Genomic DNA, 72,089 nt, shown 5'->3' with positions numbered 1-72,089 from the left:
AAGGGTGGCTACTTTGAGGAATCTAAAATATAAGACATGTTTTCAGTTATTTCACACTTTTTAGTTAAGTACATAATTCCATATGTGTTCATTCATAGTTTTGATGCCTTCAGTGAGAATCTACAATGTAAATAGTCATGAAAATAAAAAGGAAACACATTGAATGAGAAGGTGTGTCCAAACTTTTGGCCTGTACTGTAGCTGTTTGTTGATATGATATGATATCAGTTTAACGTCTTTTTGAGAAGCGAAATGATAGGGAAATGCTGACATGTGACATGAGGGGGCATGTAAATACACCTTTTTAAAACAACCTGAACAAACACAATGAGGAAACGCTGGGGCTGGCCAAGCCCAGTGTGAGACAATGCTGGAGCAGCTCACGAGGAAGCTGTTTGCTGTCGTCGACTGCAAGAGGGTACGGGGGCCAACAGCTGTTTTCCGACTGTGACACCATGCAGCTTTGGTTAAGGCGAGCTTGACACCGCACAACCCCTTTAGAATTAGGGGACGTAGGGACAAGGAGACAGGGGGATTAGTGTTACCGGCTGAGTTAACCTTTAGCAGCAGTGTTTTGTTGTTTAACGAGTCCGGTTGGCTTAGCCGCCCATAACAGCACACACAACACACAAATTAGCAGCAACACAACACAAGAAGGGGGTTGCTAAAAGGGAGCAGCTTATTGTCCTAGCAGGTTTGGTACCATATTGATACAAAATTGAATTGTCAGTGTTTTATTGTTGGTAGGGTTAAAAAAAGACAAAAGAAAAAAAATGCTGCAGCCGTTGGGTGCAGTTGATGATGTCAGACTGCTCAGGGGCAGCTGTGAGCAAGGGTCAAATGATGGAACAAAGGTCCAAACAGTGCTATGTACTGTTTGGACATATAAAGAGGAAAAAACTCTTCTCTTCTCCAAATAATGAGACATATTCAAATTCCAGACAGACTATTGGTGAGCAAGAAGGGGAGAGAGATCCTGTTTTTTGTTCAGATTTCCCCCTCTCATTTCCTAGTACGCCTGTGCAAAGGACCCAGAAATCTGTGACAAACAGTATTTGTTCTGCAACTAACAATCATTTTCATTCATCATTTCAATTTCTTTTTTTTTTTTAATCCCTGAAACAAAGGTAAACATTACATTTATAAAATATCAGAAGTCCAGCCTGACATCTTAAAGTCACACTGGACTTTAATTGTTTAGCAGTGGTTGGACGTGAATGTGATTATGAGATGCTGTTTGTAACAATATCTGCGTTATCCTTTCTCTTTTTCTGTGTGTTTTTATCAGGCATGATGCTGGGAGGTGGTTGTGGTAGAGAGCTGGCTCACTGGATCATACATGGTCGCCCTGAAAAGGATATGTATGGTTACGACATCAGGTACATCACACTAATACTGTAATATAACATACAGAGGTGAAACACAAAAGTATTTGAGCGGTGAATTTGATCACAGGAAGTTTCAAAGGTATAGTGCCGCCGCTCTAAAAAGCAGAACACGGTTTTGAGTTTCCGTTTGGCATTTAATCAAAGGGCAGCAGGAACCAGAATAATAAAGTTTTAATGAAGTCTGAATGATTGTGACTTTTAATGAGCATTAATCTTTTGAATTCCTCTCCCTGCTGTCTCAGGCGTTTCCATAACTCGCTGACAGACAACACACGTTGGATCAGAGAGAGGAGCCATGAGTCGTATGCTAAAAACTACTCTGTGGTGTTCCCCTTTGATGAGCCGCTGGCCAGCCGAAACATGAGGAAGGACCCTTTCCATCAGGTAGATGAGCAGTTTAACAGGTGTTTTTCTTTTAAAGGAGTTCAAGGAAACAACCCCAATGTGCATCTCTCTTGTGCGAGTTAGTCACTCTCCTTTCAACTGTGGTTTGATGAGCCATTTAAATCGAGGCACCACAGGTTCAAATAGCCAAACAATTGTTTTTCGTTTTTCTCCTCTTTACATCTAACAACTTTAACTTTATTAAGAATAAATAACAGACATGTAAAGAACCATGAACAGATGATTCCTTTATTTTATAACATTTTATACTAAACAGACACAATAACTCTACAACGGCTATTTTCTTGTTGTTTTTTTGTCATCCTGAGTATACACATAACCAAAGTATACACTGTTTGTGTCTTTATTGAACAAGTAAAGTATGATTAGTCAAATAAAGCAAAATTATTCTCTTATGAAACCATATTGATTTCTATTTTCTCTCCATCTGTTACAACAATGTTTCTGTCAAACATTTAGCATACCTTGACTCCAATCAAGCCCTTTCAGATAGGTAAGAAGGGCTTTTACATTCTTTGGCTTGAACATAGCTGAGTGGGACACCTTCTGGACCCATATTGACAAGGTTTCCTAACAAAGATGAAACCAGTTTGCTTCTCTAAACCTACGTTCACACCGCAAGTCTTAATGCTTAATTCAGATTTTTTGCTCAGATCCGATTTTTTTTTTGGGCTATTCACATTACCTTTCAAAATGTGGCCTATATCCGATTCCAGCGTGAACTGTTTGCAGTTTCGAACTGACCCGCATGCGCAAAAGAACAATAACAATTACATCAGACGCAGCACGATGTTGCACTAAATTTATGGAGGTTATTGAGGAAGTAAGCATTTTCGCTTTTATTTAAAAAATGTTGTGTAATGGCAGCCATAACATTAATGAGAAGGTGCTGAGGAGGAGAAGAATGAAGAGAAAGAGAGCCAAATTGGCTGTTTTGGCCTTAATTGCGGGCTTCACTAGAGAGGTCTGTGTGACCGGACGACCGATTTGCACGTCAGGACCGGTACAGGCCTCCACCAGAGTTTCCTCTGACTTCGCCCTGCCCAGGCATAGTTCACCATCTTTCGGGTCCTATCACACGTGCTCACGCTCCACCTCCCCGATAGTGCGGGCGAGACGCGCCCGACCCCGAGGGACCGGGAATCCACCTCAGCCGGCGCGCACCAGCACTCACTTTCATTGCGCCACGGGGGGACCCTCTGACTCGCAAGATGGGTCGGGTGGGTTGCAGACCCCTGACGCCTTTTACGTGAGCCGATCCCCGCCCTGGCGACTCGACACGGTTGGGGCGCACTGAGGACAGTACGCCCCGGGCGACAGCCGCACTGGGAGAGAGAAGGCGCAGCGAGGGTTATTGATGTAAACGTCGCATCAAATCCACCTTGGTTGTTCACACTGCGGCCGCATTGAAAAAAATCTGTTCTGGGTCTGATTCAGGACCACATATGGAAGTGGCCTGAATCTGATTTGAAAAAATCTGATCTGGGCTAGATTTGATTCGGATTTGGGCCACTTTTGCCTGCAGTCTGGAGTAGCCTATAAGTCACAGGAACATCTCCACTGCCATGCAACCCGACCAGTCATCTTTGATCACTTCCTATATTTTTAGAGGTTGTATGACTCACTTCTTCTGCTTTGTTTTCTGTTTTTTGTCATGCATCCACCCACGGCCTTCACTAGTATGTCTCTCATTTGGTATTCTCTCTTTTTTACAGCCTCCCCCAACACAATTTCCTCTTCTATTTATACTATTCATACTTAATGTCTGTTTCTCCCTCTCTTTCTTCCTGTGGTTTCCACAGACTTTGTTCTTGTTCCAATCTGTATTTTGTGTGAGAGAAAAAGAGGTGCTGCTGTTTATTTTTCTCTGCTGACCTCTGTAACAGCAGCATCTGATTGGATAATTGAGACAGTAATGTGGTGAAATCATTATATAAACTGTGCTGCTGAAACCCCAGGCTGGGAAGGCATCAACATCTATGTGTGCATGAATGTGCGGAGTAGATATAGAATTGAGTTCACTTCAGTTGCTGATGCTACAAATCAAATAGGAATATAGAACAATGTGTGCTTTCATGTCTGTCATTGAATATTTTGCCAAGCTTGTCTTGAAGTACTGGTGATACTCTGACACCATCGCTCTCAGTACTTACAGTATGTTTATCTCCCTGTCTCCCTCTCTCTGTCTGCCCATGTCTTTTCTGCTCAGAACTGGAGGTAAAAAGCTGATTCAGGATCAGGCAGACTGCAGTTAGCAGAATAACTTATCCCCAGCAGCAGCTTATTAATGCAATCCTTGCCAACATGACTTTAAATGATACACTTAGCTCCGGTAGCCTGGTCTCGGATGTCTTTCAGCTTCCTTTCTCCCCTAAGCCCGACACAAACTCTTAATGGGTAATGGGCCCCGTCACCATATTTTATGCATTAATGGCCCACTTAGCATTGCTTTCCTGTTTCAGACTTCATTTACCTTTTAACTGTTGCGATTTCTACCCCCGCTCACACATGCAGGCATTCTTTCAGAACAGATTACTGTCACACAAATTGCATTAGCAATGTTGTCAATGTAGTTTGTAGATCATGCCTACTGCTTTCTTACAGCATCTTTTGTTTGGCTTCCCTGACACATTTTATGCACATTGAACCAGATTTCCTGAAAGGGCATTTTTTAAGATGTTGTACAGAATGAGCAAAGACACATTTTTAGTAGCTTGCGTCCTCATAATGTAAAAAGAAAAATTTACTTGTGTACTTGTTTGGATTTATTACTATCTGATTTATTATTTTGATCACAAAAAAGTAGGAAATAGAATGAAAAAAACCTTCTAAAACATAAATATCTTAAAAAATACATTTTGTAATGCAAATACTTCAATACTTGAAGGGCATTACCGTGGATAATTGACAGCTAAAATCAGTTTAAACTAATCTGCTCTTTTCAAAAAAAGATCAAGGTATTGTTTGATGAAAATCATAAAAAAACATGAGCTTTACTTCATAGCATAATGCAAATATCACTGTTAAATTAAATTTATTATTCCTAGGTTTCAAAAAGAGAGCTCCACCTGTCTTAAGAGCAACACTCAAGTGACGTATGATGCACGTCATACCCCCGTGTATTTCTTCCTAAAGACCACACACATCAGCAGCATGTCATGCCACTATCTGCATCAACTCTCCAGAAAAGCAGTTTTATCACATTCACCCTCTTGATCAGCACATCCAGGTGCTGTTTGATGATTTCTCCTCACAAATGTTATTATACTGCTTGGAATTTGGAACTTCAGCCTTAAAGGTGATCTATTATATAACATTTTTAGGTTCATACTTGTATTTTGTGTTTGTACTAGAACATGTTTACGTGCTTTAATGTTCCAAAACCACTTTATTTTTCTCATACTGACCATGGCTGCCGCATCTGTATTCACCCTCTTTCTGAGACGATCTGTTAGAGCGCCTGACTCTTTAAGCCCCCCTCCAGAAAAAGCCCAGACTGCTCTGTTTGGTCAGCAGTCCGCGTCTCGCTCCTGTTGTTGTTTTCACCGTACAGTCGGTGTCCGGCTTCAACGGAGTATACAGCAGGATTGAAAAACACCAATAAAGGCTTATAAACCAAATATGACACAACCGGACACATTTCAGCACCAGTGTTACCCGAAATTGGGGAGAAATAAACAACATTGGCAGCCAAGATTACAGGATTCCCTAGCGTTAGCACGCAGCTACTATATTTAGCAGTGCACAGTTATAGAATATAGCAGCACTTTCTACCATAAAAAAATCACAGATAAAGTTATCTGAACCATAGACTACATAAACGGATATGTTTCAACAGAGTGTGACCCTGAAATTGGGGAAAAATTAACAACATTGGGAGCCAAGATTACATCTTTCACTGCCGTTAGCATGTAGCTACATGCATAAGTGTCGATTTCGGTGGGGACAGTGGGTACGCGTAGCCTACCTATCAGATTTCTTCATGACTCATTTTGTACCCACCATAAAAATTTGAGCTCAATTTAGTTAATAAGTTCATAACACATATAATTCTTGAGCGACAGATGTCAACAAATCCACAAAAATCTCTATCCCCACAGGGCAGGCACAGACACAGCCGTTCTGCCTGCACCATTATTCCACGGGACGGTGCCTAGGCTCAGCCGCCTGCTCGCACTTCAACACAGCTCACTTGCGCTCTAACTTCGGATAAACTTTTTTCCCCCAGCACATCTCCAAGGAGCCAGGCACTTCTGCTTAGATTTTGTCTTTCTCAAGCGATTGTCAGATTCCGTTTTGAAATGCTTTCTTTTTTTCGGAGTTGAATTGAAACTTCCCTGATCTGAAGGAATCATTCTCTCCATTCAAGAGGATTGTATTTGCATTGAAACCTCAGAAGCAACTCTTTCCACAGTTATTCAAAGTCCCAAAAGTAGGCTACTCCAGAAGTGTTGCGCAGCTCCTCTCTCGGAGTCTGATGTCACGTCATGTCACATTGTCAACATGGTACATGGATACGTGAAGCAGAACATAGTGGGTCATATGTCTAATGCTTTTTGAAAACTAAAGGCTTTCTTCTTCATAAAACATGTTGGACATCATCACATTTTTGTATACATTTTTATTCATTTACATTAGTAAGCTACAGGACAGCGTCTTTCAAAACATGACCTGCGCAAAAGAGAAAAAAGAAATGAACCCAGCACTTCTGAAAATGCACATCCGAATGCGTCTCTGGCCCCAGCACATTTCAAAGCAAATGCCCATGGCTACATGCGACAATGTTAACACAGCAGTAGCTTAAAAAAATAAAAAAATAAAAATAAAACACTACAGTCCTGCCTACCTGAAGCAGATGACCAATCAGGGAATGCCAGAGAACGACGGCTCGGTGTCACGTGACGCCGAGAGTAAAAGTTGGAAATCTGAACGTTTCTCTGAAATTATTGTCTCATTATTTGAAGCTCTGGCCACGTTTAACATGAAAATCCGACATTTTAACATTAATACTATGACAGGAAATACGGAAGAGCATAATAGTTCACTTTTAAATGTTTAAATAGCCTTTAACTTTCACTGAGTCATTTTCATTATGGATATCACTTTAAAATAAAATCCTTTATCTAATATGAAACATATAAGGCTCAATAATTTGTATCAGCATGCAGTGTTATTTTCAGGCAGCTGTGGCAGATTTAGTATCTTGTTGTACAACTCTGTTCCATTAAGACTTAATTTCTTACTATTACAGCTTTCTCCCGCCAGCACAAAAGACTTAAATTTGCATCACAAGTGCAGGATCAGGTTTTATCATGTTATGTTTGGGATAATTATGGCACCAGATTTTATACTAGCCAGCTACAGTACAGAGCACTGAAAAGACACAAATAACTGCTCTCAGGTAGACAGACTGTAGCTTGAAGGAGAGCACAGTCCCTGTGAGACTGGGTCGGTCCAACCCTCGGCTGCAAGCTCATTAGACCCCTGCTAATCACTCGTCGAGGGCCATCACCTAGCAACTAGCCTTCCTACTGTTGGAGAGTCTTAGATGAATAAAGGGGTGGCAGAGTGAAGAAGAAATAACATTATTTTTAAATGAGCATTTGTTCACGATACTAGCGCTTGCTCCTTATCATAACGGCATGTATTATGGCTAAGAGGTGCTTAAGGAGTTTGATCAGCCAAGGAAGTTTTCCCTGTGAAAATAATGAGACTGTCTACTTTTAGGAGGCAATACAAGATTATTTCAGAGCACAAACAGGCCATCTCTGAAACTGCTGCTCACACGTTTTCTCCATCTCAGTTGCACAGATGGTAAATATAGCTTGGTGTGGGAAGGTTTGGCAAGAGACCGCTGGTTGCCTGCTAGGAGGAGAGCATAGCAGAACATACCTACTAACTGTGGGCGACTGTCAATTTTAACAAGGATGATAGGGAGCGCTGGAATATCTTATTTCAACACTGGTCAGAAATAAAGAATTAACAAGTGTACCATATTTGCAACAGTATGTGCTAAAAAAGGAGTTTGGCCATCACTTCCTACCATTTTAGATTAATATTTGATACGTAGGCTAGGCCAGTTAATTTGTTGCCCATCATGTTGTATTATACTGAAAAGTTGCACTTCATAATCAACATCATTGTTGGTGGTAATTAACAGTGGATCAAATGACTGTGTGTAATGTGAAAGGGGTTTGCTTTTCGTGATGAAACTGCAAAGAATTATTATCAACATCCTTGAGAGTTCCTCTCAGCTCTACGGCACATTTTAGTGTCTTTCAGTGTGTTATTCAGTACAACAATGTTATTAAATGAATGCAACTTTTTGTTTTGTCAAACAACTGTGGGTCAAAACACTTTGAAGGCTCCCATGAGGAAAGGGAACATACAGTATGTTGTCATGGGAAATACGATAACAATAAATAACAATCATGAACAACTGCGAGTGATGAATGAACAGTCAGTGAGGTTTATGGTGCATGAAGTGCATACCAAAACTAACACAGCAGCTCAGAGGACACACCACAAGGGGAGAATTACCAACCTTAATGTCAATACTCATTGTAATGAATGTTTCCTTCAAGTATCTGGCTCCAAATATATACAGTCTTCTTAGAAATGTCATGTTTGCAAGTCGAGGTCTGTATTAATTGGATGTGTGTGTTTTTTGTTAAATGCAGATTAAGAATGAGTGCCTCACATGTAGACACGGTGTGGCAGTCTTTGATATGTCCTACTTTGGAAAGTTCTATCTCTCTGGACCAGATGCCAAGAAGGCAACTCATTGGCTGTTCACTGCTGATGTCAAAAAAAAGCCAGGTCAGTCTGCTGCAGCAGGAACATGCACACACATTTATACACACACATATACGCAGACAGATGGGAGAAAAGATTGACAGAATGAAGAGGGCAGATAGTAGGACTGCCAACATTTAATCAAAGCAGTCCACGCTTCCACAAACTCTCAAATACCACTAATACTAAATGCCAGTATATTGTCTCTTAAAGGATTTTTTTGTAACTTTTCAAAATCAGCTAACCGACAGCTGTGCCTGTTTTCTGCAGTGACAGGTGCGTACAGGTGTAAAAATGGGCAGAACTCCAAAACTTTCTACACTTTCCCCACATTCCTACTTCATCTACCGACTGCTTTCCCTGCTGAACAGGATAGTGATGTCCTTTCATAAACTGACATCAAGTTCTGAAGAATGCAGTAACAGATACTGTATATCTTTTAGGTTTAAGCCTCTTAGTGTGGGATTGTTGGACTCCCAGTATTACCACCAATTAAAAAGGAACTCCAAATGAAAGTCACTTTACTAGCCATGGGAAGCACTTAGCTTGTAAAAAGAGTTGTATAATGTCTCTCGTGTTAATAAATAGGAGGTGAGGGTTTTGTGGACTTTAACCAGGCAGGAAGGGTCTAACAGAAAGATGCTTTTGGTTGCATTATGGGGCAAATGTAGGATTCATTGCAATTCAGGGAGTACCCACACACTGGTAGCACAGCTCCCTTTAATTTTATTAGCGACATTTCGACCAATTACAGGTCTTCCTCAGGCATGTACCCACAGGAAGGAAATATATACAGTACAGGCCAAAAGTTTGGACACACCTTCTCATTCAATGCGTTTCCTTTATTTTCATTGTAGATTCTCACTGAAGGCCTCAAAACTATGAATGAACACATATGGAATTATGTACTTAACAAAAAAGTGTGAAATAACTGAAAACATGTCTTATAATTTAGATTCCTCAAAGTAGCCACCCTTTGCTTTTTTGATAGCGCTGTAAACCCTTGGTGTTGTCTCAATGAGCTTCATGAGGTAGTCACCTGAAATGGTTTTCACTTCACAGGTGTGCCTTGTCAGGGTTAACCTCTTTCAACCAAATTAACCAAAAATAGCATGGGTAGTTCCCAATTAAGGTCTTCACAAGTAATATTAATGATCACTGCTTTCATAGAATTTTGGGTGTTTTATTTAATTTGATTGCATTTGTGTTCTTCCCGGGTCAATTTTGACCCGGTGGTGCACTGGGGCACTTTTGCGCTCAACAGCAGATGAACACACGCACACGTTCATGAATGCACATGCGGAGACACACAAACACCCCCACAAACGCACACATTCATACAAACAGCAGCTGAGAGCTACCTCATGTAATTGATCACATTATTGTGCTTTCCAGCACATGGAAATGCACCCAAACACACACACACACACACACACACACTCACAAACACAACATACTGAAATTGGGCGATGGATTATTGTGATTTTCAGGAGATGAACACACACACACACGCGTGCACATGCTTGCGTGCACACACACACAGACACACATACAGTGTACACAGACACACACACACACACACACACACACACACACACACAGTAGCTGAGACCTGCAAAAGATTACACTATTGTGCTTTTCAGCACATGAACGCACGCACACAAACACACACACGCATGTATACACACACACATGCCCACACACACACACACACACACACACACACACACACACAGAAACAGCTGAGACCTGCAATATATCACACTATTGAGCTGTCCTGACATAAAAATGTACACAGACACACATGCACACACAGACATGTGCGCGTATGTACACACACACGCACGCACACACACACACACACACACACACACACACACACACACACACAAAATACAAACATACAGACACAACTTCAAACTACAGTTTTGTAAACTTGTTGTTATAACACCTTTTATGTGTCTTTTCCTAAAAGGGGCCAAGTAAACTTTACGTAAATTATTTTTTTCCTTTTTGGTAGCTCTCCTTTGTTTGTGAATACAATTGCATTCGTTAATTTTAACCTGGGAATATAATAATTGTCACATACCAGCTATTAATCCAAACACAACTTTCTCAATATCTCAGATGTCAACTGATTTTACTCAGAAGGTAGGTATAATTTTATGTAAATGAGGTCTGTTGACCATAAATAGAACAGAATAAGTGTAAAACTAGTTGAGATGAATTGGAATGAAGTTGAATAAAAGTGGTAACACAGATTTGAGTGATTAATTATAATTGCCTATGCTTTATAAACACGCAAAGCAGATCAGGACACTTTTTGCTCAGGAAGACACCAGGTGTGATTATCGGCTGCCATTCAAAATAATAAAATGGTTTCAAAACCATATCCTGACTAATCAGTACCATATACCAGTCAGTGATTATCCACAAACATAGGTTCATCTGATCTTAACTATAATGAAAATAATTCATAATTTATGCTTATTTTACCCCTAAAATTAGGTATTATTTAATGTAAATGAAGTTTATTCACCATAAATTCCAAAAATAAGTGTAAAACTAGTGGTAATATGTTCAAAAGAAGTTGATAAGAAGGTGTAAAATTGAATTGGGTGATAATTCATACTTTATGCTTTATTAATAGCCAAAACAGAGGACAAAAAGTGTGATTATTGGCTGCCATTAAAAAAATTGAAATAGTTTCAAAACAGTATTTTAACTAAACTTTGACTTTGACCAGTCTGTGATAAACCATCAACATATATTCCCATTGATCTCAACTGTTAGTCAAAATAATTCATAATTTCAGCTTTTTTTAACTCTGAAATTAGGTATAATTTGATATAAATGCATTTTTTTCACCATATATAAAAAAAAATAAGTGTAAAATTAGTGGTAATATGTTGGAAAGAAGTTGTTAATAAGATGTAACACAGAATTGGTTGATAATTTATACTTCATGCTTTATAAACAGACAAAACAGAGGACAACTAGTGCATGGTCGACGGGAGGAAAACACAAGGGTTAATTAGTGAAATTTTTGTTCCCTTATTAATTGTGTTGTGTTGTGCAGAAGTCAGGTTGATACACAGCCGACAGCCCTATTGGACAACTGTTAGAATTCATATTATGGCAAGAACCAGTCAGCTAAGTAAAGAGAAACAAGTGGCCATCATTACTTTAACAAATGAAGGTCAGTCAGTCTGGAAAATTGCAAAAACTTTGAATGTGTCCCCAAGTGCAGTCGCAAAAACCATCAAGCGCTACAACGAAACTGACTCACATGAGGACCGCCCCAGGAAAGGAAGACCAAGAGTCACCTCTGCTGCTGAGGATAAGTTCATCCGAGTCACCAGCCTCAGAAATTGCAAGTTAACAGCAGCTCAGATTAGAGAGCAGATGAATGCCACACAGAGTTCTAGCAGCAGACACATCTCTAGAACAACGGTTAAGAGGAGACTGCGCGAATCAGGCCTTTATGGTCAAGTAGCTGCTAGGAAACCACTGCTAAGGAGAGGCAACAAGCAGAAGAGATTTGTTTGGGCCAAGAAACACAAGGAATGGACATTAGACCAGTGGAAATCTGTGTTTGGTCTGATGAGTCCAAATTTGAGATCTTTGGTTCCAACCGCCGTGTCTTTGTGCGACGCAGAAAAGGTGAACGGATGGATTCTACATGCTTGGTTCCCACCGTGAAGCATGGAGGAGGAGGTGTGATGGTGTGGGGGTACTTTGCTGGTGACACTGTTGGGGATTTATTCAAAATTGAAGGCATACTGAACCAGCATGGCTACCACAGCATCCTGCAGCGACATGCCATCCCATCCGGTTTGCGTTTAGTTGGACCATCATTTATTTTTCAACAGGACAATGACCCAAACACACCTCCAGGCTGTGTAAGGGCTATTTGACCAAGAAGGAGAGTGATGGAGTGCTGAGCCAGATGACCTGGCCTCCACAGTCACCGGACCTGAACCCAATCGAGATGGTTTGGGGTGAGCTGGACCGCAGAGTGAAGGCAAAATGGCCAAAAAGTGCTAAGCATCTCTGGGAACTCCTTCAAGACTGTTGAAAAACCATTTGAGATGACTACCTCTTGAAGCTCATCAAGAGAATGCCAAGAGTGTGCAAAGCAGTAATCAGAGCAAAGGGTGGCTACTTTGAGAAATCTAAAATATAAGACATGTTTTCAGTTATTTCACACTTTTTTGTTAAGTACATAATTCCATGTGTTCATTCATAGTTTTGATGCCTTCAGTGAGAATCTACAATGTAAATAGTCATGAAAATAAAGGAAACGCATCGAATGAGAAGGTGTGTCCAAACTTTTGGCCTGTACTGTATATATCTCAAAATGACCACTGACTCATTATTATCTAATCACATTCAATCATATGTGTCAAGATAACCTTGTTACAAAACAATGAACATGAGCATGCGTGCGTGTTTCATATCTATCTGCTATATTGATACATCTATTGCTCTCTCTCTTTTCCATTCTTCTCTTTATCATTCCATCACTGTTGTGTTCTGTCACTTTAACTGTTGTATTGTATCTGTTGCGGATATATCATTGTGTTGTATCTTATTTTGGATGTATTATAATTTAGCTCTCTTCTATTTATTGATCTGTCTCCCGGGATCTGTTAATACTCTATATCTGTATTATTCCGCATTTTTTATTCTACGTATCATTCTATCTTCTGTTGTATTTTGATGTAGCTATCATATCTTATTTGCCGTTGTTGTATTTGTCTGATGTTCCATATCTCACTGTTTCTGTCATACTCCCCTTAATCACTGTTTATTTATTTCCCTTTCCCGTCTTTGCTCCAGGTGATGCATACTACCTGGCCATTGGAGGCGGTGTAGCAGAACACAACTGGAACTACATCAGAACAGTTCTTCAGGACCAAGGCTTCCACTGCCAGCTGACAGACCACTCTGAGGACATGGGGATGATCAGCATCCAGGCACCCAAAAGGTAGGGGAAGAAAAGAGGGATTTATATATTCAGATGAGAAAAAGGACACAATGTGAGGGCAGAGAGCGATGGAGAGCAGAAGTAGATAAAAAAGGTTAAAAAAATGATGATTATGATTCACATCCTGGACACAAGAGGTGAGGAAACTGAAAAGACAAGCTGTGATAAAAAGAGAGCAGGTTAGGGGCCTATTTTTAAGACTTGGCCAAATGCATTAGAGTTGAGAGAGTAAAGGGACGGAGGTTGATTAAAAAACAGAAGACAGAAGTGGGGACCTCAGAGGGCAATTCTGCCGTATAATGTAGCCATTGGCTGTTTCATGATGCTGTGAACCCTGCAAAGTAAATTCAAATCTATTGTTTTATCCTGTATGGACCTGATTCCAAGTGAACCTTCGGTTTTGGGTTTAGTCGTTCTTTTAGCCATGCTAACATGAATTAAAACCTTATAGTAGAGACTGGTGATAATATGTAGGGCCTCTCAACTGTAAACTCTACTTTTCTCAGTCTAAAAGCTCAACATGATATTATTAATAAAAGATAATCCTATAGAATTCTATCTCTACACCTTCGCTGTCTGCCAAGATGGCTCCCAAGTGTAAACACTGCAGTGATGGCCTTCAAGGACTAAATGTCAAAACTCTGTTTAGCAGCTATGCAATATTTTGTGACAGGTATGTGTCACTGGAGGGCTCAGATGGAGGGCGATGACACAGACTGGCAGCTTGCAGATTTTAGATCCATTAAGAAGAGCAACCTGGGATTAAGTTGCGATAGATTGCCTTCCTTAAACTCCAGTCTTGTGGAGGAAATGAGTTTAATTACTTTTCTCAGGATGATAAATCGTGAACTGCACAGGCGAAAATGGTACTGCACATTTGGACATGGGATGGGTTCCTACAGTTTTTCTTTTGTTTTTCACTCAGAGCACACCGGGCCACCTTTTACCATTTCCTGATTTTATTCTCTGAAATCCCTAATCTATCTTTTTCGTCCCCTCTCACCTCCTCTCCCCGCCACCTCACCGCCCTGCGTCTTTGTTCTTCCCTCTCATTAGCAGCACCAGGTCTGTGTCGATTTCTTCTCCTTGAGGCTTTTTCTCATCTTCTGTTCTCCTAAGTTTCTTTTCTCTCAGTCCTAATGTCTTAATAGATCTTATCCGGCTCTTTCTCTGTGTCTCCAATCTTCCCTTTATGCTAAATCGCCTATTGTCAGTGTCCTCTTCCCCATTTACAGACTTTTCTATTCCTCTTGCTTTTATTGCTTACGTCAAACCAGAACCCAGCACGTCACTAGCAGCAGTAGCCTAATATATATGTGTGTGAGTTTTCCTGAGCATTCAAAGCACAGCCTGTGTGATTGTTTGCATCTGTGGATGTTTCCTTGTGTGCGTGTCAATAACATAAACAACATTAGCATCTGTATTGATTCTCAGCTCCTGCCTATTTTACTGCCACAAATGAGGAATTGCAGAAAATCGAGATGTCTCATTCCAGTTCTCCTGAGAGGGGGGAGTCTCTAGACTTGCAGTTTTTCTATCACACAGCTTGGCAACACGCTTTAAAGAGGGAAACTGGTGCCTAATCGTTTGTTTTGTAATTATGAACCTTATTTATAATTATGAAAGTATGTAATATCCTGCAAAAGAGCTCTGTGTCTGTGTAAGCATGCATCCTCTGATCCACGCAGCTGAGAGCCTCAGTTAAGTGCCAGAGAAACAAATTGGTGGTTGCAAGACTCCCTCACCACACACACACACACACACACACACACACACACACACACACACACACACACACAAACAGAGTTGTTCACTGATTATATATAGCTGATTGGCCTTGCTCTTGAGCTTGGGAGTTCAGTGAGCAAAGCGTTGCTTAAGGGAGGACAGAAATTGGAGGACAGCCTGAAGAAAATATGAGCCTGTGCATCATACTAGCACTTTCATGCATATATGCAAGAATGTTTTATTTAACATATGACCATACACCCATTTCCATGACCACATTGACTGCTTTTTTTTACAAAAAATGACACCCACACAGATGCACACAAACAAGTGCAGCACATAATCACGTAACCTGAATCCTTTCCCCAAATATCTTCAACCCTGGCTTCCTTCCACATTGTTACAAAAATATCTCCCAGAAAAGGCATATACCTGCCCACTCACAAACACACAAGTACCAAGAAAAGCTAAACTTAGTCCTTTTTTTTCTTTTGACTCATCTTTATGTAATATTGATTTTATTGTGTGTGTTTGTGGGAGGAGAGATGGTACATTTCTACAGCAAATATAACAAGTACATCATGTAGTTTTGTAGTAATGTTTTTTTGAAATATTTCAGATTTTAGTCAAATAAAATCATTTAAATAATAATTTAAAAAGCATGCAGATTAAGTATCTTTCACCACACCAGTTGCACAGCTGCAGGTGCAAGTGTAAAATACAGTATATTGATCTTAGACTGTATATTAACAGTCTATGATATTGACTGACTGACACTGTCCCTGTGTTTTCTCTTCATGTGCAGTCGAGAGGTGCTTCAGGAGGTGTTGGACACAGACCTGAACAATGAAGCTTTCCCCTTCTCTACCCACAAGGTTGTCAACGCAGCAGGGCATCAGGTGAGAACACACACACACACACACACACACACACACACACACACAAACAAACACACACAAACACACTCAATGCCTCAAGTAATTTCTACAGTAATTGGATGTGGGACATTTGTCAGCTGCAAAATAACCAGTGCTAGGTAAATTAAATAATACTTTCACGCAAATCACAGGAAGTTGACTGAAACTGGTTTATTATTTTAAAGGTTCAGTCAACAAAGATTGTTGTGTGTTGTGTGTGTGTGTGTGTGTGTGTGTGTGTGTGTGTGTGTGTGTGTGTGTGTGTGTGTGTGTGTGTGTGTGTGTGTGTGTGTGTGTGTGTGTGTGTGTGTGTGTGTGTGTGTGAAAGATGTTTCAAGGCGTCCTTGTGACTTACTTAGATATCAAGTCTGTCCACACCTTTTTTGTTTTTCTCTAACTCTTTCTTGCCTTCTATCTTGTTCTACTTCTTCCCCTGAGGTCTAACAACTCAAAAGAAAGTTAATGCGCTATTGTTTCCAAGCACAGAGAAAATCATATATTTTTTACTTGGCTGTATTTTTCATTCAGTTTTCAAACAATACTGCTGTAAGGTAATGTATCCTCAGCCTCTCAGTCTGACCTCCACACCGTTACTGGCCTCAGATCAAGAAGAGCTTGTTGTAACCGCTCATGCAGCGACACATATGTCCACACACTGGCTCTGTCTTGGTTGCTCTTGCATGAATTATACAACTATCTGGTGATTGCAGTCAGCATCTTTTCACAGCTCCACAGAAGTGTTTGTGCATGTGTGTATGTGTTGCTTGTGCTGGTTGCTGGCCTCGTCCGGGTGGCACAGCTGCGAGAAAACAGCTCTCTCTCTAACTCTCTGCCCTCTGCTACCCTCATAGCTCAATTGACTCTCTCGCTCTCTCTTAACTTGCCAGTTGAGGCGAGTGTGCTGGCATGCGTGTTATGTCATGAATTCATGTTTATATGCATTTTTGTACTTGTGTCTGTGCCTGATTTGAGTGACAGTGTGCATAAGGCATGCATGTATTTCTGTGTGTTTAAGTTTGTGACCTGTGTATCTGGTGGATTGTGTGTTGTGAATAAGCGTGGGCTGACATGTACTGTCCTCTCCACAGTTACATGGGTTACATATGGGTCCCAGGGTGGTCCCTGGCTGGCCAGATGGCCTGGCTGTCACAGCACTGACTGGGGAAACTGTTGGAGAGAGTTTTATCCAAATGTACTCACTAGTTTCCTTTCCTTTTTCTCTTCTTCTTTCACATGAATAATTTTGCATTCTGACCATTCTGCTATTTGTCAACTTGGGTGTTTTTCTGACAGTGTTTCTATTGTGACTTTAATGGCCTGAAAGATACAGGAAAATCGGCATTAGTCGATGCCCCAAACCATGCCACTACAAGATGGACAGACTCTACTTGAAGTTCATTTTTCCACAGCTGCAGTTCAGTAGTTCAGTACAGCGGCTCCAGGGATTTTTTAGACTTTCTGTGTTTACTTGCAATTTGAAAGAGAAGTTTTTGAGATATTTTCTAATAAATTAAGTTTTTTTTTTTTTTTTTTTAAGCTGTGCCCTATTCTACACTGTTCTTGCTGAATTTTTCAAAATCTCTACATTAGAAGTGTTGAGTAAAATATTTTCATGCCCATTATTCATAATGGACCAAATAATGAGAAACACCCAGGTTAATAAATATGTTCCCTTTTTTCTCCTTGCCTACCTTCAGTATGCCTTAATTTTCATGTTTGTTATTTTGTACATTTCCCTTCTTTCAGCCTCTAATGCCCTGTGTCTACCTACTTCCCTGTCTCTATTCTGCTGTCTCTGTCCCCTCACTCACTCCTTTACTCCTCCTTCATCATGTCAAACTCTTAACCTCCATCAATTGGTCTCTTTTCTGCTGTTTACTTGCTTTTCTCTCTTCAGCAGCAGCACACTCAGTTTCTTTAAGGTGAAGTGTGTGTGTGTGTGTGTGTGTGTGTGTGTGTGTGTGTGTGTGTGTGTGTGTGTGTGTGTGTGTGTGTGTGTGTGTGTGTGTGTGTGTGTGTGTGTGTGTGTGTGTGGTGTGTTAAAAAATATGTAGTTTTTTTTGTGTCTTCTAAAATTTAATACAATATTCTATTTTTGTTGTTGTACAGTAAGGACCCTTTCATTAATTTCTTTCTGACTAATAATCGCAGGCTTTACGGACTCATCAATGGTAAAGCAGACAATACGCCTCTCTCTCTCTAGCCCCTCCTCCTTCTGTTTCTCCAGCCTATCACGGCCCTGGAACGGGATCGAGCTCTTCAGTTTGCAGGTGAAGCCGAGCCCCGATTCCAAGGGTGTGTCATCTGGGCGAAGGTCAGGGTGCCAATGTCTGTACCCTGATGAACAGGGGAAGAGAAATATACTAGAAATAAGAGGCACCAAAAGAAAGCTCTATCTGAGCTGGATTTGTATTTGAAAGTTAGTTATTCATGACCTCTTATTCAAAGTTACCTTTCTCTATGCTGAGTGAGTCGATGGCCCTGTAGCCTGAGTTGATGATGCCGTGCTTTGCACCAGCAGCCATGACAGCATGGTAGACTGGAAGGCAAGAGTCTTTGGGAATGTGCAGCTCCCAGCCGAGCTCTCCGACAAATGACAGACGCATAGCTCGCACCTGGACGAGAGAGGGGAGGCTTAGAGAGATGGAGAGAGGCATGTAGAGGAGCAAGCTGCCATACTTGTGCCTGTACTCAGTCACACACACACACACACACACACACACACACACACACACACACACACACACATACAGACAGAGACAGGTCTGAGGAATCTAGTCTCCTGTTACTCAGTATTACATTCCCTACAATTACTTCACTAGCTTATGTAATCTGGCATATTTTTAAATGAAGTGAAATATGTGGGCAGGGTGTAATTACAAAAGGGATTTAAATTGGTTCCTCGCATTTGATTGGATTGTGTGGGCGTGGCTTGCTGCTGGCTTCCAACCACACCCCCCTTGCCTGTGTTGTTAGATCAGGTGGAGGAGATATGAATAAATTAGACCTCAAACACATTCTTTGGAAATAAAGTTTTGCCAACTGATAATCAAACACACAACTCCTCTTATGATAATGATCACACTACTGTTTCCTCTTCTTTCTTCAACATGGAAGTAGTAAAAACTAAGTGGTGATGAGAGAGCGAGCTCTGTGTATGTGTGTGAACGAAAGAGTGACAGATCAGTGGGAGAGCTGCAGGGAGGGAAAGGGGAGTCAGTCAGTGAAAATTATCTCTCTGGGTTACAAGGGAGCTTACATTGACTCATGAGTAAATGGATTGCTTTCAGCGTTTCATGACTCCTGCGCCCTTCTCTTCTGTCAGATATGAATGCTGTGAAATTGTCACTCCTTGAGTGCTATGCCAGCTGGGGACACTATTTTTACAAGAAGTGTGCATTAATTGGTCATCTCATTTTCAATCTCCATTGTCTCATCATCTCCCAAAATGTAAATTCCCTCCACTCTCTCCTTTTCATGCTGGTCAGAGAATGAGGCTGAGAGAGCAGCAACTAGGGTTTCAAAATGACTATTAAATGGAAACATTCCATAGGAACGGGAATAAAATGGATATATAGGGATTGTTTGCTCAGGCTGTATTTACCATGTCATATGCAGATAGAAACAAACCTTTTACCATATCATAAGCAGACATAATCTATTGACTTGTCAAATACATACAAAGTGAAATGTGCCAGCGAGCTAGCAAGTTACTAATGGGGAAAGGTACTTTGAAAATGTAAGCAGACAATGTGGGCTGTGTGCAAACTTATAGTTTAAAGTGAACAACTAATTTATAAAAATAACTTATCGAGCAGTGTATAATTACAAAAGGGATTTAAAACAGGTTCCTCGTATATGATTGGATCACTCAAAGGTGGGCGTGGCTTGCCGCTGGCAGACATTAGGCTCGTTTGAGATGAACTGCGCCTCGCCTGTGAAGTGAACGAGAGCAGGCGACAGCAGCCGGGGGTGGTGACAAAAAATCTGCTGTCAAGTCGGACAGTTTACAGCCGTTTACAGCAGCCTTCAGTCTGAAAAGGAAGTCATAGAAACACTCACATCCTGTAAGGTCCGATTTAATAAAATGTTATCAGACCCATATATCAGCATATATACACAAGTCTCCAGTTGTTGTTATTATGACAGAGTAGCTGTCAAAATGCTCTACATGTGATCTGTTGCTGATTTTAATTAACAACACAGTGTAGATGATCTGTAATCTGAACAGATTTAGTCTCTCTGACTTCTAAATGTATCTATCAGCCACACAACATGTGGTTTGTTATATAAATGCTATATAAATGTAATGAATTAAATAGCAGTTAAAATCCCTCCAATTCAAAATCAATAAAAAGTGAATCACTAAAATGTCATCCTGTTGAGTCAATTCTGAACCAATCAGCTGTTAGATCAGCCAAGAGGCAGGCGGTTCCCAGCACTAACATGCTAGTTAACATTAGTAATTAAACTTAAACAGCTAATGTAAGTCGAAACTGCCTGCGAGTTTCTCCTGTACTATACGGTAATTCCTCTACTATGCGACAGTAAGTCGCGTGGTTATGACACAATCTTTAGCCTATTTTTACAAAAACGTCTGCTACGGAGCAATAACATGAGATACAAGGTAATGGAGCCTTTTATACATCGTTGTGTTTCTTTAGAAATAAACAATGGACAAATAGAGTCTTTAAATGCTGCAGATGTAAAGTTATTCACTGTCCAAGTAACGTCAAAATGAATGGCAGTCAATGGGATGCTGACGGGGGGTGAGTGCTTGTTAGCATCAAAATGGCGCCATAGGAGCTATGCTTGCCAGACGCTCGCTTACCCCCTTGGTGATAAGCAACTGCACTGCACTCAAACCTGCGGCCGCCTTGATCTTGTGAGGTTATTTTTGCCCACGTGTGACGTCAGAGCAAGTCGGGATCAAGTCAGACACAAATCTATCTATCGATTCTGCACGGACCTGGCTCATCTCGAACGAGCCCAGCTGTGTGCCAGCCCACGAATTTATAACTTAATAATTTATAAAAGAAATGTTTTGCAATGAAGAATTAATTGAAGTAATTTCATGAAAACTACTGAATTAGCATGCTCAATCAAACTACTTCCCACATCGTAACAGCTAGCTAGCAAATCTAGCAGAAGGTGTTACCAAGCTATGAACTGTGTACTTTGCTTTAAGGCTACTATCTGCCGGTTAACTAAAATATAAATAATATATTTACCCCAATAATGTAATCAGACTTACACTAGTGCAGTGCCCGTTGAAAACGTGCCTGTTTGGAATGGGCCGATTGCTTGGCCTTTGGTATTGCTGCTTGTAGAATTCTTCAAAACCAAATTGTACCCCAAAATTACTTACAGAAGGACGCCTAACCACTTCATATGCACCTCCCCTGTATACCCTACTACTGACTTACAGTGTAGGCTACTTCTACATCAGAGGAAGACATTGTACTACTATATTTACCTGACAATCAGAATGTAATCAATAAAATATCACAATGAAAATGTGGAGTAATCAGACATTAGCCTCATGGACTCATGGTAATGCATTACCCACCTACCCGTTATGAGAGCTAATCAGCACATATCTGCGTTCATCAACCACCAGAACCGGACCGTTTGTGCGTGTGTGTGTGTGCGTGCGCACACACATGCAGAGAGAGAGAGAGAGAGAGAGAGAGAGAGAAACAGAAACAGAGAGAGACAGAGACAGAGAGAGATGTCTTGTGTCGTTTAATCGTTAATGTAGTGCTACTTTGCATGTTTGTGGGTCTGAGGTATATGTCACATTTTAGCTGCCAAAGCTCTGCTGCTCTTTATCTGTCTCTGGTCCTGCTCACTGCTCACTCAGCGGCTAGAGCAGCAAAAGCCAATGTGTGCTTCTTCTACCGACGATATATTTTCCGTTTCTTATCCAAACAACGTCAAACTTGGCAATGCACTTACTCGTGCCCATAGCAAGACACCTGTCAAGATTGAAATCCATTGGCGTAACGGTTCGAGAGATATTCGCTTAACGCACGCACGCACACACACACACACACACACACACACACACACACACACACACACACACACACACACACACACACACACACACACACAGACAGACAGACAGACAGACAGACAGACAGACGTTCCTGCAATGTATAGATAGATAGATGATAGCATGTAGTCCTTTAGCTCAGACAGTGCAGCAGCGTGGGCTGCACATGTGATGGGAGAATGCACTGTGCGTGTAGAGTTGTAATTTTACTTTACTTTTAATTCCCATTTAATGGGATGCTGGCAAATCATCCGTACATGTGATGTTGATGCTGCTGAATGCAGTGAAAGGTTACAATTCAATCAAATGGCCATACTTTTAGCATGCCATAAGACCTAGTATTATTTTTTTATGTTTATTTAAGCCTGCGTCTCCTGGATTGATCTTAAGTACACAAACAACAGAATCTTTATCAATGTTTAATTTTAGAAATAGAAACTTAACGGAACAGTCTTTGCTCTTTTCAAACAAACAACAGTCAAATCAAACTAATTCAAAATGTCTATAACACTAGAAGATAACTCAGGAAATCGTAATCTATCTTTATAAAGAACTAGCAGCATAACAGGGAACCTAAGGACTATTTATTACCAAGATTATAGGTATGATGGTAATGTTTTATATGAAGCAAAGAGAGCTGCTGCCTTTGTACCCAAAGTACTGATGATAGGGCAAAAAAACATGTTGAAAGTACCGTAAATTGTCAATTATTTTGTACTTATGCTAAAAAGTCAACCCCTGTAAGCCATAATTAGGTAAGCTAATATTAGAGTGAAGTCGTAAATTCAGATTTTGTCCTTATAGTGCACTATGTTATATGATGATGTAGTGCTGTAATATTTCATTTCTAATTTCATCCTATGAGGCAATGAGGACTGTATTAGGGGATACAATTATTCTCAATCTATACACTGGCCTTCTGCCAGTTTGAGTCTGATTACAGTGACTGATGTTTGTGCTGATAATAATGACTAAAAACAGAGTTTCACTTGCTTGTATCAGAATTGGAGGGAAAGGGAGAAAAAAAACCTGAGGCACAGTGTACTAGTCAGGGACAAAAAATACTGCTGGAGAAAAATGACAGAAAAAGACAAGAGTTATCAGAAAGCAGCTGTTACAGATATCCCCCTTGTTTTCTGATCCGTCCCGCTGTTGCTGTGCTCTGCGGGTTAAACTGCTGTCGCTGCAAACTCAATTCTCTCAGTTTTGTTTTTTAAACACATGCATTGTTAATTGATAAGACTTCTCTACCAATTCAGGCATTCTTAAGAGCTCTCATGTAGTGTTGTTTTGCTGTTGAATTAAACTATACTTTACCACTGCTTCACACTAAGGCTGTCCCAGCAGGGGGAAGCATCTGCAGGAGGCATTCTGCAACAGCACATTAAACAACGCCTTGGTCTCTTACAACTTACTTTCAATTCAAATTATGAACTTGATTCAGGAGTGAGTATGGCAGGACTGTATTGTATTATTTGTGTAATTAAAATTTAAATTATGCTGAACCAACTAGCCAAGTCCTTATAGGTTCCTTGGGACAGGTCTTAATTTGACGGTTTACTGAGTCATTGAGAATTTATGGTGTATTTACATTTATACACTGTGTGTGTATAAAATGTAAAACTGCTAATATGTTTGCTAGCTAGATAGCTTCTGGTTTCTTTGTCGACAACTCATGTTGAATATTTCTGAAAGGAAAACCGTGACTTAAGCAGCAAAAAGAGAAATTACCAGTTTAGCACCTTGATAGCTGATTCATGTCCTAAATGCAGGTAGGTGCAGCATGTTTTGATAATTATTTGTGTTGACTTAAGTGTCTACAACCTAACTACAAAATGGAATTGTTGTTTTGAAACATAGAATGTGATTGTAATCATATTTCCCGCCTGTATTTAGATCTACTGACACCAACACAGTTCTGGCCAAACTAAACCCAAAGCTCATCTCACACACACACACACACACACACACACACACACACACACACACACACACACACACACACACACACACACACACAGTGTGAACAGCAGCCAAGGAAAGTGTGTTAAAGTAGTAGAATGCATTTGTATGTATGGCTACTCCCTCTCAGATGTGTGTTGCTGCACGTTCAGCACAAAATATTTACTAATGTGGTTTCATTGATTCAGCCCAGAAGGCCATTAATCATTGAAATGGTTGTTCTCAGTAGTGGCTTAGGTTACGGTTTAACAGGATTTATATGGGAAATGTGAAACAGACAGAATTAGAAGAAAACAACAACCTACATATTGTGGTATTGGAACAGTAGTGATAGTGTTTTATCCGTTTATAGAATTCCTCTTCCTTTCGTAGTGTGATGCAAATATTGCACAAAGTCTTGATGATAGAAAGCAGGTGAAGTTAATTCTTAAATGCAAAATGTCTTAAGAGAATTGTTTGACCAGTTCAAATATAGAAAATGGCCAGTACAATTGTAAACGTAATGTTAGCCAGACTCATTTTATCTGCAATTTGCAATTTGTGTCTTAAAAAAATAATGCGAAGGCACACAGGCATGTAGCGAAAGAGAGTGGAAATTACAATGTTAAAGTATAAAAATGATGAATGAAAATTAAAGTTATTTTATGTGGAGTAGTAAAAAATATTAATTTACTTTTAAAGTAGTTAACATCCCATCCCAACATGTCCCCAGCACCAATTAGTTTGTCACACTTTTTTTGTTAGATTTCAATCCCACTCTTAATGTCCAGTGCTTTAAAACCATAAATATGAATAGGATTATCATTAATTTGTATGTAACGATAATAACACAGAAACTGAATATACTGTAGGCATATCATTTCACTGGGGCTCAGGAAACCCAGAGGATATCATCTATTCCCAAACAGATGAAACCAGGGTAAATTCTGCAAAGTAACAGGAGCTTCTTTAACTTTCCCTCTCGTCGGGCTGAAGCATGCCGTGGTGCCCCCTGGCTCAGATCGGGGGTGTAAGGGAGCAGATGGTGGGAAGTGATCCTCCCTCACAGGGGTAACAAGGTTTTTCAAGGATGGAAGTAACCACCGGTACAGGCTGTTTGTCCCACTCTCCCTGTAGAAACAGATTTATTATGTTAGTAACAAGATGAGTTGTTTGGCAAAGAAACTTGTAGTATCCTTGATATTTAGACTGCAGGTTTTATAAGGTAACTGCACAATTGTTACTGTACAATATATCCAACCTGTCAGCAAAAAATACACTCAAGACTGTCTCTTTATGGTCTTGAGTGTATTGTTTATGGCACATAGCTTTAAGGCTGTGAAAAGGCTGCTTCCCAATCTTTTCACAAGGTCCAGTTCCCCAACATGAGCAGTGTTTTTGTGTGAAATCATTAATTTCTCATCAGTATTTTGCCACTTGCAGTACTGCAAGTCAATTGTCTGCATCAGGAGAGTGTGGCTTTCAGTTGTCTTTGTTGTAGTTGTAGCCAAAGTCTTTCAACTGCCTTCCAGTGGTAGCATGGAAGGCAGTATTAAGTATGCCAGTTTTGTAGTTGAAGTTAATGAAATAAATGAATGAAAATTAATTTGGTTGACAGCATCTGTGTATGGAGAGATCTAGCAGTATGTTTCCCTCATGATCCTGATGTGCTAAGATGTGCTTTTGATGTTTTTACCCAAACACTACTGGAATTTGTTTCCTGGTTACACTTGCACAACTGATGTTACCCATCAAGGAGGATGTTTTTTTCTGATAAAAAAAGGCCTCTACACATTATTGAAGTGTGTGTGTGTGTGTGTGTGTGTGTGTGTGTGTGTGTGTGTGTGTGTGTGTGTGTGTGTGTGTGTGTGTGTGTGTGTGTGTGTGTGTGTGTGTGTGTGTGTGTGTGTGTGTGTGTGTGTGTGTGTGTGGGTGAGAGAGAGAGAGAGAGAGAGAGAGAGAGAGAGAGAGAGAGAGAGAGCTTACAGGAAAGAGGCGTGCAGTTGACTGGTTGCAGTGCATGGAGATGGGGGCTGTATTATAAAGGGAGTCCAGCACTTCTGTGGTGAATGCGTCCCACTGTAGTTGAGAATACTGCTCCGTCACACCCACCTCACCACACACACACTGGTCATTTCCGTGGAACTTGAAAGGAGGGCAGGATGGAGGGACGGAGAGAGAGAGGTTGAAGGAAAGTCGATAAAAGCAAGGCAGAATGAGATTGAGAAAGGAGGGAGAGATTGAAAAAAAAAAAGCAGTCAGAATTGGCGTTGGGAGAACACAGTTTCACTTTAAAGGACAAAGCATCTGGTCTTTGAGATTAAAAGAAGTATAAAAAAAACTAGATCCCGGGAGTGAAGGACAAAGGGGGGAAGTGGTGAATGCTGAAAGCAAAAATTGCTTAGTCACACCAGGAAGATGGAGAGGAAAATGAAAAATGAAAAAGAAAGAATAAAGGAAAAAGGGAACAAGCAAATGATTTGAGGGAGAGGGAGACGGTTTGTGCGTGTGCTACCTGTTAATGAAGTTAAAGTATTTCTGCAGGTATCCTGGGTCAACGTGGCTCTTGCAGAGCTCCAGCTTAGTTCGAGGGTAGTAGTGAATGTAGTTAACACACATTTCTTCCATGATGCCAAAACCTCCCTGAGGACAGAGAGAGATTTGGATGGAGATAGAGGAAGGTGTAGATATATAGTACAAAGAACAGATGTAGGTATTAGAGGGGGAGAGACAGAAGGATTATGAGAATGAAGGGAATATGAAGGAGGAAGATGGATGGAGGAGAGAGATTAGAGCAGGCATTACTCAAGATATTTATGCTGTTGCTGTTAACAGTGCTCAAGGTGAACTTTAGCAATATAAAAATAGTGTGCTGCTCACCACTGCAGGCTGTCTCCTGTGTTATAAGTACACTTTGTTATGAGGACGTCACCCTGCAGGATCAAGCACAAACACACCAGCAGTTCACCATGTTTTATGTTCAACAAAGAGCACTGAAGATTATTTAAGGTTACTGACAGAACATGAGTTATTTAAGAGAGCCAGTGGGCAGTTTTTTTGCTTTGTGAAGCTCAGGTTTTGTCTTGTCTGTCTCCTGAGAACTTTTTATTACAGCACCAATTGTACAGCCTGTCCCTATTTCCAGCCCATTTAAGCAGCACCTTATGCAGCAGCGAGCTATTCTAATTTACTACAGAAATGCAACTGGGAAAATACCATTTAGTAGAATTTGGCAGAATTTGCAGAATAGAAAAATTCCCATTCTTGTCTGATTGTTAAATCTCCCCATTTGGAAAACTAAAACGTATAATAGTCACTGCCTTTGTCAAATGCAGGCGTAGAGATCAAATTTATTAGATCAGATTAGAATGATACGGCCAGAGATACTGCTTTACGGCAAGCTCTGAGTCAATTCCTTTTTTCTCTCGGGGCATTGACAACACAGATGACAGGTTAGGCTCTCCCTGCCAATACACGTGCCAGAAAGAGTTTTGGTTTGCTAATGTTTTAATGACACGCCGAAATATTCACAGATGGACGTAGACGGGCTCTGACATCTTGGTTCCACTTCAGATGCCATGAAGCGGGATCTCTGGTCGTAATCAGACCTTCACTGACCAATCAGCATTCATTAGCAGAATGCTAGCATATTATAGGCAACAACGACTCAACCTGTAAGAAATCCAAAGGACATAAGTACTCGTTCATTCAACTTTCGACCTATAATCCGTGTTGAACTTGCAAAAACTACAATCAAATCTGAGATTTCTCAACGACAATCAGGCGAAAGAGACACATTTAGCCGTCTAGCTCCATAGAGTCCCATTCGTTTTGCACTTGCCTGTGATCGGTGGAACTCTGGTGGAACTGCAACCAAATTCGGTACAATGGGGCTTAATAGGAAGTGAACAGGCTCTCCGTAGATGGGCTCTGGTTTGATAAACTCATCATGGCTATAATTAGGCTGCAGGGTTTGAAACAACCGCCACACAGGTACACTCAGATTAGTTTGACATCAACAGCAGCTGGAGATTTTATCAGGCAGTCTAGCAGATGTCCTGCTCTTGTTTTCTCTCTCTCTCTCTCTCTCTCTCTCTCTCTCTCTCTCTCTCTCTCTTTGTCTCTCTCTCTCTCTCTCTACCTGCTCCGGGATATTGTCGGACAGATATCGTCTGCTTGTCAGTTTTGATGTGGAGTTGATGGTCAGGAATTTCTTTATTTCCAGCTTTCTTGTGGATAGAGACCATACTGTGCTATACCTTATGATGCCTACATTTATTTCATGACTGATCTGTGACTGTATATCATAGATCATAGCAAATTCCAAGAGTTCAGATAAAAGCTCTATTATAAACTATTACAAAAACACATAATGGGGCCACACTGTTGTACTGGCTGATGTGTTCCTTCATTACAATAAACATGGATGTTACATAGTGGTACATAGGCTCAGTCCTTACTGCAACATCCGTGTGTTCAATTCCTACCTGCAGCCCTTTGCTGTGTGTCATTCCCCCTCACTCTCCCCTTTGAAGTCTCAAGCTATCCTATCAAATAAAGGTCCAAAATGGCCAAAAAATAATCTAAAATAAAAGATTCCCAACAAATACACTATTTCCTGCGCTAAAACCTACAGTGCCCTGTTGTTTTCTTCTGGTAAGAAGAGACTTTCTGTTGTTCACCTGGTAGTTTGAACTGAAGTGCTGGTCTTCCTGTACCACCTCCAGCTCCAAAACTGCTGGGACGCAAATATACAGATTCCTCCTGGGGAAGAGCCTAGATAGACAAACAGACAGACAGAGAAAAAAACTTTTTAAGGATAGCCATGATAGGAGTGTAAACGAGGCCCAGCTCCATGATCCCTGCATAAAGAATATCATGGAATATTACAATATGTAACATGTAGTCAGTTTACTAGTAGATCATATTAAAATACCAACTAGAATTATTTTGCACTGTCAGCCCTCTAACTAAGGCATACATTGCAAAGAATTCAGCACAAGATCACACCAGTGTTTCTTTTATTCTGGCTTGATTATTGCTGTCAAGTTGATGCAAAGCCTTGACTCTATCTCTGTTGAACTGCAGGAAATGTTTGAAGAAAGAGATAAGATCAAGCGCGCAATTGTAAAAGAAAACAACTTTAAAACAAGAAAGAAGTGTAGAGAATTAGAAGATAGTTTTGTAGGATATTTGCGAATTGTAAGGTCAGATCAGGATAGGCAAAGTAAAGTCTGTGGCGACTTGTACAGGCGAGATCAAAAGGTATATCTGGAAAATGTTAAATGAATCGCTCTGTTGAAGATAAGTCCAGCACTCATTGGAGCGATACAGAGAATCCTGCTTGTGTGTGTGTGTGTGTGTGTGTGTGTGTGTGTGTGTGTGTGTGTGTGTGTGTGTGTGTGTGTGTGTGTGTGTGTGTGTGTGTGTGTGTGTGTGTGTGTGTGTGTGTGTGTGTGTGTAAAAGAGAAAGAAAAAGACAGAGTGCATGTGTTATAGCTTATGCGCAGGGACTGTATGTACCAGATATAGAGAATCCTGCTGAATCCTGCTCCTCTGTGTGTGCGTGCATGCGTGCGTGTGTGCATACGTGTGTGTTCATGTGTGTGTGTGTGTAAAAGAGAAAGAAAAGGACAGAGTGCATGTGTTACAGCTTATGCGCAGGGACTGTATGTACCAGAAATAAGGAGAGGGTTGTGGTAATGGACCTCCAGACGAAGGAACCTGGTTGGGTCCACCGATAGGCAGCCCTGCCTCAGGAGGATAGTACACACACACACACAAAGACGATTCATAATTCCTCTCATTTATGCAGTGCTTCCTTTAAGTCATAGCAAAGACTCTTCTACGCAGAGTCCAGATTTAGATCTGTTGAGTAAAAAGATTTTTGTTCCTTATGTGCAAAAGTTTTTTATTCCTGTATTTCATTACTGAAAATGTTACATCTTCACAATAACTTGTGGATTGTTTTTATATTCTATAGGCATTGTATGAGAGAGGATTGGATGCGGACCAAAAGGAACCAAACTATTATCACATGCTGGGACTTTAATGTGCTTAAGTCCCCAATGGAAAAACAGACATATCAAGACAGACATTATAAGAGGATGACAAAAAAGTCACCCAGATTCCTGTGCAAACATGTGCCAATTAAGTGTTAAAACACACTGGCCTCTCATGAGTCTTGACAGGTGTTTCTCAAACTTCTAGGTGAGAACGTTACATATCAGCCACCGTAGGATGTCTGTAAAATTCAATAACAGGTTTCCCCAATCCACCTCAAATCATTCCTCTTTAAAATGTGCTCCCCTCAACGTGGTACATATATAAGGAATCACAATTATATCAGTCATATTCATCTTCTTGTCCACACTGCAGAGATAGTAGACTGCCTTTCTGGCTCTACTAGTGCGGTTCTCTAAACAATGCTTGATGGTGGCCTCTACAATTAAAGGCAGGCCTACTCACAAACTCCCAACCACTCACAGAGTCTAAAATTGTAACAGAAAGACAGAAAAAAAATATTATAAACTGATTTATGATGCAGATAACGGACCATAACCTCATAGATTTAAACCAGTTTAGCCTTTGCATCAAGTATGTTCCTTTGTTGAGAACCTTCAAATGTCTAAGGTCTTTTGGGGATCTATGAGCTGGCTGAAACAATGTTTATTGATTATTTCTACACAGAGAAAGGTTGTATTCTCATTTGGATGCACCCTCTGAGAGGCTGGTTGAACTTGGAAGATATATTTTCTTTTTCTTCCTTTTTCACTCCTTGGATTCAGAACTGTTCTGCTTATTGTGCCAAACATTTATTTTACTGCAAACTCATCAAACCTCCATGCTTTTATCAAGGAAACTTAATTTAATCTTAATTTATCCTGTGTCTTCACCTATTTCAGACCACCTTAAGCCACTTCTGCTGATACACACAGTTTGTAATGGAAGAGAGAACTGTTTGATTTAATCTTGTAACATCCTTACACACGCATCTCTTTTTCTCTGGTGCTAACTCCTCTCTTCGCATTCTGACAGTGTCATACATTATTGTTTCTCTCCTTTTTCAAGCTTCTCTCACTCTGTTTTTCTCTTTCTCTCTTGTTTTGTGTTTTTGCAAGGCCACGTTTCCCTTCTGATGCGGTGCCAGGAAGAATGAAACAACACTATTAGGAGGTGATGAAAGAGGCCTGAATATTTCCCACCTAATCTTGTCTTCACAGCTCACAGAAAGCATCCTGCTTGTTTTTGTTTGACTGGCAGATAATCCAATCAGACAGAGGCCAGGCTGGCTGACAGTGGGGAGCGGAGCAGAGGAATATGGTGACTAGCTCACTGTTCCCTGTCCTCTTTGCTTTATGTGACCAACAGACTGCTTGCTTGCTTGGTCAACCGGCTGGTTGGTAGCCGTGGTACGTAAGTGGGCGGATTGACTGACTGACTAGCTGGCTGAAGAAAAAGGTGCATTTTTCCTGTACTGACTATTTCAGTTGGAGCTCTGCCTCCAAAAAGCACTGCACTGTGTTTATTCCTAATGGTTTCCATTAGTTGAAAATAGATTTAAACTAATGGACTGAACATTCAGGCATTTTTTCTTCTTCTTTTTGCCGTCTTTTAGCTGGCTGAGTAGTTGGCTAGATGCCTGTCAGGGCCTGCAGCCAGGATGTTAGAAATACTCGTTGTTTTGACTATTTGGGGGCAGCAAAACAAGCTGCTAGTCAACATTGACATATCACCTTATAACAATGTTAGCAAGCAGTTGCCTACAGCCAGACAGGCTAACATTAGCATTCATTTGCAGTTGTGTTTCTGGCCAACTTATGACTGCTAAATGCTCCGCAGTGATCACGACCAAGCTAGTCGCTGACCTTGTCATTCTTCTGTTTGGTGCTGCAGGAATTGTACTGTGGGTTAATCAGTTAGTGTTTTTGGCTGCTATAGCTAGAAACGACACCAATAAGAGTGAGTTTGTGGGCAGCAAACTAATACTAAAACAAGCTATAAGAGGCGAAAACACTTTCAGCTGAGGGGAACTTCCGAGTTAGATGATAATTCTTACTAATTCTTCCCTTGTCCTTTATTGTGCTGGCCACCAGCAGACTGTGCTGAGCCAAGCATGTGTAGTTGGTAGGTTTTTTCTTCTTTTTTCCTGAGGGTGTTGATTTTGTGCTTTGGTTTTATTAGTGTCTTTGTTTTGTCATTTACTAACGCTATTTTTCTGTCTCCTTATAGATCGGCCTCTGCCTGACCAAGGCAAGCTCGCTTTTTTTTGTAAAACCATTTTCTTTTGTTGTTATTAATAAACTGTAGAGATAATTTTGCTACAAGAGCCTCCCATTCTTCCTTCAACTCAGTTAACAGCAACGGTTACCACCTGATTCCTTTCAGGATGTAACATATTTGGGGGCTCGTCCAATATATAGTTTTGATGCGTCTTTGTATTGAGAGTCCATGTAAATTAGTGTGTGAATATTTGCATGTGAGTGTCCTTCCGTGTGTCTCCGAGCTCTTAATATACTTGTGCTTGTGATCGTGTAGGATCATCTTTACAAGGTTTTCCACTCACATGGTGGTGTTTGTGTGGTATGATTGTTTCATCTTAAAGGGAGAGCTTGAGGGTTATGACTTAACTTGACTTAATCGTAAAAGTTATATTCAGGTAAGCGGTGAGGATAGTATTGTAGCACTGTTTTCTTTTAGTTTTGGGAACAGGAGGTGAATATAGTATATATATATATATATATATATATATATATATATATAAAAAGGACAGAAGCAAGGGGATGTGTGTAGGTGTCTGATTCCCATCATACCTCAGCACCCATAGCCCATGCAGCAAGCAGATGACAGCAGAAGTTGAGCTTGCCTGGCTTCCTCTTGTCATCACAGGAGCCGCTATACTCTGGAATGCCGCGGACATCCGGAGAACATTTGTACATGTCTATGTGATGCACATTGACCTCATTACCTAGAGTTACCACTGACTCATACTGACAGGAACAAAGAGGGAGTTGGAAAACAGAAACAACTGAAAAGTGAGAGTCATATTGTTTTATGTGTTTTTACTGCTAAAAGGTTTGGCAACACCTTTACCTTAGAAAAGGTGTCAGAAAAACACATCTGAACTTAATTCTATGCAACAATAGCTTCCATTGTCATATATAATACTCTGTTTTTGTACTCAACCTGTTCATATTTCTGTGAGAAAGGAATAAGAATGTGAGGTGATGTGTTTGTTCTATGTTAAGTGTTTCTATTTTCAGAGGCATTTTTACGATAACAATGTGGTTCTTGGGCATGTTTTCAGGCAGCTTCTGTATGAAGCACCAGTAGGTGATCTCTTGATTTGGGATGACGACATTTGGAACCACGACATCCAGCGTCTGCACATCTGGAGGCAGTGTGGGTGACGGTATGTCAGGGCGCAGCATCAGCACTCTCTGTACTTCTGTGTGGATCCGGGACAGGTTCAGCTGCTCCAGCGAGGCAAGTGGTTTATCCAAAAATCCATAGATGATGTGCCCAGTTCCCTCCTTATCAATCACAAAATAAATCAGAAAAAATGTTTGATGGTTACAAATCAGAACACCCACAGCAGGGATGTGTTTTTCAAATTAACAGTCCCTTGGGATTATTATTTTGCTGAAATGCCCTATGAAGGCAACTTTTCATTATGTTGTCATGGTGATGACATTTGGTTTTGTGTCTGCAACTTAGAGGTCTGATGCGGCACCATGGAAACCATATTCATTATAATGAATGTTACAGTGGAAATTGTGCTGATCAGTCCAACTGTCTGAGGATTTTATGTCCACACTTAAAACCATGAGCTCTCCATGATAATCAGTCTCATTGCTTTTTTATAATGCACTTAAGACAGTATTGAAAATCTCACAAACTGCAGACACACACACCCTCCCACACACACATGCATAACTAACACATACAGTGCAAATACACTGTGTCAGGTTACACACGTGTGCACTCAAACGCCATCTTAACCGCCTTCCTGACATGTTATCCTCTCACCACCTGTTAACTGTCAAGTTCAGTCAGATCAGGATTGACAGACATTATTTTGGCTTCAAGCCATGTGCAAAATATAAAGCAACAAGTGCGCTCGCCCTTAACATGCCTTCAGGTAGAATGGAATGGTGACATAAATGTACAGGAGACGATCCTGCATTAGTCAAACATTTGTATGGTACTTTTCATACAGGTTATACAGGTTTCATATAGTGCAGTTCAGAGTGCTTAACAGTGGACACATAAATAAGACAGCAGAAAGATACTAGAACAGTACTTCTACAGTAGAACAATAGGAGACTCCTGACAGCAGAACACTGGAGTAGTTTTATAAGGAAGCCAGTGAAGTTAAAATAATAATTCCTTTCATTAGGATGTTATAATACACCATCCTTAATATACAGGATTCTTCATTGAGTGATCAACAGATACAATTATATGTTTGCTCTGGCAGTTTACACATCTCATAAAGAATGTGACACAAAGGAGAGCAGAGTAAGTCACAGCTATACCCATGGTGTCAACCCTCCTTTAGAAGATTCGTGGGGGACATTTGAAAGAATTATGCAAACTCAAGATGATGGATATAAAGGAGAAACAGTGGCCAAACTTAATTTCTCTAATACGTGCACACTAGACCCACAGTTTCCTTGACATGTACACAGACACTGACTGTTGAAATGAAGTTACACACACCTCTATGAGGTAGTCTCTGGGATCACAGGTACTGAACGGTCTCTTGAAGAGTAGGTAGAATCCATCAGGTATGTGTTTGGCTTCCATCAACTCGTAGTCTTGTTGGCTATCACTCCACGCATCCCGAAGAACAAAACACAAACAAATCCAATAAACACCAAAGAGACACTAAATATTTAAGAGCACATTGATATTAGCAAATCACATATAGTCATGATTTCAAGTAGATATGGACATTTTCTTAAATGAGGTTTTCAGTAACAACTAAGAGAAACAGCTCTTTTCTATTTAAATAGAGGAACGGAGGGTGTAGTTGGGTTGTAGCAGAGATAGTTTCGCAATGTGAAACTCATTCACCCATTACTGAAGAAATTTCAGGGGAGCTGTGTTCATGCAAACAGGTGAAGAGTATACTAAATATAAAGGCCAAATAAAAAAAAATTCTAAATCATCAACTAGAGGAAAATAATGTTGCTATTGTTTGTTATTTTTAAGATTAACACATACCTACAGTGAAATCTTCCTACCCCGGTGTAAAAGATTCCACTTCAATGCCAGGAAGTTTTGCAACAGCTCAGTTTATCTGCTTCTGTTATGTTTCTCACATTCATATCTGTCCAGAATAGCACCTAAGATCTCTGTATTTCTATCTCCCTCTCTGTCCCTCTTATATAACCGTTCCACACAAACAGCAAAAGATTCTGAAGCCAACAATTTAGAAAATAAATCAATTACCTTTACCTAAACAGATTAAAATCCTTTACTGATGTCTATTGTGATCAAGAAAATAATTGAAAGAATTTGAATTTCATATATTAAGTAATTGAAAAAATATCTTTATTTCTAGACATTGATGAGAAGAGCTATTTAAACACTGTGCACAATGCCTGTAGCTGTGAGTGATTGTTCTGCATGGCAGAGTGATAGGCCTTCAGGAAAAAAAGAGTGATAAGTAAGTAGTATATCATATTTAACAGTCATTACAGAAGATCAAGTTGGACTTCAGTAGCTGTCCCTGCACTTTACTTAATCTTTGACCTGAAATTAGCCCTGCCTTTCATTATGCATTTAGGTCATTGTGTTGCAACCACAAACCCAGCAAACAGGTTAATACCTTATTTGCTGAACACAAAATGCAAATGAAAATAAGTTTTTTTATCACAAACATTTATCAGGATATTTCAGGATGAAAAATATTGGATTTGTTAAAGAGGCTTGTGTGTGGCAAAATGAGGCATTTTTACACATCTTAATCAGCACATGATTCAATTTTGATATGCTAATATCTTGTTATGGTTTCCAAATGAACTTCAGCTATTAGTGCAGTTTGAGTGATTTCCAATTAGCAAGAGAGGATAACATCCTTTTTGACTATGTGATCATGAGCAAGCCGTCCGCCGGCTCCTCGTGCAAAAACACCAATCTCACGCCCCGGGGACCACAGACGGATGAGGAAAACCTCCGTGCCTTAAGGACTTTCATGTAATCCCTGTGCATTTATGAATCTGACAAGTGAACATAGAGAGAAAATTTGAAAAAGAGAGTAAAATTATTTGATTTTACACTTTGTGCAGAAACCTGCTTGATAGCTGCCCCTTTTTTTTAGAGGCTAACTTTGGGTCATTCTGAATTTTTATAGATTTAACTCCCAAATCCTTTTAAATTCAATCATTTGAAAGACAAATAATACACACATTCCTGTTCAACCCAAAGTAGCTATTAGCTCCAGAGTCCCACAACACCACCAGGTCAGCGTTGGTGACGTCCTAGGCGAAGGTTCTTATTGCAGATCCTCGTAGCCTAAATGATGGGTCTCAATCAGCATCAGTGTACTGGCAAATTCTCTCAGTCTAAAACTATAACAGCATAACTACGAGCTGGTCCAAGGCAAACCTGTGCCAGCTCTATAAGGGTTGGTAGATGAATCTGACGACTATGAAGAGAAGAAGAGAAGAGAAGGGGTGTTGTGTCTTAAGATATACACCCTCCCCCTCTGGTCTAGGCGATCACTGCCACTCCTCACTCCCTAACTATAAGCTTTATCAAAGAAGAGAGTTTTAAGTTTACTCTTAAATGTGGTGAAAGTGTCTGCCTCCCGAACCCAGACTGGGAGCTGGTTCCACAGGAGAGGAGCCTGATAGCTAAAGGCTCTTGCTCTAATTCTAATTTTAGAGACTCTAGGAACCACAGGTAACTCTGGGAGCGCAGTGCTCTAGTGGGACAATAAGGTACTATGAGCTCTTTAAGATATGATGGTGCCTGAACATTAAGAGCTTTGTAGGTCAGGAGAAGGATTTTAAATTCAATCCTAGATTTTACAGGAAGCCATAGCAGAGAAGCTAATACAGAAGAAATATGATCTCTTTTCTTAGTTTTTGTCAGAACACATGCGCTGCAGCATTCTGGATCAGCTGGCGAGTCTTAATGGACTTATTTGAGCAACCTGATAGTAAGGAATTACAATAGTCCAGACTTGAAGTAAAAAAATGCATGGACTAGTTTTTCAGCATTGTTTTGAGACAGGATGTGCCTAATTATGGCAATGTTACGCAGGTAAAAAAATGCTGTTTTTGAGATTTTTTTTGAGTGCGCTCTAAAGGATATATCTTGATTAAAAATAACTCCAAGATTTCTGACAGTAGTGCTGGAGGCCACGGCAATGCAATACAGAGTAGATATATCTTTGGATAATGAGTTTCAGAGGTGTTTAGGGCCCAGCACAATAACCTCGGTTTTGTCTGAGTTTAACATCAGGAAATTGTAGGTCATCCAGGATTTTATGCATGCTTGAAGTTTAATTAATGACTGGTTTCGTCTGGCTTGATTGGTAGGTATAATTGAGTATCATCCACATAACAGTGAAAGTTAATGGAGTGTTTCCTAATAATATTGCCTAGAGGAAGCATATATAAGGTGAATAGAATTGGTCCAAGGGCTTTCACCTCCCTTGTTGGGTATTTGATTCAAAGTGGATTTAGGGGGCAGCTAGCACTTGTGGAGGTGTAAACAAGGCATTAATGTATTAGGCCGTTTTCTTAAGCCCCTGCCTCAGGCTACAGAAGACCTAATCAAACTGTCAATTATGGGTTTCAAACACAAGGTGGACACATTCAGGTTGGTTTTTAGGTTAGTAAAGCCCATGGCAAAAGTATGTGTGCTTGTGAGTTACAGTTTAATTGATTTAAAGAATAATCAAACACTGCTCATTGGCCTGTCCCCATCTTCTACACACATTTGAGAATCTATACAACATTTAAAAAATATATAAACAGCGAGCTTGAACACACAATCAGGAATTACTGTACAGAAAAACACCACAGTTGAAGAAAGAACTGTTTTTTATATGGTCATAAAAATGAAAAGTAATACAAAAACACATAATATTAAGGGGTATGATAGGGTATATTGATAGAATTCTCCATATACCTTGTATCTGATAATCATGCAGCTGTACACTGTGGCACCTAACTCAAAACTAATATCACAGAGTGCTTTACATAAAGCAGACATAAACAAAATACAGGAATGCAATCCACGAAGCGGAATAAAATATATGAACAAAATCTATTTGTATAATGCATGAGGCAGGGGTGGCCAACAATGTGCTATGGAGATCCAACACTCAGGTTTTAACAGCCCTGTTTCACAGAGGATATTTTGATATGTCACAGTAGGATAAACCACAGGTGAACAAAAATCAGTGATGGCTGAATTCCATGAAGCTGCTTCAGGTTAGGGTCCTGGTATTGCATGCTGCCTCACTGTCACACTCTCATGACCAAACTTGAGTAGAACTGAGACATTTTTATTGTAAATAATAACAACTACAATTTTCCTACAATGACATGTCAAAATGTCAGTTCAGTATCAGTTGGAATGAAAACAAGACATGACACATTTTTGATGTTTAACTACACTTTAAAAGGTAACTTTACACTTCTGAAAATGTAGTTTTTGCTGACCTCCAGTGGTTCAACTTCTCATCTTGTTGCAGAGATGTACAGGTGTATTCCAAAAACCCTGTGACATCACTGTTGGGTGTGGTTACAGGGGCAATAAAGCACACGTTTGACCACCACACCCAACCACATCCAAGTGACACAGGCTTTCAGCCAGACAGGGCAGTGGAACACTGCTTTTCAGCCTGGTGTTATTACTCTCAAAGTAATATGGGTAGTGATAATATGGGATAGATGGATAGATAGACAGAATACAGGAGATGCAACCTCATTCGTATATTAGTTTGTCACATCTCTATTCATGTCATGTAAGGAGGATTCAATACATCTCATGTTCCTGTGAATTTCATAGAAAGCTCATCATCAAATGTGCTGTAGGGTTAATGTGTGTTGGATTTAATTTTGTACATGACGTCAAATAAATACATTTTTCTTGAAAGGAAAAGGTTTGGATCCGAGCAGAAAATGGAGAGAGCAGAACAGAAAGGCACAGACTGGTATTGTGTTGGTTAATGTAATAAAGACCCATAGTCCCTCAGGCACACGTGTGTCTCTGCCCCTTATGTGAGGCTCAATATTTTTTAATATTTATCTTTCTCTATGTCTCTTTTTAATTCTTTTCATCTTTTACACCATCTACCTCTTAGTCTGTCTCCCCTCTGTCTCACTGCTCTCTATTACTGCTGATCACCCTCTCTCACTCTCTTCCTGCCTCTCATTTCTCTTACATGAAACTTATCCTTTTGCCGCTGCTACTGATGTCTCAGCAAACATAAATGCCATAAAGTCGGCTGTGATCTGGAGGAAATGACAGCGAAAGAAGAGGATAGAATGGGGGATGGGTAAGGATAAACAGATTTAGGGAGAGAATGATGGTCCCTTTGTGTAATCGTGTGTGTGTGTGTGTGTGTGTGTGTGTGTGTGTGTGTGTGTGTGTGTGTGTGTGTGTGTGTGTGTGTGTCTGTGCATGCGTGCATGCATGCGTGTGTGTGTTTTTATGCAAAAAGCCTGGGGGTCTATCTGACATTATCCTGCCTAGAACAATCCCAATATTTCCCCCTAAACTATCCCATCAGGCTTCGCTTTCAATTTTGGAGAAGTTCATGCATGGACACACAGAAAATAAATAATTAGTAATCTAATCCATAGTTTATGAACATAGTTTATGTTTTGTGGCGAGTGGTACTGTATTCTGTTATGCATGGTTTGCATTGCATTTTAAAGTCTGGTTGCATTAGATTACATGTATAATATAAAGTAATACTATCTAATAGCCCTGCAACATGTTCATCTTTTACAAAAACTGCATTAGAGATCAAATTTGTTGATTTAGCTCAATGGTAATTTTAGAGACTATTAGGACTTATAGAATGTATTATATGGTTTGCTAAATACTGTATATTGTCCCTTTTTATTTATGCAGGAGTCAATATAATGCAACTCCACACAAAAAAAAAACTTTCATTAGGAGAGAGTTGACTCCACAAATTTCTGATAGTCTCAAACTGAAAATATTAACCTATCAATTGTTATTACTTATTTTTCAAGTTGCATAGACACACTTTGCAAACTACAAAAACCAATTGACATTGATGTATAGTTAACCTGGGACATCACAGCCCCTAGGTGTCTGGGGCCTGCTTTGCCTGTTTGGTAAACCAGCTTTGACAAAAAGATTGTGATCAATTGCAGTGGTTGATGCTTTTGTTTACACTAAAAGTGTTAATTAAAAGGTATTTATTTAGAAGCAGGCTGGTTGGTTAGTTAGCTAACGCTAGCTTGCTATTCCACCAAGCTTCTATGCTACATAGCTAAATAAGCCGGACAGAGTTGTCCCTGTCAATCTACACATTTCTGAATATTTTTTCTACAAGTGCAAATTTCAATTTACAAGTTCAGATTTCTTTTACAAGTTCTCGTGTTTTTTTTCTTTTTGTGACTTCAAATTCAGATCACATGTGTGAATATTTTTTACAAGTGCAAATTTTAGTTTTACAAGTGCAAATTTTAATTTTACAAGTGCAAATTTTAACATACAAGTTTAAATTTTTTGTTCTGCAAGTTCTCACATTGTATTCTACAAGCTCTCACGTTTTGCACCATATTTACTTTCATAGATTTCATGTCTTCTGTTAGTCGTTCCCGTTTCCTGTTTTATTTTTGATAGTCTATTTTCTGTTGTGTCATGTCTAGTTCTACTTCCCTGTGTTTTCCCTCCTTTGTGATTGTCCTGCCCCGCCCTGATGTGCTTCACCTGTTGTCTCACCTGTTTCTGATTTACCCATCACCTCATGTATTTAGCCTCTGTGTTCCCTTTGTCTTGTGTCAGATCGTTTTGTGACCATGCCCTTGTGTTTCCTCCCTGTGTTTGTTCCTGCATGTGCCCGTTTGCTCCTGCCTATGTTTTGTCTGTCGGTTTGTTATTTTGTGAGTGTTCCATTCCTTGTACTGCCATTTTTTGTTGTATTAAATCTCTGAGTTCCACCATCTCCTGCCTGCCTGCCTCTCTCTGCATTTGGGTCCTCACTCTCCCGCTACACATCATAACACATTGTACTTATCACTGAACATAAATAATAATATCCCCTCTTTGGGTTAAACATGTATGAAAATATTTGCCACAGTTAGGGGGGCCATAGGGGGGTCGAAGCATAATATATTATGGGGGTACTGACCCCCCCTGCCCCCCTAGAACCGCCACTGAGAGAGAGAGAGTGAGTGAGAAAGAGAGAGAGAGAGAGAGAGACAGAGAGCGGGAGAGAGGAATGGATAAAAGGAGAATTCACCTCAACATGACAAATCCAACCATCTCATTCTCTCCTAATATAAATATTTCAACACCACACACTCAAAGTGCACTAATCTCCACTTCTGTGAGTTTGAATAATGAATGCAATAAAAACTCACACTGCTACTCTTAATGTTGCCTCAAACTGCCCCTCACCTGATCTGAATGGGAGAGGTGAGGGGTTGTCGGGGTGGATTGGGTCATTAAAAGAGATGATGAGTGAATAGTTAGAGAGGAGAAATGAGAGAGGGACGGAGAAAGAAAAAAGTGGAGAAAAAGGTAATGTTTAGAGGTTGATAAGAGAAAAATACTATGGCACAAAGAAAGGTACATGGATCACAGGAAAGGGAGTTAAGAGGAAACACACTTACAGCCATGAATGGATTCCTTATATGTCCTGAAACAGAGACAGAGTGAAAGTACAAAAGAGAGAGAGAAATGATCCTTCCAGGGACAGTTGTGTCCGTCGTCCTAATGGATTTAATGAATGTTTTGTTCCCAACAGAAGGACAGTTTGTTTTTCCACCTTGGCTGAACCTTGGACAGAGGACAGGTGTAATATTTTAATTATCTTCATAGAGTTGGCTGTCACATATGCATATAGCTTGCGTGATGAACTGCTGCAAATGTAAGTGGGAAGCTTAATGAATCCTCTCTAAATGCTGCACCAGCCTCTGGTTTCCAGTGTACTGTTAGAACATAGTGATCTCTCAGATTTAGGCTGTAGGCCTGGTGTGGTTGCTGGTTTGCAGAGTTTATCTGAGGACACGCAACGTCATCCCTTTTGCAATTTTTTCTGTTATTTCTCCAGACTTGTCATGGTGACCTTTTTTTGACAAAAGTCATTGTACATGCAGTGTAAATGTGTTTGTGTAAGACTATATGGCTTAGAGCTCTTAAGAAATTAGTTTTCGGTGTAATGAAAATGTCCAGCTACTTCCATCCAAAAATCCAGCACCTTTGCATGCATTTAAGTCCTACCAAACGCACACAGCTCCCTGACTTCTTCTTGGAAGTCAAAATGAAGTTAATCCAGCAATTCCCCCCCCACACACACACACACACACGCGCGCACACATACTTGTCTCCTCTCTCTCTACAGCACCCACAGCCAATCTAAGCCTGTGACTAAAGCGCCATCTCTCAGGCTGCAGACTCCGGGCTGCATTCACTCACTGGGTCTGCAGGCACGAGCCACCTCTGAATTCAAAGCGCATTTGACTCGTCTCCGCGCAGCCCCGGACGTCGCTCTGCAGGATTTAGCAAATATAACCTACGGAAATCCAGCAGTCACCGTGCATCAAGCTGTAGCCTATATTCCCTGAAACCAGCCAGCGGCAAACACTTTGTAGCCAAAGAGCGACTGACCGGCTTGCTTTTCGTCAAACATGGGGCGCCGAGAGAGAAACCCACTGTAGGAAGAGAAGAGATATATTAATTGATAGAGAGGATAGAAAGGGAAGGGGGAGAGGGGAAAAAAAGCGTCGATTGGCCGCGGAACCCGGAGCAGCACCACAACAATATCTGACCTCGACCTCCTCGGACGGTGGGAAACTGATTGTTGAAATGGAGATGTCGAGATTTTCCATTATCCCGTCTCCTCCTCCAACACACATGCATCTGAGGCTGATGATGATATTTGCGTAGGAGTGTGTTATTTTGCGGGCAGCATTGGTAAAGCAGTCTCTACTGTTCAAACAACTCCAGACAAGCGGTGGATGGAACTGGGTTTGAGTGTGTGGCTGACACATCTTTCCAGAGATATTATTATTATTATTATTATTATTATTATTGGAGCTTTTTTTCGTTTTTGGAGTATTTTCAGGTGTCTTTCTGCAAGTCTGGAATTGGACAGAAAATGTTTTTTCATGCTAATGACAAGAATGTGTCTGTAAAAGTAGTCAGCAAAGAATAGAAGAATATTTTGCAAAGGACGCATATGCTATTTTGTCTTTTTTTTAAATTAACAACTAAAGAGGATCAGGCCCAGCGGGGTTTATTTGGACTCAAGTCGAGCTCCATCTCTACTTCGATAGCTGGCACTTCACTGTTTTGCTGATTACTTAGCGGACATTGGGCGCTTTTTTTCTTTTTTGCTATTGGTCTCATTATTCAGTTACTGAGGTCGACACAAACTACAACCAGCAGAGTTCGATACCTGAGCTCCAAGGAGCCACCACTACCTTAGATGTGACCCTGAGAATTTCTCTTATCTCTGAAGGTAAGAGTATTCACTTTACTGTAAGAAACAAGGTTTTCTCTTCTGCTCTATTTCACTCATGCTTATGTTGGTTTTTTACATTGGTTTTACGGATACATCTGCTTGAGTCATGCAGGCAATTGAGAAGTTGGCTTTTCTGCTTGTTTGAAGATAGATAGATAGATAGATAGATAGAGGGATGGATAGAGGGATGGATAGATGCTTGGGCTGAGAAACAAAGTGCTACATGAGTTTCTTGTTTCAGCACCATGGACAGCACCACACTTGTTTTACAGCAGGATGTGAGGCTTTTGTTATTATTTCACCCAGAACATTTATTATTCATTATAGTCCATTGATCCAAGTACAATGTAACCTACACATGAGTATGTTTCTAGAAGCTGAAGTTAAATCATTATAGAGTAGTGGATATATAACAGATATAGATATACAAACAGAGAGATAGATGAGAAAGAGAGGGTAAAGGCGAGAGAGAGGTTCAGTGCTTTGTATGACAGGCTTGCTGGCTGGCCAAGTTTGCCACATGCTGACAGAACAGCATGGCTTGTGAGCTACAGCTACTGTCACCAACTGTTAGCCATGGTCACATCCAAACTGTTCACTCCAGATATTTTTAGGCAGGGTGGAAATGCATCTCAAGCAGCATTAAGGCCGCGTAACACAAAAACATTCTACTGAATGCGGTTAAAGTGACTAAAAGAACATTCAGTCAAGAGAACACACAGGATGTAACCCACCACATACTGGGTGTTTTGGAAAGACTGTGGTAGATTAAGTAATGACTAACCAGCTAAAATGTAAACACACAAGTGTGGTTGGGAAGATGACATTTCAGCTTCTACAGTATTTAGATCTGATAGAATTTAATATTTGCTGTCTCTAAAAACAGCACAGGGATGGAACACGGGGAGCAGGAAATTGGGCCAAAAAAAAAACAAGTTGCACAACCCAAGGGATGTTAACGCCTGACCTCTGAAGTTCATGTGTCTTAAGTCTGATTGGGAATAGTCATGACATAAACCATCCTCCTCAGTAGCGGAGGTTTTTGGTGTTATAGTAAAAGGATGGATCTTAAAAGTCTTGGGGGAAATTTGCTGAGATGTCTTTTACTAAACACACTATTTCATACTGCCCAGATTGGAAAATACCTTCTTTGAAAATATCATCACAATGTAATACAGCATCTATACATTTTAGAGTATCAAAACTCCATTGTGCTGTTTCAGTCCAGAGTTCAACCCCAGTTCAGGCTCTACTGTGCTTTTGTTTCAGCAGATGTGATTTGGAGATATTGATTCTCACATGTTGTTTCTTGTGTCTGTTTATCTTATCTCCCTAAATGCTTCACATCTTCCTCATTCACTGAAACATTTGAAATCAAATCTTACCAGATCAACAAATCACTGTCATTACATACAGATGTGTGACAAATTGAAGAAGAAACCTGAATAAATGAGCAAATGCAGCAAAACAATGCAGATGCTTCCATATGGGGTACGGAGGGTCACTGAACTTATGTAAATCTTGGAAACCATATGCAATGGCTTTCACAGTCACCATTACGCAATACTTTCCACCACCATCAGCAAAACACCAAATGAGGAAATATCTTTTGGCAGAATGGTGTTCATCCCTCCAGTACAGTTACAGAGAGGCTCTGGAGGCTTGTGGTGCTCCAACACCCTTCTAAGATGCTTTAGGCAGGTTTTTCCTTTAATTTCTCAGGGGCAAAGAGGGCTGAAGGTTCCACAGTTACTCAGATAGATACCTGGAAGTCCTCTGCTGTGTGGCTGTTCACTGAGCTACATTGAATTATGTTATGATGTCAGTGCTGTTATTTTTCGAAGGCATGCCCATGCTGCCTTTGTTTTAGCATCACGTTGACTGGTTTTAAACATTCCATATCATATCATGTAGCTTAAAACAGAATGACTTAAACGTAGTATTGGGAAAGCCAACTGGGATTAAATTCATGTTGTGGACTCTAAAAACATATTCACACACAAACACATACTATGCTTTTAGATGGCCTACAACAATGAAAGACAAGGCAGGGCTTGTGTTCCCATGGCGACCTCATCGGTGACCCTTGGAACAACCTTGTCCCTCATGGGAGATCAGTCATACTCCTGCACGCGCAGACAGACACACACAAACACACACACATACACACACAGACACACAGACACACAGACACACACACATACTCAAGTCCCCCATGGAGCATGATTATGAGTGACTGTGTGTTTCTTGTCTGCTTGCTTGCTGCTGGTGCTCTACAAGCGCTTCAGTCATTACAGCAGGAGGGAGACAACGAGGAGGAGGAGAGAGAGAGAGAGAGAGAGAGAGAGAGAGAGAGAGAGAGAGAGTTGAAGGACAAGCAGAAGTAGGATGGAAACAAGCACATTTCAAAGACAGATGAGTAATGAGAAAAGATGAAGAAAGGTGTAGAGAGAACCTATATGAAATAAAGAGAGAGGGGGGAGGAAGAGGGTAGGTTTAAACACTGGCAGAACCACCTAAGAGTGAATGCAATTACAGAGGCAGCATAGCCACATCTTTTTTTCTGGGCGTTTAAAGTGTACTCACATATCAGCTTAATTACCTTTAGAATGCACAACTGGGAGGGGGAGTCATGATAGATCCACTGTGGTCCAGATAAAGAGGAGAGGGGAGAAGTGGAGTGGATGGATTGAGACTGGGGGAAGGGAATATGGCTGCTCAATGATCATGTTAAACAGTCACCACCCATTCCTCCCTTCCTCCACCCGTGTCTCCTTCCCTCCCCCTCGGCACCACACTCTGCTCTCCTCCCTAGCAGCTACACCGTGACATGCTCACACATCACACTCACACACAGATGAGTTCCCACACAGACACCAACATCACCAGCGCACACACTCTAGGCACGAGCATGCACATACACAAGCCGCTGGTCAGCTGTCCTCATCCCAGTGAGTGATTGTAAAAAAAAAACTAAAGCTCTAAGGAGTAGAAGGGAGGTGAGGGAGGCGGGGAAAAAGAACAGGAAGAGGGTGAGGCAGCAGCAGAAGAAAAGCTGTTTGTCCTTCCCTTGTACCTCATTCATAGCAGCTTCATTATCATGTGCATCTTTTGGATTTTCATGCACATATTTTATGGGGATTTCCTTATCCAGCTGTTGCTGTGTTCCCAGATCTCAGAAAATAAAACTGGTAGGAATGATGGCTAAAGCTACAAAAATGTTGCGAATTTTGCTTTAAACCTTGCACAATTGGCCTGTCTGTGTACATGGCTGCAACACGCTGCATATATTTCACACTAAATATAAAGGCAGACGGCACGCTGCTCAGACTAAACTTACAATTTGCATTTTGTCTGTAAGTATAACCTACAATATGCAGTACATTTCAAAGAAGCCGAGGGGCCTTCTCATTACAAACGTTATGGTCCAAAGCCTACACGCTCCTTATGGAAACAGCCAAGTTTAGCTGTATAATTTTAAATTCGAGACTAAAAAGCTGCAAACGTTGACATGGTCCTTTTGGAAAGTGATGAAATGGAGAAAAAAAAAATTATGAACAAGCAAACTCAGCAAGGTCGTGACTAAGAGTTGATCACAACAGAAATGCACTTGAGAGGAGAGATTCTCATTCATGAATTCCTCACTTTCCGATGTGTTGTATCTTATTATGCATCTCTGCAATTCTGCCTGACTGCACTAAGCTTAGAGATTAGCATACAGTGAGCGAGCAGGGAAAAGTTTGTTCAAGCAACGGTTAGAACTTTTAAACCACCCACTCAAAAAACAGAAAAGGTGATGGTACTGTGAAATGTCAGTCTGTAATAGCCCTGTCGCCATAGTAACTGAAGACCCGTACTTTTACACACACTGCCTATTGAGTAATGACCATTAGCACTAACACCCAAGCAATCATCAGCTTTGAACTTTAAAATATTTCCTTCAACCATCTATACAGTTCATCAAGAACACCTATCCTCACAAAGGATGCCTTTTGTTCTTCATTTGTTCTCCACTTACATTTTCCTCTCCTTTCTTTCTGCATCTACTCTTTTTTCCTGTTTACTCCCACTAATCACTCCCTCATGCTGTCTTTTTCCATCTCTACCATCTTCCCCACCTCCTTCATGTTTACATGCATGTCCACTGTTGCTATTGCATGGACCATGTGCGTGTTAGATAAGAAGACCAAGGGAAATTAAGATTAATGCTGTACAGGCTGTACTATACCCCTTGTTTTCCTAAAAACATCTTTTTTTTGGCATGGTGTAGACTTTTATTAAAGGTGCACGTATTTCATTACTTTGTGATAATGTCTGAAGTTCTACCATGGACTCTGTAACATTTGTTGTGGAAAAAATGCCTTGGTTACCTTGTTTCAAGCCATTTTAGCGTGGTATAGAAAGCCTACAGGAAGACTCAGCTCGATTTCTGCCAGTTCTCATTAATATTCAACAAGCTAAGCTGTTTGAATCTGATTGGCTAACATTTAGCCAATGAGAGCCTGGCTGCCAGAATCCTTTACCCAGCCCAACTGGGCGAGCTAATGAATAGTAATGAGCTCAGGCAATATGATGTCAGACTGACCAGCTTTTGTAATTGGCCTGATTTCTCTGCTTATTTCTTTTCAGTGGTTAGAGCTGACAGAGGAGGTAGCAGTTCATTTACACATTCACAATATAACACAAGCACATATGGACCTAACATATTTCAAAAAATGCAAGTAAAAACGTTTTTTTATGGCAGGGCACCTTTAATATTGCACAGGTTTTCCTACCTAAACGCAAGCAGATAAAAACATCAAGACAAAAATAAAAGAAGACACAATGTTCACTGTGCAGGAATTCACATCTGAAGTAATTTTCTGTAAACTGATTTTCACACTGCACTAACCAGTTGCTGCAGGGAGAGAGGAACATAACGTTTATTTATTTTGTGTGTGTCTGTGCACGTTTCTGTGTGAAGCTGGATATAATTTCCTACAGTGCATTTTGCCGTATGCCACAGCTGTGTGATGATTTCATCAGTGCATCAGATACATAGTAACATCTGACTCCCCTGAGACTCTTGTGACTTCTTGTAAATACCATGTTTGCTTGACACACTCCGCTTTGAATATGTAAAGTGACGCACAGCAGGATCTATTAATCTCTGAGTCAGAGGCGCTGTCTTGGCTTGTGACTGGCACTGCCATTCAAAGTGATGTTTAAAACAGAGGCCTGCCGATGCTCCCTAAGGCAGTTTACATCAGCTGGACAGACAGACAGTAAGAGTGGTGGAGAACAGAGGACAAAGACAGCCAAGCAAATGGGGGGAGAGGATAAACAGACAGAGAAAGGGCACAGGGAAAAAGACAACAAGAATGGAGACAGAACGAAAGGCAGCGGAAAGCAAAAGCAAGGGAAAGATAACAAAAAGTGAATAACATGACTGGCAGGGTGCCAAGAATGTTATACCTCTGCCAAGGCGGTTATGTTTTTGGTTTGTTTGTTTGTTTACTTGTCATCAGTATTATGCAGAAAAACTGGGTGTAGCATGGACCAAATAAGAACCCATTACATTTTGGAGCAAATCTGAATTACAGGGCAGATACACTAATTATGTTTACTCTTTCGGTAATATTGCAAGATAGGGCATGGCCTTTGCGGACTGCTGCACTCTCTGTGTGCCCTTCTAATTTTTTTCTGAGTTGGCAGGCTCCAAAATTGGAAAAAACAAACTCCAGTGTTGAATGTGAGCTACTGGTTAAAAGAAGGAAAACAGAGATGTGCTCTTTGTGCAACAGCCCTGTCACATTCATATAGTGAGACAAAATGTTTCCTCTGAAATATGAAAAGGTACAAAATCATGCAACCAATGACATTTAGTGCAATTCATTATGCAATTTAAAATACAGCATTTAATCTCAACTTGATCCACTTTGCTGTGAAGCTAAACATATCCAGATATCATCACACCCATCAGAGCTACTTTATACTTTTCATAGCCTACTTTGCTGTGTGTACAGATTACAGTAATACAGTAAGGACGATACGTCTCCAAACGTGTACATGGCCTTACGCCTCGCACATTTTGTTACAGTACGGTACAGTATACGGTATATATATATATACATATATATGTAAATTTGGCAGCTTAAGCATGGATATGTTTAAAGACACATTTTCACCAGTCAAATTAAACTAACTAAGCTAACCAGGCCCCCAAACAATGGCCAAAGTTACATGTACTATGCTGTTGCTTGGAAAAATAAAGCAAATTGAGGAAACAGTATATCATTGTCAAGTGTCAGGATGCAAATATAATTTAAAGGTGTCTTATCTAATTTAGGAAGAGGAGAAGGAATTAGATTTATTTGAGGGTATTGTATTACCCTAAGCAGACCATGTAGCCAGAGGGAAGGCTGTCTGTGTGTGTGTGTGTGTGTGTGTGTGTGTGTTTTGCCTACATATGATTATATTTGAGTGTTTTACAATAACGTATTAACCTGTCATAGTGGCAGAGCACACTATAATCTGCTTAGTGTTGCATGGGTAATGTTTTTCACACCAGGACGTCCTAACGGAGCTCTGAGTGTCTCGACAGACTGTCTCCTCTCTGTCACTGTGATTTTTAGGAGCAGACTTGACCGACACTGAACTTATAAACCAGGAGTGAACCAGCAGCAGGCCAGACAGCAGCTACTGGTATTATCCTGTTTAGAGTTACAATAAAATAGAATAGAAAATAACAGACTCACCTATGTGCACACTATACACACAAACAAACATGCAGAGATTATGCATTGCCAAGGGTGAGCGGAACGTGCTGAGAATTTGTTTTCATTATTGTTATTGTTATTTATTAATATGAAAGAACAAGCAGTGCAGAGAGTTTGCATAAATATCTCTCTCAACAGACTGATATTCTGTCGTAAACAGCAGTTTATTTTTGTGGAGCCCTGAGACTGGAGATGCTGTAATGCTTTGCTCTTGTCTATTATATTTATGCAGTGCTAAGCAGAAACAGTAACTGCTATTCATGCTATTAGAGTGAAGTTGCCATGAGTGTGTGCGTGCGTGCGTGAGTGAGTGTGAGGAGATGTTAGAAAAAATTGTTTGCTCTACAGCATTAAATATTGCCTTCTCTGCTCGCCTAAAAATGACAATAATGTACTCACACATAGACACAGACAGTCAAATATGTGCACTTGCCTCAACTATGTATATTAAACAGAGGTCTACACACATTCTATCTTTACGGCAGTTTTTAATCAATGCCTTGGTTGCAATTGTTGCTTGATTACCTTGTGTATCTAATGGCCCTGATGCACCAAGCTGACATTCATCCATCCGGTGGCTCTGGGCCATCACTGAGCCTCTGTAGCTGACCACTGGCTGTAGTGTTTGCTGTGTGTCCAACACTACTGGCACTAGTCACCAGTGGCCGATTGAGTTTGTTTAATCGGCAGCAGAGGCAGTCAGTGCAATACTGTATACATTAGACAGACCTAAATGGGGTAAAATACTGATACCAACACCTGTTGCAGCCTCTTTTTTTTTTAGGGTTACTTGTTCTCTTCATTAATGCTGGAGTTAATGTATCCAGATGCTCATTAACTTATTTGGCTCCTTTTCCGAAACCAATCTGTGTGCTCTGTAAAATAGGATTATTGTTTTAAGTGGGGGAATTATCTTATTATGTTGGGCCAAAAGTGAAGATTAAGGTCTATCTGCCTAAACTATTCAAAAACCTAAACTTGGCCCTTAAGTCCACCTAACATGACAATAGCTGAAGTGCGCTGAGGACGCTTTTTACTGCTTGCATCACACAGTTTCAGGGCTAAGACCTGCTCTTCAATCCATCAACTGAAAAGTTCAAAGAATTGTAGTATCTCTGAGCCAACTTTAGCACCTGCTGGTGCCAAGATTATAGCCTGTCACAGGCTAGTGGTATTATTTGCACAGCAGAGGGTAGAGCATGGCATGGCAGAGGGGAGGAGCAGGAAGTGCAGAGACAGAATGACAGATTGTGATTATATGCAATTATTTTGAGATGATTTGAAAGTGAAAGCTCATTTTCTTTAACCATTCAAGGGAAAGGACAATTTTGGGAAAATAATGTACTGACAAATATATAGATGACATCATTTTAAAAGATTTCTTTGTTAGATCTGTATCTGCAGTGTAAGATTAGACAGTTCAAAGTGAAAGAGGCATTGTTTGCACATTACAATACAAGGACATATTCTTAAAAGTGAAGTGACATGAGATGTTTGTCTGCTGCTACGTTGCAAACACACACACACCAAACATAGGGCGTACATATGTTTGAACATTTTGCTTCTTTTAGACTGACATGAGAGCCTTTATTTGAGCACTGATGCTACTCAAGAAAGCATCCTCATAACGTGATTTTCTCCATGAGCAGATTACAGCACTGTACTGGAAAACAATCCGTGTTCTTTTACATTTCTGTACAAAATACTAGAGCTGACCGCTTCCGCCATGACTCAGGTAAATACAGGTGATTGTTATAGTAGATCTCGATTATGCACATTAAAGTACATTAGTCAAAAGAGATTTATAGCTAAGAGGGAGAAGAGAGCAGATTAAAGGAGGCTGTGAATTTAACCTAACTCGTTAAAGTTTTTCTTCACTGGAATATTGTAGTGGGAACACCATTTGTTTTGCTTACATGATTATTTCTTGTTACCTGTTGTGTTTTATATCAAAAAACTGTGACAAGGCCCAAAGAGAATTTTTTGAGAACCACGATATTCCTTTGAAACAGCTTCATTTTCATTTTCTACAATTTGACAACATATTCTTAAAAATGGATTGGGACTCCAGAGGAAAACCTAAAGAAAGCACTGTCTAAAAAGACAGCATGTGGACAAGGAAGGGCATGGTCCACTGCTTCCAGTGCATGCACAACGCGTTTTAAGTTACATTACATCAGCATGATATTTGAACTGGAAGAGCAACTAAGCAAGGTCATTCAGATGGATGAGAGACATTTAGCGAGCTGTGTAATTAAATGAAAAGACCCCCAGGCACCATTAAGTTTTTTTCCAAACATCCTCAAGGTGCTATATTCTAGCCAAGAGCCATTTTTATGATATATCATCCATTGAGGGGCACTAATTACAGAATTGTTTCCCAGGCAATACAAGGATGCATGAGAGGCATAAAACTATTCCTGGTTTCCAATCATTGCCAAAATAGAAAACTACAGTACGACCTCTATTTTCTTCATACCCAACAACCCCAAACTCTCCCTCTATCTCCAACAGCCCTTGGGATTTCCCAGGTACCTGATTCAAGGTCTGAGTTAAAGCTCCATTGTGTAATTTTTTGAGTTGATTCTTAGCAAAAACCCCTTTGTTCTTTCACAAATATGTACTCTTTCATGTGTAATTACTTCCACCAACTAATCAAAGTATTCTCGTAAGCGTAGAATCTGACATTCAGAATCATTCAGAATACATACGAGCGACTCGCTCGAATGACGGCAGCCATGTAGCGCCTCCATCTTTAAAATACATTAGCCAAAGAGGGACATACCTCCGCATTTTGCCCTCTTACACCTATTGGCACCGTGACGAATGTAAGGGGGAGATTACTCGCCAGGGAAGCGAAAAAGAGAATTAAAATGACAGCACGACAGGCAAAGCAACAAGACCAAAGTTAATATTGGAGTGGCTAGAACAGCTGCGTGTAAACGATGGAGAAAGCTAATTTCGGGTTCGGCCACCGTAGGAGGAAGGGCTAGAAAGTAATATTCAGTTGGTTGTCATATACAATTTCACCACTCAATGGGAGAAATTCTTACACAATGTAGCTTTAACAGTAAGCTAAGTGTGCCAGTGCCTTTCAGTAGAAGGATGAGGTCGGAGTTGAGTGAAGAGACACAAAAAAAAACGATAGCAAAAGACATTTTTGTACACCTGGTGAAATTTTATGCTGGAACAGGGTGAGCAGGAGCCTGAGAGGGAGAATCAAGTGATGCAGCAATCAGGGTCAGTGCAGCCAGACAGGATAATATTGTGACGAGGCTTGAGGAGGAATTTGTAGGCTTTTTGGGTTTATATTAATGCTTGCATTAAAGCGCAATGGAGATCAAAAATATATAAATAGACATAGTGCAACATTGATTTGACTGTATCGCATCACAAAGCTCATTGGAGGAGGCAGTATTTTCCCCTGTAGAATCCAATGAGAGGTACTGCCGGAATATGGGGTACCGAGGTCGTTGCTACGAGCCATGCAGTCCTTGTATAACCAAAGTGAGAGCTGTGTCCGTATACTCAGTACAAGGTCAACCGCATTTTAGTGGGTGTTGGCCTCCACAGGGTTGTCCCTTGTCACTGATTCGGTTTGTGATTTTTAAAGACAGGATATCAAAGCCCAGCCCGAGAAAGGAGATTGTTCAGTTTGGGAACCTCAGAATTGCGTCTCTGCTTTATACAGATGATAGAGTCGGTACCTCCAAGTCTGAGGCCATGATTTTCTGCCAAAAAACGGTGGATTGCTGCCTCCAGGTTGGGAGTAAATTACAGGCCCAAGCAAAGGAGTTCAAGTATCTATGAGCATTGTTCACAAGTGAGGGTAAAATGGAGCGTGAGAACAGTGATGCAGGCGTTGCTTCCAGCCTTTATGCTAAGCTAAACTAACCGCCCATTGGCTGTAGTTCCACACGTAACTCACAAACACTAGGGTGGTATTGATAATCTCATCTAACTCACAGCAAAACAAGTCGAAAAAGCCCAAAATGTTGAAGTATTCCTTTAAAGCCATACAGCTGTATCATCAGCATATCACAGCAGAACAGGTTGTGCTCGAAAGGAACAGTAATGAAGTGTTCAAGGTGGATCACAGTGGCAGATTATTATCTTCATGATGGCGCATCACATTGATATGTAAGTGATGGTAGATGTGATGAATGTGTAATTTTCTCTGATAACATGATACACACTGTAGATGAAAGTTATGTAAGTTAAATTTAAATTTGGCAAATACTAGTTGAATACTCACTGATTATACATCCAATTAGATGATAGACAAAGACTAATCGAGGACAAAGAGCTGTAATCAGATTACGTCACAAAGAAGGGTTCATTGTGTCTTTCTTTATATTATCAGATTGGAGCTCTGTTATCAAAGTTAGTGAGGTTTAAAACCAACACCTGGCATAAAAACTTGAGCACTCTGAAGGACATCATTCACCAAACTTTTAAACATGAATACATTTTTTAGAACTTGTGTAATTTCCTTAGAGAACCATGCATGTGTGTATGCGCTGTGTCTTTGACTGCATATATGTGTGTGAAATCCCTCTTTGACAGCTACAGCTGTAATAGGGCTCATCCCATTGTTCTCGAGGCATGCTATTGTCTCATGTGTATGACTGGAATCCACCACCTACTGTGTACTTCTTCCCCATTCAACTGAAAGCCTGTCAACAGCCATTACTCCTAGCAAGACCTCTGTTGTGATCCCTGCCATGTTTCATCAAAGCGTGGCAATTTATTCCGAAGCCCATTGTCTGAGCATGTTAGCTAGTACTAAAATGATTGCATGTGAGTGTCTGTGTTTGTGTGTGCGTGTGCACACTGCTATTCTTTTTTGTGCCTAACCAAACCTCTTGTCATTTCTGTGGACGAATACCAGCCAAAGGAGCTGAGCAGACAAGTATGTCTTTCTCCTGTACTATTTCACAATGAAGTCTGAGTTGCGTGTTTGCGTGTATGTGGTTAAATAATTAACACTGTTCACCGCTTCAGTAACACATCCCTCATACACTGTTCTGATTAAGGGAGCCCCAGGAGATACACACTGCCTGCCTTCCCTTCACATAAGTGATCCTGCATGTACGTGTGTGTGTGTGTGTGTGTGTGTGTGTGTGTGTGTGTGTGTGTGTGTGTGTGTGTGTGTTTTGTGCATGCTATTACTGTGTGTGTGCACTTATTGGAGAAGGTTGGAGTAAGACCATTTTTCCATACCACCGCATGGATAGGTTTACAGGTTTATAGATAATGTATTTTACTATAACATAATATGTTTCGTCTTAGCTTTAACTGAAATGCAACAAATACGTGACACCACATCCAAATTTGTATATTTTACTAAAAAAAACAATACATGGAAAATTGTCTCATTGGCTATATTTATTATGTGAAGTAAAACTGAAAATGCCAGCATACTATACATACAATGTGACCATGGCAGCAGTATAGCAATCTCAGCACTATGAGTATACAAAACATTAACATATTATATAAGGGATAATGTAGAGCCAGCCTGTCATTATTGCGAATTAGAACCCTGACAGGGTGATGCAGGACAGAGGTTGGAAACAACACTGATAAGAGCAGTAAAAGTGAACTAAAACAGTAAAGTTGTAAAATAGAAACAATGAGCCGAAAGATGCATAAACACTCCATAAAGATGAGGCGAACTGCAGAGCTGCTGAGGGGTTTTAACCCATTGTTATTGATACAATAATATCAAAATATTGATTGGTGGCATTTGAAGCTCATCAATATGAGTAGACAGGTTATTGATATTTAAAGGGGAACTACATCCATAATTCATACATGTTATATCAATGTTCTAAGACAGTCCAAAAATATAAGTAATTATGAACAACTCTCTCCAAAATCCAAAATTTATGATGTCATAAAGTATAGTGTAAACATCTCCATTGATAATAAATTGGAAAACATGTTATAGATCACACTGAAATCACACAGTGGAATATTCTTAGTATATGGGCACATACAACAGTACAATATAATAAAGCTCATTTGGGTATCAAAAAAACATTCTGTGGGTTCACAAAATCAGTATCCCATTCATTGTTTATGCAGTAGCTCCAGACTTTATACTTGATGACATCACACATTTGAGACTTACTTTTCTCTTCTGGTTTAGGAGAGTAGTTCATGTTCACAACAATGTTTTCCTAGGCCATGGAAATAGCATATTGGAATTCTTCATTTAGGTTCCCCTTTAACAAAGCTCTGATTCAAGCAATATGTGAAGACTTGATTAGAGGCCTGCAGTAGGCTAAATTACATCAATAACTCTCAGCGTCACCTAAATTTCAAATAAACATTCAATACACCTCCATTCCCTGTTCTATTTTCGTGACACCAAAAATGTCCCAAAATCACCACATTTCCCTCTTGATTTTAACTCAAAGCTTACAACGTTCTGTTCTTGTTATTCCTTCATATTGATTTGGTTGGTGGACTGTGTGGCCCGCAGATTGGATTAGAGTCCAGCTGTATTCCAGCCTGTGGGGAGAGTAGCCGTGTTGTGTTTGTAGACAGGTCAGATAGCTACTGTAGAGACAGTCTGATCCATTCTAACGTTATAGAGCATCTCTGGAGAGACATCTCACAATGAAAGCTAATATGGTTTAGACAAGTTAGCCACAGAGGAATTCAACGTGGTTTAGAGGTGTTTCAGGGTGAGAAAATCAGAGCTGTCAGTCACTTGGTTAATAGTCCACACTATAGTAAAGTGTATGTGAGCAAGCTAAGGGATGCTGATGGAGAGCACTGTCTACTCCAGAATGTGGAAATGGAAACTTGAATAAAGTCGATGTAAATTGCGAACTGGGTAAGCAGGAAATATGATTGTTCATTTACATATACCTCACAATGCTCCATATGACTTTGGCAGTCTTGCTTATTTTTTCACTATTTTTACTTTAGGGTGTGTCTAAGTCCCTGTTGAGTTACATGTTGACAACAGCAGCCTATGCTGCTGGGTGCTTGCTGCTGATTATGGCTTGCACCATTGAGTCATAGCTTAGCAACAAGCCTGCTGTGCTATTTTTGGTTTCAGGCAATTATCCACAATGCAGTGTGAGAGAATAGTCCTATGACATTTCCCGATTGTGGATGTAATAAAAGAAAGAAGGTCTGTACCCACATCTGTCAAGTGTCTGCAGGTTTTTCCCCAAATATACAAGAATGTTACTAAATTTGGAATTGAGTAATACCTTTTTTTTATCTATTTGAAAAAAATTATAATTGTGTGGTGCAGTGAAGTATACTTGCAAAGCAAGAGGGCAAAAGGGCACTGCAAGACAATGTTAAGTTATGGGAAAGGAGGAAAAAAAAAACTGAATGCATAATTTACTGTTTTTACCTCAAATATTTGTTTCATTCCTGTAGCTCAAGCTTTTGTAGTGTTTTCTTTTTTAAATTGCTGATTTATTTAATTTCTGCCTGATTTAAACAAGAAACATGATTTACAAATCCATCTCAACTCTCATTTTTTCCTACTTATATATCACTATTATACTGTTTAAAATATAATTGATTACTTAGAATGTGCATTATTTTATTAGGGCTGGGAATCACCAGAGGCCTCATGATAAGAAATCATCACGATACTTATGTCACAATACGCTATTATTGCGATTTTAAACATATTGCAGTATTCTGCGATATTTTGCAATTTATTAACTTTTTTTCAACTTCAAATTTGTATCAATTTCAAACTATGTCCCCAAAAGGAAACTTTGTCAACATCTGTTTTATCTAAAAAGATACATTTCTATGTACGGTATGTTCATCTCACTTCAATTTATTGCAGCAAAATGGGATTGTCAACCATACAAACTGACCAACACATATATAATAATACATTGATACTTGGCGTCTGTGTATCGATACAGTATTACCACGGAAGATATTGCAATTCTATGCTGTATTGATGTTTTTCCCCACTCCTATATGTTATATAAATACATACTTGAAAGGATGGTCAGATAAGATGAACGAAATGCAATTACAGCATTGGAGATACTGTTTCCTGCGGTTGTTGCTGTGACTGTAACATGTTGGGTGACATTGTGGATTTACAAGACTTTTCAAGAAATACTCTTAGTTACCTAAAGAAATTACATTTATAATGAGCAAATGTCTTGCAAGTGCAATTTATGCAGTAATGCTAACAGTAACCATACTGAAACCCTGCACTATAACTATAACTGTAACAGACCACACGTGACGTGACCATACTCAACTGTGATGTCCCACTGAGGTCAGTGCAGCGATGCATGTCCTCCATATGAGATTTAGCCAAAGTTCCTCTTAACTGCTGTTGTTATGTAGCACAATATACTGTCGTATGAGTGAGCAGGTAAGGGTTCAACGTACTGTTGATGGTCACACACTGGCTGTTGCAGGGATCAAACTCCTCAGATATGTGACAGCCTCAAAGACTGTACAGCTAAGGGAAAGCAGAAAAAGGGAATTACATTTTTTCATTTAAATGACATCACAATGTTTGTGATTAAAGTATGTTACTTTCTAGAGTAAAATGAATATTTAAAGCCTCTAGGCTCGGGACTTCTTCCTGTAATCCAGCTGCTGTAGAGACTGAAAAGAGGTAATTAAAGGGAAAGCATTGATCTAATAAGCTGAGAATGAGGTCAGTTCAGTCTCAAGTCAATCATACTGCTGCAAATGTTCTTATTACGTTCTGTAGCATTCATTTCTATCTGCGTGTGAACCAAACTAACATCGACTACCTGAATCAACCATCAATCAATAATTTAGTCTAGATAACATAAAGATCATGGTTTGGGTTTTGTGAATCACACAACAGGATAGCTACACTGCAGTCAATTACATTTTTGGAAGGCTGTAAATTCTAATAAAAATAACTACCCAGATCAAGGTCAATGACTGTCTATTGTCTGACCATAAAGAGATTAGTTTAGCCTTCAATAAACATTTTGTAGCTGCCGGTCACCTTTTTGAGCATGGGGGATTGGATCACCTTCTAACTGATGAAAATGTATTCACTGTACATCGCAGGCATACATTTACCGTCGATCCTGTCTGCTCAGTCAGTGTATTCTTTTCTGTTGTTTGTTTTGTTGTTGTCTTTGTAATTTGACTCGATGACATTGCAAATAAGGGCCGCCCCTCAATGATCTTTCAAGGATAAATAAATGTTGAAAAAATATAAATACAAATCAAACATGCAATTTTTGCACAAAAGCAAGTAACAAAAAGAAACACTGCAATCACATAAAAACAAGATAGATTAGATAGTTACAGTAAATGTAGATTTGAGCTGCGATTCTAAGCAGAGCTTAGTGAACATGAACTCAAAGCTCATGGGTCAACATCTCCATTTGTCTTTGTTGTTACCTCTTACTTCAGGTCAGAGTTCACAGCTCACCCACAGCTGTCTGTGTGGATGTTTCAATAAAGGTCATGATCTTTATCTCTGTCCACTTACATTATTCTGTTTCTTTTTGATCTGCGCATTAATGAATCGGAACAAAATGAAAAATATCTATTTCTAAGATTGTTTTTTCTCTCCTTCATCTGATATTCCTTTAGTCTAGACTGTTAAAAGTTCCCTGTGTCATCAAGAGATGTATCTAATTAAGTAAGCACTGCTCTTAGAATGCTGTTTCATTGTGACTTTGAAAGCCCTCTCAGGAGACTGATTTGATTAATAATTTTCTGTACTGTTTTGGCAATATATTGGTCTGTCATGCCATTAAAGCTTATTTGAATTTCATTTCTCTCCAGTACCTGTAATACATCTGTCAATAAGATCTCCAGTCAATGTCTTCGTAGACATTGTTCTTATACTTTTGTGCTTATATGTTTAAAAGAGAGGCATATAGGGAACCATAAATTACATTAATTCTGAGCTGGGTTTTTGTGATTTATGTTTGATTTCCTCTTTCAATTTGTTGACAACCCTTTCAGATTCTGACCTTATAGCCTCCATTTAAACACAGACATTTTGTTTATCTGTATATATATAATTCCCCACTCAGCCCATCCTGGGATGTCCTCTTCCTTCAAGCTCATGTCCTCTTCCTGAGGTCTGGGAGCCTGAGGGTTCTGCGCAGTATCTTAGCTGTTCTTACGACTGTGCTCTTCTGGACAGAGATCGCAGATGTTGTTCCTTGGAAGTTACCTTCAATTTCCACATCTCCTCTAGCTCCTCTCTAAGCCCTTGGTATTTTTCAAGCTTCTCATGTTCCTTCTTCTTGATGTTGCTGTCGCTTGGGATTGCTACATCTATCACAACTACCTTCTTCAGCTGTTTGTCGACCACCACGATGTCCGGTTGGTTAGCCGTCACCATTTTATCACTTCGGATCTGAAAGTCCCACAGGATCTTAGCTCCGTCATTCTCTGCCACCTTTGGAGGTGCCTCCCACTTTGACCTTGGGACTTCCAGCCCATACTAGGCACAAATGTTCCTGTACACTATGCCAACCACTTGATTATGGCGTTTCAAGTATGCCGTACCTGCCTGCATTTTACACCCCGCTGTTACGTACTGGACTGTCTCAGGGACATCTTTACACAGCCTGCACCTGGGGTCTGGTATGGTAGACCCCGGCCTCTATTGATCTTGTGCTCACAGCGTGTTCTTGTGCTGCCATGATTAGTGCCTCTTTCAGACCAGCCTTTTCCAGCCATTGGTATGTTTTCTCAATATCAGCCACTTCTTCTATCTGTCGCTGGTACATGCCATGCAAGGGCTTTTCCTTCCGTGATGTTTCCTCCTCTCCCCCTGCCTCCTCATCACTGGGTTTCTGCTGCCTTAGATATTTACTTAGCAGGTCATGGCTCTGATGCTAACTAGCATTGTGAGGAGCTTTCTTGTCTTGATATCAGTGGCTTCTATCTCTTCCTTTGTCCAGGTTATTATGCCAGCTGTGTTATTATGCCATCAACACACAAGGCAGTGCTGGCTCTGACCTTGTTCTTATCATTCAGCTGGCTCTTCAGGAGCTGCCTTACTAGGTACTTGGCTGTGGCCGACTCATGGTTTCCGTTTGCCTGCGGTATTCCAAGGTATTTGTAGCTGTCCTGAACAGCTATGTTGCCTGGTAGTTCCACCCAAACAGTTGTGACCATCTTACCTCTCTTTGGTACCTTCCGACCACATTTATCTGATACAAATTACATTCCAATGTCATTGCTGTAGAGCCTTGTGATGTGGATCAGTGAGTCACTTGTGATCATCGCTCTCAGGTCAGCTGCCCTTGTCTTTACCTAAGCTGTTCTTGCGTCCTGGCACCTGTTGCCGTCTTTGTTGTACCTCGTCAATCTCTAGTTGTAATATCAGTCTGTGGCTGTGGATATTGAAACACTGAGCTTTGATGTTGGGTTTCTCCGCCCAATTCCAAGAATGTCATGTTCTTGTTCCAGTAGCCCATTTCTCCTCAAGTTGCCCTGGTTCTCTGATACCTGACGCGGACCTTGTTGACTCACTTTCGAGCCGATATGACTCTCCTAATTGTGGTTTTATTCTCGGAAGAGTCTTGCCGAAGACGCCGTAACCACGCCCCGGACCGGGATTTGAATCCCGGTCTCTTGCATGAAAGTTAATGGTGTTACCCACTGAGCTATCTATGTATATATATCTGGTACTAATACTAAGACCACATTAAGATGTTTTACACTGTTATTACCACTACTGTTGCATGTTGCATAAGCAGTGGGCATGAACAAAAGTCTCTGGCATTAGGCATTTGTGAGTCCTAGGTGCACAATATATAAATATTCATTCAACCATGTGCCCAGCTTGAAAATTTCACGAAACAAAATCTCAGCAAAATCCCTTTTCTTTTCATATTGCTTTTTCTCTTAAACTTTTTCAATCTTTTTAGCCACCTAACAACCCTGTCTGTGTTCAAATTCACATACTAACATACTGCATACTACATCAATCTGTATGTACTGCATACTGCCTACTAAATTAACAATTTACCAGCAGACTGTTCACACTTAAATATGTTACTGCTTATATCAGGAATAGTATGTTACTATGCAATTTCGAACGCAGCCCGTTTTTTCTTTGTCATAACCTCTTTATCTTCTCTTTCTCCTATCCACTCCTCTTTATTTCCATCTGCCCTCTGTTTATGTTTCACCTCTCCCCATCTAACTCTCTCTCAGCACCTTCTTCATCCCCTTCATCATTTTGTTTCTCTGTTTCATATCCATTCGTCAAATCCCTTTCTATCCTTATTACTCCACTCATCTTGACCTCTTTCTCCCTCTCGCTCCATGTCAATTTGCCATTCACTCTGTCTCTGTCTTTGTTTCGCCTGCTCTGCTCAGTCACTTTAACTCTCTTACCATCAGTTTATCTCTCCCCTGCCATTCCTTCTCATTTCTATTGCTGCTCTGCTGTTGAATGCTGATTTCCTTCATTGTCTCACACTTCTTATTTCTATGTGTTCCAGCCTGAGATCCAGTCTATATTATGAGCAGCATTTGTAGGATGATTCTATTACATGTCTCCTAACTGCTGGATAATTCAATAAGCACCACTGAGATGACACAGTTATAATCTACTTAATGAAGCCAATGTGCTGATGAATTGTGTGCTTTCTCCTCTCAATCAATCCCTACCCTCCTTTACTCTTTTCTACTCTTTCTCTCTCTCTGCTCCTCTCATTCCATCCTTCCCTCCTCTTGCTCTCTGCAGGGTGTTGATGGAGAGCCATTCGAATGACAGCCGGGACAGTGGTCATCACTGGTGGAATTCTAGCTACAGTTATATTACTCCTTATCATCGCAGTACTGTGCTACTGTAGGCTGCAGGTGAGGCCACAGCTGCTTTAAGACACTGTTGCATTCACTTTATTTCCTCTGAAATTCTGCAGAGCTGCAAGTAAGGAATGTCCTTGTATAGCATTTTGTAAGTCACAGGATAATCACAGTGTGTGCTAAGACTGCACAATCATCTGTGTTATCGGAATAGAAAATGTCTCTGCAGCTGTATAATGAATTGCAAAAAATACAGTAATAATCTATTTATGCTAATAGACAAATGGTGGCCATGATTTTAGGAGGACCTGTTAAGCCTATCTGAGAATAGTAGGTCTTTGTAAGGAAAGAAAGTCCCCTTAGTTACCACTGAGTAATGGTAATTTACAGTACATTTCTAACATGCTGATGCTTAGCAGGCTTAGTCTTTACAATGTTCACCATCTTAGTTTAGTGTATTAGCATGCTAACATTTGCTCAATAGCACTAAACACAAAGTACAGCTGAGGGTGATGATAATTTATGAGGACGATGGTTAACTGCTCCTCAGATCTCTGCAGCGTTTTCTTTTGCACAACTAAAACTTTAAACGTACATGTATCACCAAAACAAGTTCCTTTCTGAGGCTATTTTGCAGTGGCACCGTGGCTCCGCTAGGCGCTTAGCACCGCCCGAGACAATTGTGATTGGTTTAAAGAAATGACAATAAACAAGAGCAAATTAGAGCCAATGCTCCTTTGATCATTGAACATTAGTTGCATTACAGACTTAAGTTTCATTTTTGTTTTATTTTTAAAAGTCATCATGCTGTCAATCTTTCTATGGGGTTGTGCTCTGATGTTCAGATCGCTGGTCTTGGCCAGGTTCTTTGTATTCTGTAAGAATAAAATGAAAATGGAAATAGGTGATAAGAAATGCTTTGTGTTTTCATGCTTGACAAACTCCAATTAGGTTGAAACACCACCTGGAAGCCTTAGTGCAGTTTGTGGATTGCTTTTAAAGCATGTGGGTTTGTTTCTGTTTTACATTATACTGTACACTTTTTGTTACACTGAACTGATCCCCTGTGCATTTGAAACAAACTTCTGCCTTAATTTATCAACTTTATTAACAACCCCATATCTGCTTCCTGTTGTGCAGCTGAACAAACTGCAACTTCAACAGTCTAAATGCCCTGAAAGTGAACCCTAAATTGCAATGCATTATACACACTCCCACCAAAGTGGTTTGAATTGACAAAAAGATAATCTTGTTATCATGTAGCTCCTCATTTGAACATCTGTGAACCATGAAGTCATTTATTTAGCTTTAATATACACAACATTTGGGTCTCAACTGTTTAGTCTAGGAACATGAAAAATATATTATTTTCCCTTAGAGAGCATAAAAAGTATTTTCACCAAAGAATCCAAATTTCCAAAGGTCCTTAAAATATTTTTTATAAGCTTTGCTCTAAAACCCAAATTTATTTAAAAAAATACATTACAAGAGCAGTTTCCAAGTTTATTCAGCCCATCCTAATTGATTGGACATAATGTTGTTACTGCTATTATATCAAAAACGTAAAGGTATTGTGAATAACATTAAATGCTTTGCATGTGGATATGGTGTATCTGCACTTAATTCTTTGGGATTCAGAGGTCAATCAAACAGCCTGCCCACAGTTTGGGAAAAGGAGCAGGGGAGCTTGGAAACCAAAACAATGGGTTGACATTAGCTGAATGCTGCACAATTGGGTAAGCAGTACTAGACATCTTTTCACATTGCATGGAGTCAAAATATTACTTAATGGAGTTTAAAAGGAACAGAACAAATGAAAACATATGTTATGACAGTCAAGATTGGGATGATAATATGTATACACTTATATGTATACAATGGATAATAATCTGGCTTTGGCAAAAATGTATAACATATAGGGATTCAAAAGCTCTGCTCCTCAGCAGTCAGCTCCCCTGCTCTTCATAAGGTGCCTCTGCACCCCTTTTGTTTCAGACCCTCCCACCAGCTTTTGGGCCACGCATCCTCATTTACATTGACATGTGTCAAGTCCAAATGAAAAGCCAATGTTAAATGGAAATTCAAAAGCCAAACATTAAATCCAATGTTAAATTGAAATTTAAAAGCCAAATATTAAATCCAAATGAAAAAGCCAATGTTAAATTGAAATTCAAAAGCCAAATATTAAATCCAAATGGAAAAGCCAAATGGAAAATAAAAAAATAAAAAAATAATTTAAATTTGATCTCGCTTCGTTTTCTTTCTGGACTTTCAATTTGAATTATGAATACATATTTCCTCCATATGGCCATGTAAACATTTCAGCATAATAAATCTGTTATCGCTTTCTCTTCATTGTTAATCCACTATTCTGTTATGCCTCTTTTTAACTCCAATCTTCTTTCCCTCATCCCTCTTTCATTTTACACCATTTGGTACCTTTTTGCCCTAATATTATCCCTGCCACTCCCTCCCTTTTTCTTCTTTCATCTCTTCTCCCCATCATAATTTGTCTTCCTATCCATCCTCCTTCCTCTCTCACCACCAGTATTATTGCTGCAAGAAGGAAGAGTCCGAGTCGGAGGAGGAGGAGCCAGATTTTGCGGTTACGTCCCGCCTTCCACCTGTCCACTCCAATCACAACATAGTGGCGGCGACAGCTGCCGCCTCCTCCATCCCAAATGGCCCCGCCCTTTTCCCCACCCCTCCACTGGCCAGGAAACTAACGCGCTCACAGACCTTCTGTCCATCCTGTACACACTATGAGCTGCCTTTCTATCTCCAGCCCCCCCCTCAGCCGCAAATCCATCATCAACCAGATGGGTTGAGGAACGGAGGTGACCGGATCATCTACCGAAGCGTCCAACAGCAGGATCTGGACCTGCCAGTGCCTGTTAACATTACAAACTACCGTAAACCAAACCTTGCCCGATCAGTCACCATGAGGGACATGTTCACACGCAGCTGTAGCATCAGCACTGATGTTTAGCTGGGCGCGGTTGGAACTCTGTGTAAGTTTGTGGTTAAATGAATTGGGATGGCCTAGGCCGGACTGGGCTTGAGTCAGACTGTGTTTTTGTCATCTTGACCAGTTTAGTCAAGTCTAGTATGGTATGATCTAGTCTAGTCTTGTTCTACTAATCACCTCTTGCAGAATGGAGGACTCAGATGGCTCTCAGGACAGGATTTTTAAAGGTACTATGCTCAGATCCAGGACTTTACACTTGGGCCAATTTAGAGTTTAAAGTATTTAAAAAAAAAAAAAAAAAAGTTAAATTATCAATGACATGAACTTCTTTTCGTTTTGAATAGCTCTTTTTTACAATAACAATGGAATTTGTTTCACAATTTGATAGAATTTGTTTGGCCCTATTTCCTCTGGACTCTTCTACCAATGGCCTGAAAAATACACAGATTCCCGCCATGTCAAAATGACATAACCGGCAGGGATTTTCTCTCTGCCATAGCTGCTACTGTACAAACAAAATATGATTAGAAGAAGTCCAGTGATTCCCTCTCCTATGATGGGATGATCTGTCTGTTCCTCCATCCACAGATTATAGAGATTATAAAATATCACTCACCACCAGTAGAGGAAGGGGGATGTCATGTTTAAGCTGCCACCCACTGGCAGTTTAGATAGACTTAACTTAGGCCATAATATTTGGAATAAAAGACATAAAGGGCTCACAGAAGATGAAAATCCCTGCTTGTTTTCCACATCCTTTCATAGAGGTCTCCAGTTTGACGGGAGGCTGGTTTCTCTGAGCATCTGCTGACAACACAAAGTGTACAGTATATACTACACTTCAGCAGAGACAGACCTCTGAGTTTTTGCAAGCAGGGTGGACTAGGTGCCAAAGGGAGATGGGATCTTGCATTTGTCTGCATTTGTGAGACTGTGCTTGCATGCATGTGTGCGTGTGTGTATAACTTGATCAGTTGTTACACCAGGATTCTAATTCCATACAGTCTGTCACCCCTATGTATACCAAACCTAGAGGTGGGTTGCAATAACATTTTAAACTTGTAAAGGGTGAAGGGATTGTATTAGTTTGCCACTTTACCTTTAAATTCATGCTAATGCGAGAATGACCCAACCAGATGACGTGACAAAATCTATTTTGTAAATGTTTTTTTTACTGATCAATACTATAACACACTCAAGTTGTAGGTGGCAGTCAGAGGAGTAAAACGTTTTTACAGCAACACTTCACTTTAGAGTGTGATGTTCATTTTAGTTATTCACTGAAGTTTAATTTTGTGGACTCCTCAGTGCATTCCTTTTGTCATCTCTGATTTGTTGTATGGAATTATGGGCTAAAGATGAATTCACCTTTAAAGGCACATCTATAAATATTTAACAGGCCATAGCGTACACTCCAGTGTCTCTCTTCTCTCGACTGGATGGACTGAGGAATATTTGCTCTTCCTCTGAGGTACTCAGACAGTTCCTTCCTGGGATTGTTTTTATTTTCTGCGCTTGGCTGGCCGGCCTGGTTGGAGGGCTGATTTTCTGAGCGGAGGAACAGTGGCTGAGTTTTATGGACACAGGACACACGTTAAATGAATGAAATGATTTACTGCTTGATTTCAAGAAGAACTGCTTGTGGTTGTCTGAGGGGCTTGAAGCTGATTGGATTGTCCTGCTTGGACCTCCCCCCCTCTTAAAATGGATGGTAAATGCTGTTGTACCCCTCTCTCTCTCTCTCTCTCTCTCTCTCTCTCTCTCTCTCTCTCTCTCTCTCTCTCTCCTCTCTCTCTCTCTCTCTCTCTCTCTCTCTCTCTCTCGCTTTTTTGTCTCTCTGTTGATTTTATCAGCAATCATGCTCATTTATATTCCCAAAGGGTGAAACAGTGAGTGATTTTGTTTTGAGTTTTTCCTCTTGTGACGTGCTTTCCTGCAAATACACTACTACGACACACACACACACACACACACATACACACACACAGTTCTCAATGCTATGCTTTCCTTACTTTTTAAACAGATGTGACAGTTGCATAGGAAACTTTGTGCCATATAGAATTATGAGAGCAATTTATTATTATTATTATTATTATTATAGTATTATTATTATTATTATTATTATTATTATTATTATATTATTATTACAAGTGTATATTCAAATGCAATGTTGCTTTTCCCTACAGTATTTGAATTACTTGCTTTACTTTATGATCCAGCTGGGTTTTTTAGACACAGTACAGTACAGCAGAAATGTTTCTGTCCTTGTTTCTAATATATAACTAACAGACACATTGTTGCTAATAAAATGGTGTGAAAATCCATCCGATCTGTTTTGTTGTTGTTGTTGTTGTTGTTGTTGTTATTTTCACCAATTTATATTTCTTGTGGCTCAAATTTATATTCAAATGTTTGTAAATGACAAGCCTGGGGAGTTCAAATTCAAGTAATTTACACATTTAATTCAAGTAATTTACACATTTACAACTATGTTTGCATTGTGTACTTTTATGTGAAGTGCCTATTGATATGAAGGTTAATGAATGGACATTTATGAGAATGTGCATTGCCTGGGCATTGGAGTGGATTCATCCTGGATTATCTTAAGTGAACTGCTAAACGCAGGGTAAATATCAGCTAGCTAACTGCAATATATGCTTTGAAAAACGACCCATTGTAGATAGAAAACAGTAATCTAATTCTGTTTTGCTTGGTGCATGTTTGGCTCTTTGTTGTTGATGAAACTCATAAGCCAACACCTGTTCATCATCTTAACTCATAGAGGAAATTTACTGTTATGCTCAACTGTAGCTAAACACAGGTGTAAATATGTCTCAGAGAAAGATCAGTGAATCTATTAATATGCTTCAGACATACTGTAGCCGATAAAACAGTGAAGCCTGCCAAACTTCTAACCAGAGCAACAGCGACAGTGCACACAGATCCAGTCAGCCCTGAGGCAACGAGGTGAGAGTCATGACAGCAAACATGTTTGAATAGAAAGGCTGAGAAACAAGAATGTGATGCTTACATTAAGTGCGATGATAAACCAACCTGACAGTCAGAGGCAAGGAGATAATGGCCACAAGGAAAAGTCATCCGGCTAGAAGACAAAAATGGGAAGCTTTATTCTGACAATAAACTGAGTGAGTCAGAGAGGCAAGCAGACTAATCATACAATAGAAAAACAACTGAGAACTATTTCAGAGAGAAAATAGAGGTAGTTATTAGAAGGATTAGTCAGAGCAAATGAATGAGGAATAGCACATACCACAGAATACACAGACAGATAGAGGCGTAGAGGAGCTCATATCAAACCGAGGCCTCCCTGGCAGAGATGTGAATAGCCATTTTGCGATGGCATTAATACAACAGCACTGCTTCAGACATGAAAAACCTTTCAGATTGTGATGGATTCTCTTTGATGAGGCTATATTCAAACTCTCATTTATTTTTACTTGACACTGTAACAGGGAATTACTGTCACTAGAATTTCACAGGCAAAAAAAAATGGATGGAAATGTATTTATTTATTCCCTTTACAGTCATCATAATTTACATGCGATGATACTAGGACTACTTGTCTGGTAGCATTGCATATCAGTTTGAGGTATAGATCATGTTTAACATTCTTTGCTCAGAGACAACTGCCAGCCTGTCAAAGTAAAGGTATCCGTAACATTCAGTTACAGTTTTTTTGGATTGCTTACACACTAAAATTAAAAGAAGTACACTATTAGCAAAGGAAGGACGACAAGGAGGAGGAGGAAGGTGAGGAAGAGGAATCAACAGATGAGGAATCAACAGAGGAAGAGGAAGAGATGGAGGCCATGCTGGAGGTAGAGATAGAGGTAGAGGTAGCGGTAGAGGAAGAGGAAGACAAGAAGGTGCTCAAAGAGGACCGAATCTGACAAAGAGATCCGCGCAACACTGGTTGACCACGTTGTCAACCACGGCCTGATGCTGAGGGAGGCTGGACTGCGAGTACAGCCAAATCTAAGCCGATACACAGTGGCAAGTGTGATAAGAACATTTCGACTGGAAAATAGGTATTGTAAAAATATCATCATATCAAACACATCTGCACGGTTTCAGTAACTGCTTACAGTACTGTATTCTATGCACTATCAGCACTTCTGTTACCTTTTCCTGTGAAATTACTGTACTATTGTATACTTTTTTTTTTTTACATAGGATTGAGGGTCAGAAACAACAAGGGGGAAGGCCTCCTATGTTCACAGAACAGCAAGAGAGGGAGATAGTAAACGTGGTTTTGGCCAACAATGCTATAACACTCAATCAACTCCAAACTAACATTGTCAATAACCACGCCAGTTTCAACGATATCCATCAGGTCTCAACATCAACACTGGCACGCATCCTCAAAAAAAAACATATTCAAATGAAGCAAATTTATCGAGTGCCTTTCGAGTGCAATTCCAACAGGGTGAAACGACTGTGGCATGATTATGCGGAGGTATGTATTCACTTTAGCAGTGTGATCTTGCATACTGTCTCATAATCTTTTACTGTACTGTAATATGTATACTACATCTACACTGAACTACACAATTTTGCCTGACACTGTTCTTCAGAGAGTTTTACGAATGGATGGAGAGGAGATCCCGCATGAGTTTATTTACGTAGATGAGGCTGTGTTCAACCTGACGAGAACACAAAGGAGGGGAAGAAACATCATTGGCCACAGGGCTATAGTCGATGTCCCAGGGCAACGTGGGGGTAATATAACACTCTGTGCAGGCATTACACAGAATGGGGTCCTCCACCGCCATGCCCATATGGGCCCTTACAACACAGCACTCATACTTACATTCTTGGACCAATTGCACAACATAACAGCAGCAAATCAAATCGATCATATGCAATACATTGTTGTCTGGGACACTGTGTCTTTCCACAGCTCTGCTCTGGTTCAGAACTGGTTATAGCAACATCCACATTTCACTACTCTAATCATAGGGAAGTAGAAGTGCTAAAAGTGTTTTAGGTTTATCACAGAAGAGTGTAACTCGTGCAAACAGAGTATAGTAATGTGAAACGTGTGTGTTTCATATGGTAACAAAGTGTGGTTTTTAAACAAAAGTGTATAGTTTTTACAAGAGTGTTTAATTATGCAAAGGATCTGTAGTGTTTTGCTAATTGGGTGTGTGGTTGTGCTAATTGTGTGTAGTGTTTTGAAAACACGGGCCCTGTTTTTGAAAATCGTGCTTAAGCAATCCAAAAAAACTGTAAAAACCTGATGAGGGATTCAATACTGTTTTGATTGAGATGTTTTTGTGAAAAGGAGCTTGGAGGTTTGTGGCGGTATCCTTCCATCACGGTTGACATTGTCGAGCTCAGCAAGAGTCTGCCTCCTAACTAAAACAGCAGCAACGATCCATCCTTTCTATCAAAGTCATTCACCAATGCTCTGGATGCTAGTCTGAAAAGCTAAATATAAACACCAATCTTTCCTTCTAAGCTTTACTCCAGCAAAACCTTTTCACTGAAAACACTGATTTGTATTGATATGGTGGGGTATAAATTTGTGTGTAGGTTTTTGGGAAATGTGTTTGTTTTGTATCCATTTCTGTATTTGTTTGCAAAAAGGTTTGTACTGTAGCCTATAGTGTGAATAAGCGCTTGTACAGGCTTTGTGAATTATTTA

At 40.1% G+C, this 72,089-nt stretch overlaps 1 protein-coding gene and 1 pseudogene across 1 annotated transcript; one reads left to right on the top strand and one right to left on the bottom strand.

Moving 5' to 3' along the window:
• Window positions 1-25,239: 25,239 nt before the first annotated feature.
• Window positions 25,240-61,812, bottom strand: LOC114571329 (dopamine beta-hydroxylase-like; annotated as a pseudogene).
• Window positions 43,842-66,442, top strand: fam163b (family with sequence similarity 163 member B). The gene is made up of 3 exons (XM_028602228.1): window positions 43,842-43,912; window positions 63,392-63,507; window positions 66,002-66,442. Exons 2-3 carry the CDS (start codon window positions 63,415-63,417, stop codon window positions 66,440-66,442), a joined length of 534 nt encoding a protein of 177 aa, XP_028458029.1. The 5' UTR covers window positions 43,842-43,912; window positions 63,392-63,414.
• The last annotated feature ends 5,647 nt before the right edge of the window (window positions 66,443-72,089 follow it).

This window comes from Perca flavescens, chromosome 16 (assembly GCF_004354835.1).
Source record: "Perca flavescens isolate YP-PL-M2 chromosome 16, PFLA_1.0, whole genome shotgun sequence".
Lineage (NCBI taxonomy): Eukaryota > Metazoa > Chordata > Actinopteri > Perciformes > Percidae > Perca > Perca flavescens.
The sequence above is the reverse complement of the archived record's forward strand: the minus strand, read 5'-3'. Positions and strand labels throughout refer to the sequence as shown.

Bases quoted from the DNA above. Each gene is read 5' to 3' on its own strand.
- fam163b (XM_028602228.1), top strand. From the start codon at position 63,415: ATGACAGCCGGGACAGTGGTCATCACTGGTGGAATTCTAGCTACAGTT. The intron at 63,508-66,001 runs GTGAGGCCACAG...TCTCACCACCAG, and splicing joins TGTGCTACTGTAGGCTGCAG to TATTATTGCTGCAAGAAGGA.